The following is a 72,089-nucleotide window of genomic DNA, read 5'->3' on the forward strand; positions in this document are numbered from 1 at the left end:
AAAAACGGAGGCAGCGGACTTTGTGAAAATCAATATTTGTCTCATTCTCAAAACTTTTGGCCATTTCTGTACAACACCATGACCATACCTGATCTCATGGCTGGGAGGATGGTGTGCAGCTGTCCTAATAACTGGGGTGACATCCCATCCGAGGCAGGTCCCAATACCTGGGGTGACATCCCATCCGAGGCAGGTCCCAATACCTGGGGTGATATCCTATCCGAGGCAGGTCCCAATACCTGGGGTGACATCCCATCCGAGGCAGGTCCCAATACCTGGGGTGACATCCCATCCGAGGCAGGTCCCAATACCTGGGGTGACATCCCACCCGAGGCAGGTCCCAATACCTGTGATGACATCCCATCCAAGGCAGGTCCCAATACCTGGGGTGACATCCCATCCGAGGCAGGTCCCAATACCTGGGGTGACATCCCATCTGAGGCAGGTCCCAATACCTGGGGTGACATCCCATCCGAGGCAGGTCCCAATAACTGGGGTGACATCCCATCCGAGGCAGGTCCCAATACCTGGGGTGACATCCCGAGTTCCCACCCTAGGCAGAAAAGCATTTCCTTTCTTGTACATTAAGAGACACCAGAAGTCATATAATACCGGGTTATGCTGACAACTACAGGGGGACTGGATAACCTTTAGACCAGTAGTCACTATGTAGTAAATTCTTTGGCTGCTTCGATCATTGTTGTTAGAATGCATCGATTTTCTGCTCAGTGATAAGTGAACCATCAGAGGGAACCTTGGAAGGGACGTGTTTAGATAAGTTGGGTCAAAGACAACCTTGTAACAGATCAGCACCATTGTCTTATCTTACTGTAATGTTAATGAACAAATATCAGCCCCTGGAGGTCAGTGTAGGAAGCCCCAGAGAACAATCTGAAGAAACTTTCCAGCTGAGAGAAGGAGCAGCAGGAAGATGATACCAGCCTCTGCTGTTTGCATCAATTTTTCTGTGATGGGCGGAGCAAACAATAGGAATGATTTCAGTTGACTGAGTGCCATACGATGGCATTCTATTACAACCATATATATGTAGGCCTGTAGGCCAACAACGCAGTTCCCCATTGCACAAGCAACAGTGTCTCCTGTACTCCGAGTCCTGCCAGTGCCAGCAATAGGTGAACCCACATTGTTGTGAGTCCCTGGCCCCATACTCATCCCAGACATACCAATCTGGCCCCGTATTCATCCCAGACATACCAACCTGGCCCCCGTATTCATCCCAAACATACCAACCTGGCCCCATACTCATCCCAGACATACCAATCTGGCCCCGTACTCATCCCAGACATACCAACCTGGTGTCACGGAACCATGAACCAGACGTACAACAACAGATAAGTGAAAATAAGAAGGCTTTATTGAAAATCAGCTGTAAAGCAAAAGTCCAAACGGATGGCGAAACCGAGGCAGAGTCCTTGCGAAGCCAGAGGTCAGGAACCAGGAGGGTAGTCAGACGAAGCCGGGATCAGGAACCAGCAGGGTAGTCAGACGAAGCCAGGATCAGGAACCAGCAGGGTAGTCAGACGAAGCCAGGATCAGGAACCAGCAGGGTAGTCAGACGAAGCCAGGATCAGGGACCAGAAGCAGCAGCAGTCTTAGAAGCATGTGAACACAGGAGGACCAAGCAAGGAACTGAAGCCACAGACCCCCTATATATATGAGCTAGGCATCCAGCTCCTCCCAGTGGGAAGGAGAAGCCGCAGGGTGGGAGGCTACAAGAAACCCAGAAACCAAGATGGCCGCCAGCACATGTCAAACGAAAGAGAACAGCAAGAAGGTAAGACCATGACAGTACCTCCCCATCAAGGGCCCCTCCTCCGCGGAGTAAAGAACGGTTTCAGAGGGAAGCGTGCGTGGAAGGCTCGGAGCAAGGCAGGAGCATGGACATCTGCGGAGGGAACCCAGGAACGCTCCTCTGGACCATAACCACGCCAATGAACCAAAAACTGCACCCGACCGCGGACCAGGCGTGAGTCCAGGATATTGCTCACCTCATACTCCTCACGATTGCCCACTTGGACCGGACGAGGCCGAGGAACCGAGGAAGTGAAACGATTACACACCAGTGGCTTCAACAGGGAGACATGAAACACGTTGGAGCTCCGCATGCCAGGAGGAAGCGCAAGGGCATAGGCTACCGGGTTTACCCTGCGAAGCACTCGGAAGGGACCAACAAAGCGAGGCACCAGCTTGGGAGTGGGTACTCGAAGGTTGAGGGTGGACAACCATACACGGTCTCCGGCCTGGTAGGAAGGAGCAGGCGCTCGTCTGCGATCAGCCTGGAGTCTCTGGCGCTGCGCAGAGACCTCAAGGGACTTCTGGATCTGTACCCAAGAAGCACGTAGGACGGAAAGGTGATCCTCCACAGCCGGAATATCCTGGGGAGAGAATACCTCCGGTAACACGGCAGGTTGGAACCCATAATTGGCCATGAAGGGAGACGTCCCAGAGGAAGAGTTCACCGCCGTGTTCCTGGCAAACTCAGCCCAAGGCAGGAGGTCAACCCAATTGTCTTGGTGATCGGAGACATAGCAACGAAGGAATTGCTCCAAGGCCTGATTGGATCGTTCTGCGGCCCCATTGGACTGAGGGTGGTAGGCCGAGGAGAAGGAGAGATGAATCCCCAACTGGGAGCAAAAGGCGCGCCAGAACCTGGACACAAACTGACTCCCCCGATCCGACACAATCTCCTTGGGCAAACCGTGCAACCGGAAGACCTCCCTGGCAAAAATCGTGGCCAACTCCTGTGCAGAGGGTAACTTCTTGAGAGGAACACAGTGGCACATTTTGGAAAATCGATCCACAATCATGAGAATGACCGTATGGCCTCGGGATGCAGGGAGGTCCACAATGAAATCCATCCCCAGGTGTGACCATGGGCGCTCCCCGGTGGCTATGGGTTGCAGAAGGCCCAACGGAAGATGCCGAGGGGACTTACTCTGGGCAAAAATGGAGCATGCCGCTACATATGCGGCGATGTCGGAACGTAGGGAAGGCCACCAGAACAGACGTGAAACAGCCCAGGACAGCTGATTCTTTCCAGGATGCCCCACGGTCTTGGAGTTATGGTAGGTTCGCAACAACCGAGTGCGCAACTCCTCAGGCACAAAACATCTGCCGTTGGGTCTCCCAGAGGGAGCACCAGATTGAGCCGCCAAAATCTGCTCACCCAGGGGAGAGGTCGGGCTGGTGCGAATGGCGGCCAGGATCTGATTCGGAGGTATGACCGAAGTCGGAATCGACTCCTCCCTGGACAGGTCGGAGTACTGCCGTGATAAGGCATCCGCCCTGATGTTCTTGGAACCGGGTAGGTAGGAGACCACGTAATTAAAACGTGACAAGAACAGAGCCCATCTGGCCTGACGTGGTGTCAATCTCTTGGCCTCAGAAAGGTAAGTCAGATTCTTGTGGTCCGTCAGGATGAGGACCGGAACCACCGAACCCTCGAGCAAGTGCCTCCATTCTTTAAGGGCCTGCACGATGGCCAATAACTCCCTGTCACCAATCTGATAGTTGCACTCCGCAGAAGACAGTTTCCGGGAGTAAAACCCACAAGGAAGCAGAGGACCCTCTGGTGTTCTACGCTGAGACAGAAGGGCGCCTACTCCCGTCTCAGACGCGTCCACCTCGAGGACAAAGGGCAACCCAGGGTTGGGATGCGACAGAATCGGAGCCGATACAAAGGCGGACTTTACAGCCTCAAAAGCTCGGATGGCCTCGAGCGGCCAGACCTGGGAATTACTGCCCTTCCTGGTCAGATCCGTGAGAGGCTTGGCTAGCATGGAAAAGTCCCTGATGAACTTCCGATAATAATTGGCGAAGCCCAAAAAGCGCTGCAGGGAGCGAAGACCACTGGGCTGGGGCCACTGTAAGACAGCCGAAACCTTCTCAGGATCCATTGAGAACCCCTCAGCGGAAATGATGTAACCTAAGAAGGTTACCTGGGAGCGGTGAAATTTGCATTTCTCAAGCTTACCGAACAGCTTGTTCTCTCGTAACCGTTGCAACACTCGTCTGACATCCAGAATGTGGGTCTCCATGGATTCAGAATATACCAAGATGTCATCCAAATAGACCACCACACACTGCTGCAACAGGTCACGGAAAACATCGTTAATGAATTCCTGAAAGACTGCGGGCGCATTGCACAACCCAAAGGGCATAACCAAGGATTCATAATGACCGGTCCTGGTGTTAAACGCGGTCTTCCACTCATCGCCCGCCTTGATCCTTACGAGGTTATATGCCGCCCTCAGGTCGAGTTTGGTAAAGACCGTGGCCCCTTAAAGGCGATCGAACAGCTCGGAAATCAAGGGTATCGGGTAAGCGTTCTTGATCGTGATGCGATTGAGACCCCTGTAATCGATGCAAGGCCTCAACTCACCGCCCTTCTTTTTCACAAAGAAAAATCCAGCCCCTGCCGGGGACGAGGATTTGCGAATGTGTCCGCGTGAAAGCGCCTCCTTCACGTACTCCTCCATGGCGTCATTCTCCGCTACCGACAGTGGATAGACCTTGCCACGAGGAGGAACGGCACCAGGTTGTAACTCGATGGCACAATCGTATGGGCGGTGCGGAGGTAGGGCAACCGCGCGCACCTTATCGAATACATCCCGGTACTCCTCGTATTCAGGAGGCAACAGAGAGTCCGAGGAAGTACACAGCAACTTGACAGGCCCATGGATGCAACTAGCCCCACACTGCGGTGACCACGAGAGGATCTCGGCCGATCTCCAATCGAAAGTCGGATTATGCTTCTGGAGCCAGGGGTACCCCAAGACCACCGAGTAGTGTGGAGACGAAATAACCTGGAAGCAGACCGACTCTGTGAACGGCACCAATGGCTATCCCCACTGGAAGGGTCTCATGAGTCACGTGTGGCGGCAGAAGGGGTCTTCCGTCTATCGCCTCAAGAGCCAGTGGAGAACCTCGGGCCTGCAGAGGAATGGAATTGGCGGCAGCGAACACACTATCAATGAACAAACCACCAGCACCAGAGTCCACCAACGCCTGGGTCGTCACTGAGCCCCCGACCCAGGAGAGGACAACAGTGATCAGTGGTTTGTCAACACGGGAAACCGGGGACGAGGAGACTCCACCCAAGATCTGCCCCCGACAGGATCTCAGGTGCGAGCGTTTCCCGGACGGTTCGGACATGCCAACCGAAAATGCCCACCGAGACCACAGTACATGCATCGACCCTCGCGTCTTCGGAGTACCCTCTCCCCCTCGGACAGGCGAGCAAAGCCCAGCTGCATGGGTTCACCCCCAGCCAAGTCATCCCCAGGAGGCGTGGGAGGAGAGGGAGGCACGGGTGGGACAGCAAAGGTAGGCGCCAATCTGTTAGGAGGCCTCCGCAGACTCTCCTTAAAGGAAGGTCTCTACCTGAGTCTGGTGTCAATCAAAATCAAGAAAGAAATAAGAGACTCGAGCTCCACTTGTAGGTCCTTAGCTGCAACCTCATCCTTCAAGGCATCCGAGAGACCATGAGAGAAAGCAGCGACCAGAGCCTCATTATTCCAGCCCACCTCTGCTGCCAGGGTACAAAACTCAATGGAGTCGTGAACCCTGTTTGATGGACATAAGGAGCTTCGCAGCAGAGGCAGCACGAGCCGGCACATCGAATACCCTCCGAAGAGAAGCAACAAAACCGGAAAACTCGGCAACCACCGGATTGTTGTTCTCCCATAAAGGGCTGGCCCAGGCCAAGGCCTTGTCCGAGAGCAGCGAAATTAAGAAGCCCACCTTTGATCTCTCAGTAGGAAAGGCATGTGGCAGTAACTCGAAATAAATGCCCACCTGGTTAGGGAAACCTCGGCACTGAGTTGGCTCTCCCCCAAAGAGCTGTGGAAGGGGGGCAGAACCGGTCATACCCCGAAACACCGCAGGCGCAACAACAGGTGTCGGGGTAGACTCTGGCGCAACAACCGGAGCGGTAGTAGGAGCGGGCCCAGGAGCGACAACCGACCCATCGGCAACGGGAGCGAAATGAGCCGTGCGTTCAAGCAGGGTTTGCAACGCCACGGCGAACCGACCCAACAGGTGATCCTGCTGATCAAGTCTGGCAACCAGCGTGGGTAGCGAGGATGGCCCTGTACCGTCAGAATTCATGGCTTGGTCCTAATGTCACGGAACCATGAACCAGACGTACAACAACAGATAAGTGAAAATAAGAAGGCTTTATTGAAAATCAAGCTGTAAAGCAAAAGTCCAAACGGATGGCGAAACCGAGGCAGAGTCCTTGCGAAGCCAGAGGTCAGGAACCAGGAGGGTAGTCAGACGAAGCCAGGATCAGGAACCAGCAGGGTAGTCAGACGAAGCCAGGATCAGGAACCAGCAGGGTAGTCAGACGAAGCCAGGATCAGGGACCAGAAGCAGCAGCAGTCTTAGAAGCATGTGAACACAGGAGGACCAAGCAAGGAACTGAAGCCACAGACCTCCTATATATATGAGCTAGGCATCCAGCTCCTCCCAGTGGGAAGGAGAAGCCGCAGGGTGGGAGGCTACAAGAAACCCAGAAACCAAGATGGCCGCCAGCACATGTCAAACGAAGGAGAACAGCAAGAAGGTAAGACCATGACACATGGCCCCCGTATTCATCCCAAACATACCAACCTGGCCCCATACTCATCCCAGACATACCAACCTAGCCCCGTATTCATCCCAGACATACCAACCTGGCCCCATACTCATCCCAGACATACCAACCTAGCCTCGTATTCATCCCAGACATACCAACCTGGCCCCATACTCATCCCAGACATACCAATCTGGCCCCATACTCATCCCAGACATACCAACCTGGCCCCATACTCATCCCAGACATACCAACCTGGCCCCATACTCATCCCAGACATACCAACCTGGCCCCATACTCATCCCAGACATACCAATCTGGCCCCATATTCATCCCAGACATACCAACCTGGCCCCATACTCATCCCAGACATACCAACCTGGCCCCATACTCATCCCAGACATACCAATCTGGCCCCATACTCATCCCAGACATACCAACCTGGCCCCCGTATTCATCCCAGACATACCAACCTGGCCTCATACTTATCCCAGACATACCAACCTAGCCCCGTATTCATCCCAGACATACTAACCTGGCCCCGTACTCATTCCAGACATACTAACCTGGCCCCGCACTCATCCCAGACATACTAACCTGGCCCCATACTCATCCCAGACATACTAACCTGCCCCCGCACTCATCCCAGACATACTAACCTGGCCCCATACTCATCCCAGACATACCAACCTGGGCCATACTCATCCCAGACATACCAACCTGGCCCCATACTCATCCCAGACATACCAACCTGGCCCCATACTCATCCCAGACATACCAACCTGGCCTCATACTCATCCCAGACACACCATCCTAGCCCTATACTCATCCAAGGTGGGGGAATCAACAGTGGAGAAGGATCTGGGGGTTCTGGTAGATCATAGATTTATTAATCCCATATTCTAGAACACCTAGATCCTTTTCCATCATTGACTCCCCCAGCCGTTCTCCTCCTATGTTGTTTGAGTAATAAGTCTATGATCTGCCAGAACACCCAGGCCCTTCTCCACCATTGACTCCTTCAGCTATTCTCCTCCTAGTATGTATGGATGTAAGTCTATGATCTACCAGAACACCCAGATCCTTCTCTACCATTGACTCCCCCAGATGCTCTCCTCCCCAGATTGCATGATTATTAAGCCTATGATCTACCAGAACACCCGGATCCTTCTCTACCATTGACTCCTTCAGCTGTTCTCCTCCTAGTATCTATGATTAATAAATCTATGATCTTCCAGAACACCCAGATCCTTCTCTACCATTGACTCCTTCAGCTGTTCTCATCTTAGTATCTATGATTAATAAATCTATGATCTTCCAGAACACCCAGATCCTTCTCTACCATTGGCTCCTTCAGCTGTTCTCCTCCTAGTATCTATGATTAATAAATCTATGATCTTCCAGAACATCCAGATCCTTCTTCATCATTGACTCCTTCAGCTGTTCTCCTCCCACTATCTATGATTAATAAATCTATGATCTTCCAGAACATCCAGATCCTTCTTCATCATTGACTGCACCAGCTCTTCTGGAATTTGCCACCTAGTTTCCCAATCATACAGTTCACTCCACCATGGTCTGACATTTCAGTTGACATTTATTGGGGCCAGAATACAAAGTTCTCTGATTGTCCTTATTGGATGACTAGAGAGAGGATGTAGGTGGATCCCCATACAGGGTGAGAGTCAAGTAATGATTGGACAGAACATGGAAGAAAGGATCGAAAAAACCATTAATTGTCTGTCAGGAATACCAACACAGCCTGGAGCCAGGAGTTATGGGTGGAGGCCTGCCAGTGTGACCCTTCCCAACCACACCAGTACAGATCCAGCAATTTGCCCCTTCCCCCAACTATATCCCCTCCCCCATCATATCAGCAATTTATATATCCCCACTATACCAGTGCAGATCCAGCAATGTGATCCTCCTCCATCATATCATATCAGTGCAGGCCTCTACCCCACCCTATCAGGGCAGGCTCCTCCCAATCATATCAGTGCAGATCCAGCAATGTGATCCTCCTCCATCATATCAGTGCAGGCCTCTACCCCACCCTATCAGGGCAGGCTCCTCCCAATCATATCAGTGCAGATCCAGCAATGTGCCCCTCCTCCATCATATCAGTGCAGGCCTCTACCCCACCCTATCAGGGCAGGCTCCTCCCAATAATATCAGTGGTGAGTAGTGGATGTTGTAGGATAGGTTAAAAAACAGATTAAGTATTTCTAATTATTTTAGGGAGAATAAAAGGAGGTGGGTTACTGCTGAATTCATTGGTGACTCCGCCCATTAGACTCCACCTATAAATATAATATCACCTTTGGGTGAACAGACCCATTAAGAAAGACGTAGAATCTGGTTATTTCTCCATATGGAAATGTCATGAGTTGGAATTTCCCTTTAATATACATTATATTACAATACATAATATACACATTACAATATCATCCATTCATAAAATATATACCGTGCAATGAAGAGTCCATTCATATTATCAGAGCATTTCCTGTAATGATTGATCTGAACTCTGTGATTATTGGAAATGTAGTGACCATCAATAATCTGCCAATCAGATTGCAGTCGGCGTGGCCAGGATGTCATCTGAAGATTTCATGCTGCCTCCAATCATTGGCTCCCTAAACTTTGATTACATGACACTTCATCAGTGCCTAATATTTATTGATCATATCCCTAATATAGGTCCCATTGTTTTCACCTGAGTGTCCCAGATGGGTCTGTTTATAAGAAAGTGAATGTGACCTTCTCCAGACATTCTCTGGTGGGGAACCTTCCCCATCCATGTGCATTATATGGCAGAGACTGATTCCCCACCAGAGAATGTTTGGTGAAAGTCACAGCCAATGCTTCATCAATAAGTGATCCATTTCTTTAGATGGAATGACCGTTCGTTATCTGTGCAAAAATTATCGAGATCGGCCAAAACCAAAAATATCAACCAGATGGATTCCGCAATGTAAGGACATTCATGGTGGAGCAGAGGCCATATTAGGGAGGAGGAAAAGGGGAGCAATAAAAAGAGCTATGGAGGTACAGATGGATGAGGGGGTGCAGTGAAAAGAATGGGGGGGCAGCAGGATGAAAGGGTATGGCAAAATGAGAGGTTGGGGCAGGATGAGGGGGTGCAGTGAGATTAGGGGGGTGCAGTAGGATGAAGGGGTATGGCGAGATGAGGGGTTAGGGTGGGATGAGGGGTTGCAGCGAGATTTAGGGGGTGCAGTAGCATGAAGGGGTATGGCGAGATGAGAAGTTAGGGTGGGATAAGGGTGTACAGCCAGATTAGGGGGGTGCAGTAGAATGAAGGGGTATGGCAAAATGAGGGGTTGGGGCGGGATGAGGGGGTGCAGCGAGATTAGGGGGGTGCAGTAGGATGAAGGGGTATGGTGAGATGAGGGGCTAGGGTGGGATGAGGGGTTGCAGCGAGATTTGGGGGGTGCAGTAGGATGAAGGGGTATGGCGAGATGAGAAGTTAGGGTGGGATGAGGGGTTGCAGCGAGATTAAGGGGGTGCCGTAGGATGAAGGGGTATGGCGAGATGAGGGGCTAGGGAGGGAGGAGGGGTTGCAGCGAGATTTGGGGGGTGCAGTAGGATGAAGGGGTATGGAGAGATGAGGGGTTGGGGTGGGATAAGGGGGTGCAGCGAGATTAGGGGGGTGCAGTAGGATGAAGGGGTATGGCGAGATGAAAAGTTAGGGCGGGATGAGGGGGTACAGCCAGATTAGGGGGGTGCAGTAGGATGAAGGGGTATGGCGAATTGAGGGGTTGGGGCGGGATGAGGGGGTGCAGCGAGATTAGGGGGTGCAGTAGGATGAAGGGGTATGGCGAGATGAGGGGCTAGGGTGGGATGAGGGGGTGCAGCGAGATTAGGGGGGTGCTGTATGATGAAGGGATATGGCGAGATGAGGGGTTAGGGTGGGATGAGGGGGTGCAGCGAGATTAGGGGGGTGCTGTATGATGAAGTGGTATAGCAAGATGAGGGGTGGGGGCGGGATGAGGGTGTGCAGCAAGATTAGGGGGGTGCAATGGGATGAAGGGGCATGGAGAAATTAGGGGTTAGGGTGGGATGAGGTGGTGCAGTGAGACTAGGGTAGTGTAGTAGGATGAAGGGGTATAGCGAGATGGGGGGTGGGGGGCGGGATGAGGGGGTGCAGCAAGATTAGGGGGGTGCAATGGGATGAAGAAATGTAGTGAGATGAGGGAACATATTTGGTGGCTTATTCTCTCTCCTCCACTATGAAGGTTTAGTGATATCGGCCGGATTCCCCTTCCCTCTGCTCAGCTCTTCCTCGGTAAATACCCGAATCTTCCCTTCTGCTCTCAGTTGGATGGAGAAGCTTAATAGGGACATTCCCAGGACTTTCTTATTTTTAGCTGCCATAAAGATGAAGTGAAAGTATTTTGTGGTTTAGGAAGTTCAAAAGGGACTTTTTTTCCAGTCTGGCTCCTGAAGGTCATTCAGAAATGTTGTGCTAGGTGAAGGGGAGCCCGGAATTTCCCAATTCTTCCCCAAACCAACAACTACGATACAGAGGACCAGAGTGACCTCATCAAAGTTGGCCGAAACCATGGAAGAAACCAGTCGACTGGGGACCATATTACACACTACATATACTGCCTCATATACAGTACCTCCCTATATACAGCTCTATATTCTTCCCTGTATACAGCCTGATATACACTCTCTTATATATAGCCTCACATTGGGTGAGGATACATCTTTCCCTTTCCTGGTTAAATGGTTAAATGCCAAAAAAAATCATTACAGGAAACACATTGCCCCATCCTGACCAACCCTAGTCCTCCACAATGGCAGCCCCATTGGTTGTCCTCAATGCTAAGGGCTCTTTGGTACTCGGTGCAGGAAGATTCAGGCCAGGGACAGGGCGGTGAGGTCATGAGTTGGTTTGGATGGTGAGGTCATGGGTTGGTTTGGATGGTGAGGTCATGGGTTGGTTTGGATGGTGAGGTCATGGGTTGGTTTGGATGGTGAGGTCATGGGTTGGTTGGGTTTTATCACACTGTGCCTATGTTAGGTTAGTGCTAAGCTTTGGTTGTATTTTATTTGGTATAGTTACACACACAATACTGAACTGGCTCATATTAGCTCAGTGGCAGTGACATAGCTAAAGGGGCCCCCGGAAAATATGGAACCAGAGACCCCCATCGTAAAGACTCCTCCCTCCTTCCCTAGTGAAAGTTACACTAAAGCAGAGGGGGATGGGCGAGGCAGGACATCCCCTGGGGGGCAGCTTATGACCGGGGCCCATGGGGCAGGTTCAATGTTATAAGCTGCACTTCCCACCATTGGGAATCTCCTGTAAACAGCCCCCCCCTACAATACAGATCTTAGTACAATAGTACAGAATAATGACTGCATGGCCCTCCCACTACTGCAACATTGTACCAGGCTAGTATGTAACACATTGCATCTAATACTGCTAGTAATGCCTCACATTACCATACACAACTCCTCCCACTGTCATACATAACTCCTCCCATTATCATACACAACTCCTAACACTGCCATACATAACTCCTCACATTACCATACACAACTCCTCCCACTGTCATGCTTAACTCCTCCCATTACCATACACAACTCCTCCCATTACCATACACAACTCCTCCCATTACCACACACAACTCCTCCCATTACCACACACAACTCCTCCCATTACCACACACAACTCCTCCCATTACCACACACAACTCCTAACACTGCCATGCATAACTCCCCCAGTACCATACACAATTCCTCCCACTGCTATACATAACTCCTCCCATTACCATACACAACTCCTCCCACTGTCATACCTAACTCCTCCCATTACCATACACAGCTCCTAACACTGCTATACATAACCCCTCCCATTACCATACACAACTACTTCCACCGTCATACATAAATCCTCCCATTACTATACACAACTCCTCCCATTGCCACACACAACTCGTCTTATTACCACACACAACTCCTCCCATTACCACACACAACTCCTCCCACGACCACACACAACTCCTCCCATTTCCATACACAACTCCTCCCACTGTCACGCACAACTGCTCCCACTACCACACACAACTCCTCCCACTACCACACACAACTCCTCCCATTGCCACACACAACTCCTCCCACTATCACACACAACTCCTCCCACTGTCATACATAACTCCTCCCATTACCATACACAACTCCTAACACTGCCATACATAACTCCTCCTGTTGCCATACACAATTCCTCCCATTGCCATACACAACTCCTCCCATTACCATACACAACCGCTCCCACTGCCATACATAACTCCTCCCATTACTATACACAACTCCTTTGACTATCATACACAACTCCTCCCATTGCCATACACAACTCCTCCCACTATCATACATAACTCCTCCCATTATCATACACAACTCCTCCCATTATCATACACAACTCCCCCCCACTGTCATATCCAACTCCTAACACTGCCCTACATAACAACTCCTTGCAAAGCCATATACAACTCCTCCCACTGCCATTCACAACTTCCTTCATTAGCATACACAACCCCTCCCACTTTCCCATACAATTCATTCCACAATCTCACATACATCATTTCCCTGCTCATAGCTCCTCCCATTACGCCATGTGACTCCTCCATTGCACTCTGATGTGGTTAGTCTATTTTCTCAACATAGCCCCTCCCATCGATCAGTATAACCCCTCCCATTATTCTTTGTAGCTCCCTCATAGATTGGTAGCAGCAGGTTTGAATTGTCTTATTAAGAAATGTGTTAAGGGACAAAGAGGAGATTTGTGTCATTGTTCCTCTCATACCCTGCGGAGGGCGATCTTCTCTTTATGAAAATGGTCTGCAATGGGCAAAACCTCTCCAAATCTCCACTATAAAGACTTAGGAACAGTCCGTCTCTGGATCTCCTCTGCAATGATTATTTCTGGATCTCCTCTGCAATGATTATCTCTGGATCTCCTCTGCAATGATTATCTCTGGATCTCCTCTGCAATGATTATCTCTGGATCTCCTCTGCAATGATTATCTCTGGATCTCCTCTGCAATGATTATCTCTGGATCTCCTCTGCAATGATTATCTCTGGATCTCCTCTGCAATGATTATTTCTGGATCTCCTCTGCAATGATCGTGACCTGAGACTGGACCATCTCTGGATCTTCTCTATAACAATCATGACTTGGGATTGGTCCATCTCTGCATCTCCTGTACAATAGCGACCTGGTCCTGGTCTTTCTCTGGATCTCTTCTTTATTGATCATGACTTGGAAGCAGTCTATCTCAAGATCTTCTCTTTACCATTTATTATCTGGAATTGGTCTGTCTCTGGATTTCCTCCTTAATGATCATGGCTTGGGATCAGCCCATCTCTGAACTTCTTGTACAAGAGTAGAGACTCTGGATCTTCTCTTTATGGATCATGACCTGGGATCGGTCTTTTTCTGGATCTCCTTCATAGCAATCATGACCTGGGACAAGTCCATCTCTGGATCTCCTCTATAACGATCATGACCTGAGATCAGTTACATAGTTACATAGTAGGTGAGGTTGAATAAAGACAATAGTCCATCCAGTTCACCCTGTGTAGGAGTGTGTGGCTGTAATCATCTCTCATACCCCTGAATGTTCTGATCCTTGAGATGTAAGTCTAAGAGTCTTCTGAAAGTCACCATACTTCCCGCAGAAACCACCGCTTGTGGTAGAGAATTCCACAATCTTGTAGCCCTAATGGTCTATCTCTGGATCTCCTTCGTAAACAATAGTGACCTGAGCCCAGTCCATCTCTGGATCTCCTCCATAGTAATCATGACCTAGGACAGGACAAGTTTATCTCTGGATCTCCTCTATGACGATAATGACTCAGGATCAGTCTGGATCTCCTCTATGATGATAGAGTCCTGGGATTGGTCTATCTCTGGATCTCCTCTATGACGATAATGACTCAGGATCAGTCTGGATCTCCTCTATGACGATAGAGTCCTGGGATTGGTCTATCTCTGGATCTCCTCTATGACGATAATGACTCAGGATCAGTCTGGATCTCCTCTATGACGATAGAGTCCTGGGAGTTGTCTATCTTTGGATCTCCTCTATGATGATAATGACTCAGGATCAGTCTGGATCTTCTCTATAATGATAGAGTCCTGGGTGTGGTCTATCTTTGGATCTCTTGATGACCTGGGACAGGTAGCGTCCCTCTTAAACTCCGTTTGGTCTTTAAATATTTCACTAAAATTTTGCAAGGCGGGTGGATCACAATTTTTGCACAGTAGCCGAGCTTTTCAATCCAACGGAGAATGAACTCGGCCAGACAGATTGGGGGCCGCAGACCTTATTCACAGAGTTCCTAGCCAATGGCGATGGCCATCCAGGATCCCCGGTGTTTTTGGAGAGGAATCATTTTTCTTGTGGATTGCAGATCACGTCATATCTGCTCAGTCACTATCTACATGAGAGAGAGAAGAGGATATATTACTCCATACGTTTATAGATGTGAGCATACTCATTAGCTACATCATAGTGTATAGTGTGAAGCTATGCATGGTGGAGATAGATGGTAACCATATTGTACGGGAGGGGTGACAACTTCAATGAAATTATTCAGCTTATCCCTGGAGGAGGCTCATCTACAGTGGATATAAAAGTCTACACACCCCTGTTATGTCAGATTTCTGTGATATAAAAGATGAGACAAAGATAAATCATTTCAGAACTGACTAGAAATTGGGAATGGCATGGAGATCCACACAAAAGAGCTCATTCTGGTACTGCCCATAAGAACCACCCCAGACAGGGAAGGCCTAATGATCACCCGTGCTGCTTGTATGACCACAGAGACAATAATAATGATAAATTATGGCTACTGTATAGAAATAATGTTAAACTCTTACCTACCTTTCCTTGTTGGTACTTTCGTTGCCAACAACCTGGAAGGAGATACAAGTCATGGTTAACAAGGAAGCCGTTATATTTTTCTATAGGTTCAAAGGAAGGACCTGCTCTACTGACAGTAATATAATAATAATAGAAGGACAAGGCCCTTCCTGAGTCAACTTTCTGGCCACTAAGAATAGAAATCTGTCTCAGTTATTACAGGAGGCCATGAATTGTAGCCAGCTTCATCCTATATAGCATCTATAGATCCTCCAATGCTGACAGTCAAGGTCTCAGATGGGTTTTTCACAGAGACGGAGCCTTTGCTGACCATTGAGGGCAATCAGAGATGAACAGAACCATCCGCTACCAGCACTGCCCTGGACAGCTTTGTCCCCGTTTATATCAGTCCATTGTGTGGACTGTCCTGGGTCTAGAAGACAATAACTGGGACAAGCCCACATGTCTGCTTCTATGGTTGGAGTCAGATATACATATAGACTCTATGGAAACATCAGACGCTCTACAACTATTTATATTTACTGAAAACCTACAGGCAGGAGGTAGATTTTCTCCAGATTCGGTTATACATAGTACGGAAGAGCTCCAAATTGGGAATATTTTGGTCAGATGTTTAATTACTGAATCTTTCCATGTTTAAGTCTCATAGAATAAGTCTCTGCTCCATGGTGGCCACTGTATTGGCCTGAACAGAGCCAGCATTGTCACCTCCAGCTACTGAAATTCACTAGATTATCACTCATTATCTTACCTGCCGGGAAGGAGAATGCTTTTTTTAGCACCATGATTCCAACCAGTATACCGACAATGAGAAGAACCACCACAATGATAACGGAGTTCCGCACAGCAGGGGCCATGCCATTTTGTTTCCCAGTCTCATTGTTTTCGCCTGTCACTTCCAGCACATCTGCCAAAAGAAAACCTTTCATTAGAGTAACCAAATACTTCATTAGAGAAATAGCCCATCAGAGAAATACCCAGCTGCAAAAATACCCCACTGGAGAAATACCCAACCAGAGAAATAACCCACCAGAGAAAGACCCCACTAGAGAAATACCCAACTGGTGAAATACCACACCGGAGAAACAAACCACGGGAGAAATACCCAACTGAAGAAATAACCCACCAGAGAAAAACTTCATTGGAGAAAGACCCCACTGGTGCAATACCCAACTGGAGAATGACCCCAGTGGAGAAATACACAACTGGAGAAGGACCTCAATCACGAAATACTCAACTGGAAAACACCCCAATGGAGAAATACCTAACTGCAGAAATACCAACTAGAGATATACCCCACTAGAGAAATACACTGCCAGATAAATACCCAACCAGAGACAATACCCAACACGAGAAAAACCCCACCAGAGAAATACTCCATCATTGAAAGAACCCACTAGAAAAATATCCTGCCATAGAATACCCCACAGGAGATATACCACACTGGACAAATACTCCACTGGAGAAAGACCAGACTGGATAAAGACCTCTCTGAAGACATCACCAACCAGAGAATACCCACAGGAGAAATACCTCACTGGAGAAAGACCTCTCTGGAGAAATGCTCAGCTGGAGAAAGACCTCTCTGGAGACATCACCAACCAGAGAATACCCCACTGGAGAAATACCCCACTGGAGAAAGACCAGACTGGATAAAGACCTCTCTGAAGACATCACCAACCAGAGAATACCCACAAGAGAAATACTGCACTGGAGAAATACTGCACTGGAGAAAGACATCTCTGGAGAAATACTGAGCTGGAGAAAGACCTCTCTGGAGACATCACCAACCAGAGAATACCCCACTGGAGAAAGACCCAACCAGAGAAAGACCACTCTGGAGGCATCCTCAAACAGAGAAATACATCTCTAGAGAAATACTCACCTGGAAACATACCCAAACAGAGAAAGATACCACCAGAGAAATACCGAAGAGAGAGAGAAATACCCCAGCAGAGGAAAACCCAAAGAGAGAAATACCCTAGCGGAGAAATACCCCACCAGAGAAATACACAACCAGTGACATACCCAACCAAAGAAAGACCAGAGAAAGACCCCAGTGAAGAAATACACCCATATATGAGGGGGAATCCCAATATATAAATATTCTAGCACAGACATGCCCCAGTCAAGAAATACTTCAGTAGGCCAATATATCAATACTACTTCTTAAGTTTACCCCATCTTGGGAAATATGTGAATGTAAACAATACAGCCTATAGAAATTAGACAAGAATATAGGTAACCATAATAAATGTGTAAATACACACCAAATACCCAATACCATAATATTTAGTCATATATTTTGGTCCCATAACTCCTCCAATTAGACCCACAACCCCTCATATTACTCCACAAACCCTTCCCTCCCAAAACTTCCTCTCTTTATCTCATAACTACCCAAACCATTGCCATTACACCCTGAACCCCTCCTATTACTCCCATAGCTCCTCTCCTTACTTGTACAACTCATCCTATTACTGTCCAAAGTCTTATTATAGTCCTAACCAGCTCACTACGCCATGTAACTCCTCCATATAATTCCATGTAGCCCCCCCTCCCCCCAGTGTATAGTGCATTAGGTGACTCACAGGTGAGATTCCCATTTGCTGTAATGATGACACAGGAGATGTTGGTAGTGGAGGTGACATTGATAGTGATTGTGCTGGTCACATTTATAAATTCTTTGTCCCGATCAATGTAGTTGTGAATGTGGCGCTCATCTATTGGTATCCCATCACTGGCATTTATCCACTTAATTTCTGGCTCCGGAGCCCCCCCTTGTGTGGTACAGTTGAGCATCAGCTCTGTGCTCCTCCCACTTGGTGAAGAGCTTGTGATGACCGGTGTACTGTAGTTTGCTGTGGGTAAAGAAACTTTGTTATAGGTGGCAGCCAATATGACATTGTGGATTAGGAGCTGTAATGGGTGTGGCAGCTGCCCCCAAATATACATCCTATTGATGTCCTACCTGTCACACGCAGCTCTGTGGTGTTCTCCAGCAATTTCTGAGTGGTTGATTTCTCACAGAATACTATACAGACATATGTTCCGCTGTCCTTCAACAACAAGCCCGACAGGTGGAGAGTGAAGTCCCTCTTGCTAAGATTGGAGCGGATTAGATGAGCTCGCCCTTGATATCCCGGATGCTGTTGGTCTGTACTCAAGTTCCCATGGATTACTCCTGCCACTAGAACATGTGGATCACCATCAAGTTCCCGCTGCCAATATACAAGGAGGTCATCTACGGGGCATGTCCACTGCTGCAGCTTACAAGGTAATTCCACCGATCCCCTCAATCTCGCTTCCAGAGCCTCACCGGAGCCCCAAACTACAAATGAAGGACAAACATGTTTATCAGACCAAACATGTGAAATTATTATAATCCCATATATTACATATTATTGCCAAAAAAATTCTCTCTCTCCCCTCTGCCCTTTCTCCTGCTGCATCTGACTCCTAGTCCTACCAGATGTGGCGATGTCACTGCTGTGCTGATCACTGTCCTCTTTGCTGGAGAGGAAGCTGTACCTGAGGATCCTCAATGCAAGGATCTCCCTGCTTCATTTCCTCTGTGGATCTGAGCTTCCCCCACCTCTCCTGATTCTTCATCATTGTAACCCCACTCATCGGAGGGGGGGGGGGGGGGGGAGGGAAGAGGCAGCTCTGACATGAGGAAGCAAAGCCCTGCCCCTACCAAGATGGCCGCCTCCACTAAGTGCAGAGCAAGGCACGGTAAGCTCTCACAGTTCAGGTCCTCCTAAAGGAACATTACTTTAACTGTTTTCTGTTCATGTTTATACAAAGTGAGGAAGAAACTCTCAAAACTGAGATTTCCCGCACTGTAGATTCTACGGCTTTTACCATTTCGCAATCTATTACACCGGTGAAGCCTCCGTCTGCGGTCTCCGAGGTCATAATTAGTGGAGGAATGAGGCAGAAAACCTCACTGATCGATCTGTCGCTTTCCCTCCCTGCACCGAGCTAATAATAACCCTTTCCGCTATAATTCTACAGGAGACATCATAGTAATAGTAATATTATCTCCATACACACAACACTAATATGAACCCTCCCAGTAATACTATGATGGACCCTCCCCATAACCCCAACACTAATATGATCCCTCCCAGTAATATTATGATGGACCCTCCCTGTAACCCCAACACTAATATGAACCCTCCCAGTAATACTATGATGGACCCTCCCTGTAACCCCAACACTAATATTAACCCTCCCAGTAATACTATGATGGACCCTCCCCATAACCCCAACACTAATATCAACCCTCCCAGTAATACTATGATGGACCCTCCCTGTAACCTCAACACTAATATGAACCCTCCCAGTAATACTATGATGACCCCCCCATAACCAACACTAATATGAACCCTCCCAGTAATACTATAATGGACCCTCCCTGTAACCTCAACACTAATATGAACCCTCCCAGTAATACTATAATGGACCCTCCCTGTAACCCCAAGACTAATATGAACCCTCCCAGTAATACTATGATGGACCCTCCCCATAACCCCAACACTAATATGAACCCTCCCAGTAATACTATGATGGACCCTCCCTGTAACCCCAACACTAATAATAATCCTCCCAGTAATATTATAAAGGACCCTCCCTGTAACCTCAACACTAATATGAACCCTCCCAGTAATACTATAATGGACCCTCCCAGTAATACTATGATGGACCCTCCCTGTAACCCCAACACTAATATGAACCCTCCCAGTATTACTATGATGGACCCTCCCCATAACCCCAACACTAATATGAACCCCCCCCCCCAGTAATACTATGATGGACCCTCCCTGTAACCTCAACACTAATATGAACCCTCCCAGTAATACTGTAATGGACCCTCCCTGTAACCTCAACACTAATATAAACCCTCCCAGTAATACTATGATGGACCCTCCCTGTAACCTCAACACTAATATGAACCCCCCCAGTAATACTATGATGGACCCTCCCCATAACCCCAACACTAATATGAACCCTCCCAGTAATACTGTAATGGACCCTCCCTGTAACCTCAACACTAATATGAACCCTCCCAGTAATACTATGATGGACCCTCCCCATAACCCCAACACTAATATGAACCCTCCCAGTAATACTGTAATGGACCCTCCCTGTAACCTCAACACTAATATGAACCCTCCCAGTAATACTATGATGGACCCTCCCCATAACCCCAACACTAATATGAACCCTCCCAGTAATACTATGATAGACCCTCCCCATTACCCCAACACTAATAATAATCCTCCCAGTAATACTATGATAGACCCTCCCCATAACCCCAACACTAATATGAACCCCCCAGTAATACTATGATGGACCCTCCCTGTAACCTCAACACTAATATGAACCCTCCCAGTAATACTGTAATGGATCCTCCCCATAACCCCAACACTAATTTGACCCCCCAGTAATACTATGATGGATCCCCCCTGTAACCCCAACACAAATATGACCCCCCCAGTAATACTATGATGGACCCCCCCTGTAACCCCAACACCAATATGAACCCTCCCAGTAATACTATGATGGACCCCCCTGTAACCCCAACACTAATAATAATCCTCCCAGTAATACTATGATGGACCCTCCCCATAACCCCAACACTAATATGAACCCTCCCAGTAACCCCAACACTAATATGAACCCTCCCAGTAATACTATAATGGACCCTCCCCATAACCCCAACACTAATATGAACCCTCCCAGTAATACTATAATGGACCCTCCCCATAACCCCAACACTAATATGAACCCTGCCAGTTATACTATAATGGACCCTCCCCATAACCCCAAAACTAATATGAACCCTCCCAGTAATACTATAATGGACCCTCCCCATAACCCCAACACTAATATGAACCCTCCCAGTAATACTATAATGGACCCTCCCAGTAACCCCAACACTAATATGAACCCTCCCAGTAATACTATAATGGACCCTCCCTGTAACCTCAACACTAATATGAACCCTCCCAGTAATACTATAATGGACCCTCCCTGTAACCCCAACACTAATATGAACCCTCCCAGTAATACTATAATGGACCCTCCCTGTAACCTCAACACTAATATGAACCCTCCCAGTAATACTATGATGGACCCCCCTGTAACCTCAACACTAATATGAACCCTCCCAGTAATACTATAATGGACCCTCGCCATAACCCCAACACCAATATGAACCCTCCCAGTAATACTATAATGGACCCTCCCCATAACCCCAACACTAATATGAACCCTCCCAGTAATACTATAATGGACCCTCCCTGTAACCCCAACACTAATATGAACCCCCCCAGTAATACTATGATGGACCCCCCTGTAACCTCAACACTAATATGAACCCTCCCAGTAATACTATGATGGACCCCCCTGTAACCTCAACACTAATATGAACCCTCCCAGTAATACTATAATGGACCCTCGCCATAACCCCAACACCAATATGAACCCTCCCAGTAATACTATAATGGACCCTCCCCATAACCCCAACACTAATATGAACCCTCCCAGTAACCTCAACACTAATATGAACCCTCCCAGTAATACTATAATGAACCCTCCCAGTAACCCCAACACTAATATGAACCCTCCCAGTAATACTATAATGGACCCTCCCCATAACCCCAACACTAATATGAACCCTCCCAGTAACCCCAACACTAATATGAACCCTCCCAGTAATACTATGATGACCCCCCATAACCCCAACACTAATATGAACCCTCCCAGTAACCTCAACACTAATATGAACCCTCCCAGTAATACTATAATGAACCCTCCCAGTAACCCCAACACTAATATGAACCCTCCCAGTAATACTATAATGGACCCTCCCCATAACCCCAACACTAATATGAACCCTCCCAGTAACCCCAACACTAATATGAACCCTCCCAGTAATACTATGATGACCCCCCATAACCCCAACACTAATATGAACCCTGCCAGTTATACTATAATGGACCCTCCCCATAACCCCAAAACTAATATGAACCCTCCCAGTAATACTATAATGGACCCTCCCCATAACCCCAACACTAATATGAACCCTCCCAGTAATACTATAATGGACCCTCCCAGTAACCCCAACACTAATATGAACCCTCCCAGTAATACTATAATGGACCCTCCCTGTAACCTCAACACTAATATGAACCCTCCCAGTAATACTATAATGGACCCTCCCTGTAACCCCAACACTAATATGAACCCTCCCAGTAATACTATAATGGACCCTCCCTGTAACCTCAACACTAATATGAACCCTCCCAGTAATACTATGATGGACCCCCCTGTAACCTCAACACTAATATGAACCCTCCCAGTAATACTATAATGGACCCTCGCCATAACCCCAACACCAATATGAACCCTCCCAGTAATACTATAATGGACCCTCCCCATAACCCCAACACTAATATGAACCCTCCCAGTAATACTATAATGGACCCTCCCTGTAACCCCAACACTAATATGAACCCCCCCAGTAATACTATGATGGACCCCCCTGTAACCTCAACACTAATATGAACCCTCCCAGTAATACTATGATGGACCCCCCTGTAACCTCAACACTAATATGAACCCTCCCAGTAATACTATAATGGACCCTCGCCATAACCCCAACACCAATATGAACCCTCCCAGTAATACTATAATGGACCCTCCCCATAACCCCAACACTAATATGAACCCTCCCAGTAACCTCAACACTAATATGAACCCTCCCAGTAATACTATAATGAACCCTCCCAGTAACCCCAACACTAATATGAACCCTCCCAGTAATACTATAATGGACCCTCCCCATAACCCCAACACTAATATGAACCCTCCCAGTAACCCCAACACTAATATGAACCCTCCCAGTAATACTATGATGACCCCCCATAACCCCAACACTAATATGAACCCTCCCAGTAATACTATAATGGACCCTCCCAGTAATACTATAATGGATCCTCCCCATAACCTCAACACTAATATGAACCCTCCCAGTAATGCTATAATGGACCCTCCCCATAACCCCAACACTAATATGAACCCTCCCAGTAATGCTATAATGGACTCTCCCCCATATCCCCAACACTAATATGAACCATCCCAGTAATACTATAATGGACCCTCCCCATAACCCCAACACTAATATGAACCCTCCCAGTAATACTATAATGGACCCTCCCTGTAACCTCAACACTAATATGAACCCCCCCAGTAATACTATGATGGACCCTCACCATAACCCCAACACCAATATGAACCCTCCCAGTAATACTATGATGGACCCCCCTGTAACCTCAACACTAATATGAACCCTCCCAGTAATACTATAATGGACCCTCCCCATTACCCCAACACTAATATGAACCATCCCGGTAATACTATGATAGACCCTCCCCATAACCCCAACACTAATATGAACCCTCCCAGTAACCTCAACACTAATATGAACCCTCCCAGTAACCTCAACACTAATATGAACCCTCCCAGTAATACTATAATGGACCCTCCCAGTAACCTCAACACTAATATGAACCCTCCCAGTAATACTATAATAGACCCTCCCAGTAACCCCAACACTAATATGAACCCTCCCAGTAATACTATAATGGACCCTCCCCATAACCCCAACACTAATATGAACCCTCCCAGTAACCCCAACACTAATATGAACCCTCCCAGTAATAATATAATGGACCCTCCCTGTAACCTCAACACTAATATGAACCCCCCCAGTAATACTATGATGGACCCTCCCCATAACCCCAACACCAATATGAACCCTCCCAGTAATACTATAATGGACCCTCCCTGTATCCCCAACACTAACCCTCTCTCCAACCCAACCCTCCATGTTATCCTAAGCCTAACATCAACTGTCCCTGTAACAATAACACAAACCCTTCCTGTAACCTCAACACTAAAATTAATCCTTCTGAATACACTAAGTGGAACCTTCCCTGTAACCCCAACACTAATCCTCTCTACAACCCAACCCCAACCCTCCCTGTAACCCCAACACTAACCCTCTCTACAACCCAACCCCAACCCTCCCTATAACCCCAACACTAACCCTCTCTACGACCCAACTCCAACCCTCCCTATAACCCCAACACTAATCCTCTCTACGACCCAACTCTGACCCTCCCTGTAACCCCAACACTAACCCTCTCTACGACCCAACTCTGACCCTCCCTGTAACCCCAACACTAACCCTCTCTGCAACCCAACCCCAACCCTCCCTGTAACCCCAACACTAACCCTCTCTGCAACCCAACCTCAACACTAACCCTCTCTGCAACCCAACCCTCCCTGTAACCCCAACAATAACCCTCTCTGCAACCAAACCCAACCCTCCCTATAACCCCAACACTAATCCTCACTGCAACCCAACCCTTCCTGTGACCCTAACACTTACCCTCTCTGCAACCCAACCCTCCCTGTAACCCCAACACTAACCCTCTCTGCAACATAACCCTCCCTGTAACCCCAACACTAACCCTCTCTGCAACCAAACCCTAACCCTCCCTGTAACCCCAACACTAACCCTCTCTGCAATCCAACCCTAACCCTCCCTGTAACCCCAACACTAACCCTCTCTGCAACCCAACCCAACCCTCCCTGTAACCCCAACACTAACCCTCTCTGCAACCAAACCCAACCCTCCCTGTAACCCCAACACTAACCCTCTCTGCAACCCAACCCTAACCCTCCCTGTAACCCCAACACTAACCCTCTCTGCAACCCAACCCTAACCCTCCCTGTAACCCCAACACTAATCCTCTCTGCAACCCAACCCACCCTGTAACCCCAACACTAACCCTCTCTTCAACATAACCCTCCCTGTAACCCCAACACTAACCCTCTTTGCAACCCAATCCCAACCCTTGCTGTGACCCTAACGCTAACTCTCTCCCCAAACCAACCCTCCCTGTAACCCCAACACTAACCCTCTCTGCAACCCAACTCCAATCCTCTTTGTAACCCAACAAAAAACAATCCCTTTAACCTAACCCCAACCCTCCCTGTAACTCTAACACTAATCCTCTCTTCAACCCAACCCTCACTGTAACCCCAACACTAATCCTCTCTTCAACCCAACCCCAACCCTCCCTGTAACCCTAACACTACCCCTCGCTGAAACCCAACTCAACCCTTCATGTAACCCCAACACTAACCCTCTCTGCAACCCAACCCTCCCTGTAACCCTAACACTAACCCTCTCTGCAACCCAACCATCCCTGTAACCCTAACACTAACCCACTCTGCAACCCAACCCAACCCTCTTGTAACCCCAACACTAACCCTCTCTGCAACCCAACCCTCCATGTTATCCTGATTCCTAACACTAATATCAACTGTCCCTGTAACAATAACACAAACCCTTCCTGTAAACTCAACACTAACATTAACCCTTCACATAACACTAAGATGAACCCTCCTTGAAACCCCAATGCTAACCCTCTCTGCAACCCAACCCCAACCCCTCTGTAACCCCAACACTAACCCTCTCTGCAACCCAACCCCAACCCCTCTGTAACCCCAACACTAACCCTCTCTGCAACCCAACTCTCCCTGTAACCCCAACATTAACCCTCTCTGCAACTCAACCTCAACACTAACCCTCACTGCAACCCAACCTTCCCCGTAACCCCAATACTAACCCTCACTGCAACCCTAAAATTAACCTTCTCTGCAACCCAACCCTTCCTGTAAATATAACACTAACCCTCTCAGCAAACCAACCCTCCATGTTATCCTAACACTAATATCAACTGTCCCTGTAACAATAACACATACCCTTCCTGTAACCTCAACACTAACCCTCTCTGCGACCTAACCTCAACACTAACCCTCTCTGCAACCCCAATACTAACTCACTGCAACCCTAAAATTAACCTTCTCTGCAACCCAACCCTTCCTGTACCCTAACACTAACCCTCTCAGCAAACCAACCCTCCATGTTATCCTAACACTAATATCAACTGTCCCTGTAACAATAACACAAACCCTTCCTGTAACCTCAACACTAACATTAACCCTTCACATAACACTAAGATGAACACTCCTTGGAACCCCAACGCTAACCCTCTCTGCAGCCCAACCCCAACCCTCCCTGTAACCCCAACACTAACCCTCTCTGTGACCTAACCTCAACACTGACCCTCTCTGCAACCCCAATACTAACTCACTGCAACCCTAAAATTAACCTTCTCTGCAACCCAACCCTTCCTGTACCCTAACACTAACCCACTGTGCAACCCAACCCCAACCCTCTTGTAAACCCAACACTAACCCTCTCTGCAACCCAACCAAACCCTCCCTGTAACCCCAATACTAACCCTCTCTGCAACCAAACTCTCCTTGTAACCCCAACACTAACCCTCTCTGCAACCCAACCCCAACCCTCCCTATAACCCCAACACTATCCCTTGCTGGAACCCAACCCAACTCCCCCTGTAACCCCAACACTAGCCCTCTGTAACGGATCTTTGTACCCCAGGTGGGCACATCCGCCGGATCTGTGTCTCCTGTCCTCCAAACGCACCCACAGCCTGCAGAGAAGCCATATCCAGCCCGTAACCCCTCAATCACGAGACAATCCACACAGGTGTTGAGGGTTAACCATCCAGAGCTTAAACTGTTTATTACATTCCAAGACAACAGTTTTACATACAGTTAGGGAAACTCCCCTTAGCCTTTCCACAGAAGGGGGGGAAGGGAACCAACCAATGAGAACTGAACATTTGTACATTTGAAACATGCAGTCTTAATACACACCCCCTGCGGAGAGATGTCTCCAACTCAGACCATTGTCTGCCATGAATCCACACACTTAGACACAGAAACAGGAGGGGGGGGGGGGATGGGTTGTAACATTACATTACATTAACTCAATGCCATGAGTCAGTTGTTCAGAGGATGAATAAAGGGAAAATAAAATGCAATGTCCCAAACTCATAAGAAAATGACACAAAGGGGTTTACAATCCAGGGACAGGGTGATCCGTCACCCATAGTGACGGCTAGTACCGTCACATCTCTTCCCCCCCAAAGGTAGACTAATCCAGGTACTAGACCTCCAACTGGTCTGTGCCTGAATTAGTCGGGTAACAAGTCCCAAAGGGTCAATGTCTGTTTGCCTGGATAATTCGTCGGCGTTGCCGTTTTGCTTCCCAGGGCAGTAGTGGATGGTAAAGTCAAAAGGCTGCAGCGCCAAACTCCAGTATCTTCTGGCCCATAGTCTGTCGGTAGGAGGCTTGCGCACAGTCCCCTCCAAAACACACAGTGACAGTGGGTTCTGTCACATTTCTCCCCTTTTAAAAACAGACTAACGAGGTTCCTGACCCTCAAATGGTCTGGACCTGCGTTAGTCACAAACTTCCACCCCAGGCAACCAGGAAAACTAAAAGAACTACTCTGGCGCTGGGGAGCAACACCGCACATAGGGTCTCCCATGAATAAAAACAGCCGCTGCAGAGTGGGAACAGCTGTCTGCACTCCTCTGATCCAGGGCAGGGTTGCAGATATTGGGGGGAGCTGAATAATCCTCTGCCCTGATGCCAGCGCTTCCGCTGGTAGGGAATGTAGGCTGGCAGGGCTATGCATTTGGGGAGAAAAAGGTACTTGCTTTTCTCCTGGTGTAGTTACCAGCCGCTGAGAAGATATCTTGCAGGGACTGTCTCCCGGATTCTTCATCTCTGGTTCTGATGCTGGGCAGAGACCATCAGCGCTCTGTCCTGTAGCCAGCGCTTCTGCTGGGGGGATAAACATTGGGGTAGTGTCCAATTGTTGGGGAGGGAGAATTGCTTCCTCTACTCCCGGTGGGGATATCTGCTGTTGGGAAAACAGCTCACGCAGATCCTCTCTCAGACTCTCCGGATCCAACTCTTTTTCTGATGCTGGGCAGATGCCAGGGGCACTCTGCCCTGTAGCCAGCATTTCTGCTGGGGCGATAAACACTGGGGTAGTGTCCAAGTGCTGGGGAAACGGCTCACTGAGGTCACCCCTCGGACTCCCTGGATCTACCTCTGAGGGTGGGCAGAGGCCAGCGGCACTCTGCCCCGTAGCCAGCGCTTCTGCTGGGGGGATAAACACTGGGGTAGTGTCCAATTGTTGGGGAGGGAGAATTGCTTCCTCTACTCCCGGTGGGGATATCTGCTGTTGGGAAAACAGCTCACGCAGATCCTCTCTCAGACTCTCCGGATCCAACACTTTTCCTGCTGCTGGGCAGATGCCCGGGGCACTCTTCCCTGTAGCCAGCGCTTCTGCTGGGGGGATAACCACTGGGGTAGTGTCCAAGTGCTGGGAAAACGGCTCACTGAGGTCACCCCTCGGACTCCCTGGATCTACCTCTGAGGGTGGGCAGAGGCCAGCGGCACTCTGCCCCGTAGCCAGCGCTTCTGCTGGGGGGATAAACACTGGGGTAGTGTCCAATTGTTGGGGAGGGAGAATTGCTTCCTCTACTCCCGGTGGGGGTATCTGCTGTTGGGAAAACAGCTCACGCAGATCCTCTCTCAGACTCTCCGGATCCAACTCTTTTTCTGATGCTGGGCAGATGCCAGGGGCACTCTGCCCTGTAGCCAATGCTTCTGCTGGGGCACCAGATGAGATACTCTGGACTTGCTGCTGATCACCATTTCCCAGCCTTCCAGCGCCTGTCTCAACTCCCCCTTCTGAGACCTTCATACTATTAGCTTGTCTCGCTGCCTGGTGGACCTCCGGTGCGTTCCGGCATTCTAGCGCTCGCAGTGCCCTCTGTATCATCGCTGCTTCTTCCATTGCAGTTAGTACGGGAAAACGCAGGGTCACCCCTGGCCCCATTTGCTTCTCATCTTCGTGATTGTCTGCTATTTCTCTCGGACAGTCCCAGGCAACGGGAGCCATGCCAGGCTGCTGATCACCGTCAAACAGCCGCTTGTAGGCAATCTCGAGCTCCCATTCCTGCTCAACCAGGAACTCCAATTCCTCCAGGTCACACGCCTCGTCGGGGAGGTCCAGCACCTCATCTCGGAAATCCAGAATGTGTTCCAGCCGCCACTCCTCATCGCTCCCAAAGTCTGGGTCTCCGTACATTTTTTGATGGAGCAGCCCCACGCCGCCATAGCCAACGCCTTCTGTTGGGCTGCCATCTGCTGTACCTGGCCACAGTTGAGCCGCGAACCACCGGAGGGCTCTGTAGCTGGCGTCCAGCCTCATTTCCTCCTGGACCAATCTTCTGAGCTCCGTCTTCCCCTCATCTCGCGGTCGTTCCCTCAGGAACACCTCTCACGCACGGTACTGCGTCCGGTACATCTCTGTGGAGGAGGGAAGGATCTTCCCCTGATGGTGCCGCTCGTGGCTTAGCGCCTCATGCCAGAGTTGCCGGCGGATCACATCCTCCCAGCCGAGCATGGTGTGCTCTGTCGCTGGTCCCCGATGGTGCTTCCGCATGCCTTGCAGCCTCCTCCCGAACTCCGCTCTCATGCTGGCTGGTCCCCGTATCACTCCTCGGCAGCTGCCCAGATCTTGAATCCTGGTGGTGGTTTGGATGTCCTGGACTGCAGGAGACATCCCACCGCTGCCAACCAATGTAACGGATCTTTGTACCCCAGCTGGGCACATCCGCCGAATCTGTGTCCCCTGTCCTCCAAACGCACCCACAGCCTGCGGAGAAGCCATACCCAGCCCGTAACCCCTCAATCACGAGACAATCCACACAGGTGTTGAGGGTTAACCATCCAGAGCTTAAACTGTTTATTACATTCCAAGACAACAGTTTTACATACAGTTAGGGAAACTCCCCTTAGCCTTTCCACAGAAGGGGGGGAAGGGAACCAACCAATGAGAACTGAACATTTGTACATTTGAAACATGCAGTCTTAATACACACCCCCTGCGGAGAGATGTCTCCAACTCAGACCATTGTCTGCCATGAATCCACACACTTAGACACAGAAACAGGAGGGGGGGGGGATGGGTTGTAACATTACATTACATTAACTCAATGCCATGAGTCAGTTGTTCAGAGGATGAATAAAGGGAAAATAAAATGCAATGTCCCAAACTCATAAGAAAATGACACAAAGGGGTTTACAATCCAGGGACAGGGTGATCCGTCACACCCTCTCTGCAACCCAACCCCAACCCTCCTTGTAACCCCAACACTGACCCTCTCTGCAATCCAACCCTCCCTGTAAACCCAACACTAAGTAATCTTTTTAACCCAACCGCATCTCTCCCTGCAATTTCAACACTGACCCTCCTTGTACACCTAATAACTAAACCTGCCTATAACTCCAACGCTGATCCTCCCTGTAACCCCAACATCAACCCTTCTTGTAACCCCAACACTTATTCTTTCCATAACCCTAACACTGACCAACTCTTTATCCCCAACACTACCCCTCCCTGTAATATCCTGACAACCTTTTCGGTAATCCCAATACTAACCCTCCCAAAACTCCAACATCAACCCTCAAAACATTTTCACATGCCTTTCCTAACGCTAACCAACCCCATGACTCCAACACTACCCTTCCCTGTAACCCCTGACACTAAACTTCCCTGTAATCCCAACACTAACCTTCCCTGTAATCCCAACACTAACCTTCCCTGTAATCCCAACACTAACCTTCCCTGTAATCCCAACACTAACCTTCCCTGTAACCCCAACACTAAACTTCCCTGTAATCCCAACACTAACCTTCCCTGTAATCCCAACACTAACCTTCCCTGTAACCCCTGACACTACCCTTCCCTGTAACCCCTGACACTAACCTTCCCTGTAATCCCAACACTAACCTTCCCTGTAACCCCTGACACTAACCTTCCCTGTAATCCCAACACTAAACTTCCCTGTAACCCCAACACTAAACTTCCCTGTAATCCCAACACTAAACTTCCCTGTAACCCCAACACTAACCTTCCCTGTAACCCTGACACTAACCCTCGATACATCTTGAAAACTGATCCTTCTGTAACCCCAAAATTAACTTTCCCTGTAACCCCAACACTAACCTTCCCTGTAACCCTGACACTAACCTTCCCTGTAACCCCAACACTAACCTTCCCTGTAACCCTGACACTAACCCTCGATACATCTTGAAAACTGATCCTTCTGTAATCCCAACACTAACCTTCCCTGTAACCTAAACACTAACCTTCTCTGTAATCCCAACACTAACCTTCCCTGTAACCCCAACACTAACCTTCCCTGTAACCCCAACACTAACCTTCCCTGTGACCCCAACACTAACCTTCCCTGTAACCCCAACACTAACCTTCCCTGTAACCCCAACACTAACCTTCCCTGTAATCCCAACACTAACCTTCTCTGTAATCCCAACACTAACCTTCCCTGTGACCCCAACACTAACCTTCCCTGTGACCCCAACACTAACCTTCTCTGTAATCCCAACACTAACCTTCCCTGTGACCCCAACACTAACCCTCCCTGTAACCCCAACACTAACCTTCCCTGTAATCCCAACACTAACCTTCCCTGTGACCCCAACACTAACCCTCCCTGTAACCCCAACACTAACCTTCCCTAAAATGCCAACACTAACCTTCCCTGTAACCCCAACACTAACCCTTTCCTCAACTAACCTCAACACCTACCCTTTAATCCTTATATAAAGCCCTTATCAATGTAGACAGGTCCTCTTTTCTTACCCATCAGACAGCAGGCTCCGAGCAGCATCCACCTGTGATGGAGAGAAGAAATGTCAGAGTTGGTATCATACATGATTGGTCGTTGTGTGGTCAAATGTAATCTGGGTCGGTCAGATATATAGAGGTAATGTGATTGGTGTTTCCCATCGCCCTGCATAGATATGTCCATCATACCGACTCTTCCAACCCAACCCTTCCTTGAATACCCAGAACAACCCACCTCATCACCAAGACCCCAATACTCCGACCCCCACCATAACGGGGAATAAAAGAGCAGTCCATTGAAATCTGAGGAGTGTGAGACTCTATGACAAATATCCAGCCAAAGGTTGTTTTCTATCCTCCTCCTCCATGGTGTGAGGGAGTCTGAACCGGGTGTGCGGGCAATTCTGGGACTTTCCGACTCCCAATCCACAATAATCCCAACTTATCTCCCTTCTGTCCCATCAGGCTAATGGGTGACACCCATTGGTCCGTTCAGGAGATAAGAGGCCAAACAAATGTGTCTGACCTTGGTGTACACCACCGCGGTTTATGTCAGAGCTATATACATGTATAATAATAGTGTGTGACTGTGGGGGAGGGGATATTAGAGAATAGAATTCTGTTCATTAAAGATTTTACAAACATAATAAAAACATATTTACATAAATACAGAATAAATAAATGATATATAAACAAACACAAAGTATCTTTCTTCAGCATAAAAAACAAACTGGCTTTTGTGCCAAAAAACATAAACAGAACCAAATATACAAAACAACATTTATGTATTATTATAATGCACAAAAAACCCTGACCCCCACCTAAAGACCCCCACCCCCAACCTCCACCTAAACCCCCCCAACCTCCACCTAAACACCCCCCCCACCTCAACCTAAACACCCCCCTAACCTCCACCTAAACACCCCCCTAACCTCCACCTAAACACCCCCCTAACCTCCACCTAAACACCCCCCCAACCTCCACCTAAACACCCCCAACCTCCACCTAAACACCCCCCCAACCTCCACCTAAACGCCCCCCCAACCTCCACCTAAACACCCCCCCTAACCTGCACCTAAACACCCCCCCCAACCTCCACCTACACACCCCCCCCCAACCTCCACCTAAACACCCCCCCTCAACCTCCACCTAAACACCCCCCCCCCAACCTCCACCTAAACACCCCCCCAACCTCCACCTAAACACCCCCCCAACCTCCACCTAAACACCCCCCCTAACCTCCACCTAAACACCCCCCCAACCTCCACCTAAACACCCCCCCTAACCTCCACCTAAACACCCCCCCAACCTCCACCTAAACACCCCCCTAACCTCCACCTAAACTCCCCCCCTAAACTCCACCTAAACACCCCCCAGCCTCCACCTAAACGCCCCCCCCCAACCTCCACCTAAACACCCCCCCTAACCTCCACCTAAACACCCCCCCTAACCTCCACCTACACACCCCCCCCAACCTCCACCTAAACACCCCCCCTCAACCTCCACCTAAACACCCCCCCAACCTCCACCTAAACACCCCCCTAACCTCCACCTAAACACCCCCCCTAACCTCCACCTAAACACCCCCCCCAACCTCCACCTAAACACCCCCCCCTAACCTCCACCTACACACCCCCCCAACCTCCACCTAAACACCCCCCTGACCTAAACCTAAACACCCCCCCTAACCTCCACCTAAACACCCCCCCCAACCTCCACCTAAACACCCCCCCCTAACCTCCACCTACACACCCCCCCAACCTCCACCTAAACACCCCCCTAACCTAAACCTAAACACCCCCCTAACCCCCACCTAAACACCCCCCCCCAACCTCCACCTAAACACCCCCCCTAACCTCCACCGAAACACCCCCTCAGGCAAAAAACCGATTACACATTGAACCCATGCATGCAGCCTTTTTCCAAAAATCAAATCTTATAAAAATCTAGGGGACGTGATAGGACAGAAAGAAAAGCCACACACCCAGAGACTGACAGACAACAGCTACTGGGACCTTACATTCCTCCACGCCTTTGCCCAGGCTCCCGGGTCACCACCTGTCCTTCTCAAGACCCCGAATCTTCCCAACCTCACCCAGAACGTTGTGCACCACCACCTCAACATTAAGGACTGTTTCCTGAGTGGAAACCTGACACCATGCATTCCACGTGAAGTAATGGACTACTAAATTAACTAGAAAAAGTGTTGCAAAATCAAAACCCCGAAGAAACTCAAATGACCCGTACGACCACTCCGCATAACTCAAGCGGGAATGGAAAGGGATACCCAGAGCCCCACCCATCCTCTTATAGACTTCTATATTGAAGGGGAAGCAAGAAATGGTTCATCATCTCCTCCACACACCACTCTTGGACAACGACAGTTCTCCGCAGAGCAATGCTTCAAGTTGCCCTTCACATAGAGTCTGCCATGGAACGAGAGCCAGGCCAAATCCCAAAACTTTAAAGGGATTCTCTCTAGATTAATCAAACGCAGACCCTCCCTCATAACAGGGCCTGGACAATCCCTCAAGGCCAGTGGCTCCCTAAAGGCAGATTCAACAACCCTCCTCTCCAGGGCCTTCCTAGGAAGAGACTTAATTTCCTCCGCCGTCACTCGCCACTGCCAAAGCATTTTCAGCCACAGGGCAACGTAAGCCAGGAGTTTACCATGTCGGACCCTCAGGCTTTTCCCTGGCCCACCATTCTCCAAGCTTCTCAGAAAAGGCCTAAACCAGGACTGAAAAATATCAACCCACCCAGACTGTTCCTCTGCCAGCATGTTATTAAAATTAAGTTTCAAAAACATCAGAGAAAGTACCACCAGGTTGACCATACCTAGGCCACCCATCCGCCTGGGAAGGTTGGTTACAGACCTCTTAATGAGGTTTAGTTTGTTCCCCCATAACAGCTGGAAGAAACAGCTGCAGATCCTTGCATAGAGAGACACCGGCAAAACACAGACAAAGCTGACATACAGAAATAGTGGGATCAGGTAAGTTTTAATCAGGTCAATCCTTTCCCTGTAAGAGAGTTTCCATTCCTTCCAGCTGGCAACCTTGGCATCGGCATCTTGTAGCCTGCTCTCCAATTCTGCAAGGCCGTAATCGCCGGGACCAAATTTGATGCCTAAATCTTTTATATTACTGCCGGGTCTCTGGGAAGGTGTCCGGAAGCTTGAAGCTATCGCCTTCCTCTCCCATCCAGAAAACTTCACTCTTTTATCCTGAATGATCCTTGAGCCAGATGCCTCAGCATACTGCTCCATCACCGAGACCACCTCCTTCGCCTCCTCTGTCCCAGAGATGAAAACAGACACATCATCAGCATAGGCCACAACCCTCAAAGGGGGCTCACCAGGAATACCCAAAGGTACTCTGCACAACGGTCTGCTCTCTAACCTTCTAATGAAGGGATCGATTGCAAACGCATATAGCAGAGGACTCAAAGGACACCCCTGACGCACACCTGAACCAACCTCAAAGGGCCGTCCAATCCAACTATTCACAAGCATGAAGCTTTTAGTCCCTCTGTACGAAGTCTTCAGCCAATCGATAAAGCCCCCCTCCAGGCCATACTTGCAAAGAAGCAGCCATAGGTACTCATGATTGATCCGATCAAAAGCTTTAGCCTGATCCAGTGCCAGCAAGTACCAGCCCTGCACCGTTCCAGGGCCTCCCGGACAACTAACACCGCTGAAAAAAGTGCTTCTACCCTGAACTGAACAGTGAGAAAGTAGATTGCCCACTACAGGCAATAAACGCCAGAAAATGATTTTTGCCAGTATCTTCCGATCATCATTGAGAAGGCTAATGGGCCGCCAATTCTCGATTCTCGAAGCATCGTTACCCACTGACAGAAGAATCACCGCAGATTGTCACATGGAGGGAGAGAGTGAACCCTCTCTCAGACAGCCATTAAAAACCTCCACCAAATACGGGGCCAGAGTAACCTTAACCCCTTTACCGCTGCTCACTGAGCCTCTACTGCGGCACAGTGGTTCGTTATCGTCTGGCGACGTAGACACTTAAAGCACCTTTGGACTTTTTTGGACACTTGCTGACATCACTATTTATTCATTTATTGAATTGTCACCATATTTACATATTTTACCGTTTGGACTATCACTATATAAATTGCATGATCACGTTAAATTATTCAGCACTTTATGGCACCCTTATTAGGGGTAACATATTTGCCTATTTTTGCACATGACTTCTTAATAGCAAGCCTATCGATCGCCCCAAACTATGACTAAAGGCAAAACTTATTTAAGTGTTGGATGGAGTGGAGAGGGATTGGAACCCCGCTCAGTTTTTATTGCTGTCTGTGTCCCCGTTAGGGAGATTCCCCCTCTCTATGTGTCCTGTTTACCATTCTCATTGAAAGTGAAAGTAAAAGAAAATCCCAAATTGTGGCTTGTCCCCAGAAAATTAATAGAGGGGAGATCTTAGTTCTGGTGACCTGGGGGGGGGGGGGTCCCAAGAATTTCCCTTACTTTGCAGGGATTTCCTTCACTTCCTGTTTGGTGATGGGACAGGAAGTGAGGGGAAATCTCCGCAATGGGGACATAGATAGCGAAAGAAAATCTGGTCGGTCAGTGGGTCGTTGGGTCGGTCGGTCGGTTGGTCAGTTGGTTGGTTGGTCAGTCGGTTTGTGGGGCTGTCGTCAGTGGGTCGGTCGGTCAGTGGGTCGGTCGGTCAGTGGGTCGGTGGTTGGTCAGTGGGTCGGTTGGTCAGTGGTTCAGTGGGTTGGTTGGTCAGTGGTTCGGCCTGTCAGTGGGTCTGTCGGTCAGTGGGTCGGTCAGTGGGTCGTTTGGTCAGTGGGTGGGTTGGTCAGTGGGTGGGTCGGTCAGTCAGTGGGTCGGTGGGTTGGTTGGTCAGTGGGTCGGTTGGTCAGTGGGTTGGTCGGTCAGTGGGTCGGTCAGTCAGTGGGTCGGTCGTCAGTGCGTCGGTCGGTCAGTGGGTCGGTGGGTTGGTCAGTGAGTCGGTTGGTCAGTGGGTTGGTCGGTCAGTGGGTCGGCCTGTCAGTGGGTTTGTCGGTCAGTGGGTCGTTTGGTCAGTGGGTGGGTCGGTCAGTGGGTCGGTCGGTCAGTGGGTGGGTCGGCCAGTCAGTGGGTCGGTCGGTGGGTTAGTCGGTCGGTGGGTCGGTAGGTCGGTGGGCTGGTCGGTCAGTGGGTCAGTCGGTCGATGGGTTGGTCGGTGGGTCGGTCGGTGGGCTGGTTGGTCAGTGGGTCGGTCGGTGATTCGGCCAGGATTGTTGTGTCTGCAGAAAATGTAGGAAGCCTTCCAGAATCGCAGCTACAGGGGGATGGGAGAAGCTCTGCGGTTTCCCGCTGCCTGGGGGGTCATTCACAATGAATGAAGAATGAACGGCGCCCCCGGGTGTCTGATAACAGCGGTGCGTTTCTGCTAGAGGTGCGGGAAACAATGCGATTGTACACACAGTGCCGCCCACACAGAGGTAACAACCTCCTAGAAAATCCAACTCCAAGATCAGACTGCCACACTCCGATCCTTCCCATCCAATCATCATCCAATCACCACCCAATCATCATCCAATCTTCATCCAATCATTACCCAATCACCATCCAATCTCCATCCAATCATCATTTAATCACCATCCAATCATCATCCAATCACCATGCAATCATCATCCAATCACTATCCAATCATCATCCAATCACCATGCAATCATCATCCAATTGCCATCCAATCACCAACCAATCATCATCCAATCACCACCCAATTACCACCCAATTATCATCCAATCTTCATCCAATCATCATCCAATCACCATCCAATCACTATCCAATCATCACCCAATCACCATGCAATCATCATGCATTTATCATCCAATTATCATTCAATCATCATCCAATCATCATCCAATCACCACAATCATCGCACCCCCCCCCCCCCAGTACTGTGTATACAGTGTGGGTGTATATAGCATGGGCCAGGTACAGCCAGTCATGTGTGTAGAATTGCCGTGTGATCTGTGTACAGTCTGCAGTGTCAGTGAGTGGTGTCAGTATCGGTGTCAGGGTCAGTTTCAGTGTTGGTGTCAGTGAGTGGTGTCAGTGTTGGTGTTGGTGTCGGTGTCAGTGTGAGTGTCAGTGTCAGGGTCAGTGTCGGTGTCGGTGAGTCCTCACCTGCTCTGACCAGTCATCGCTGTCTCCTCCGGAATCTCTGTCCGCTCATTGTAACTTTGTGTCACTTTCACTTCCTCCTCTGCCTGCGCCGGCTCTCTGGCACCTCCCTCTGTTCATCTGAGATCACAGCCGCCTCCTGCGGGAGAACTCCGCAATCAGAAGAGGAAATATTTCATGTGACGGAGGAGACAGCAGAAGTAATGACAGGAAATACAGTATTCACAAAAGTAAGTACACCCCTCCCATTCTATCTTTTCATGTGACAACACTGAAGAAATGAAACTTTGCTACAATGTAAAGTAGTGAGTGTACAGTTTGTATAAGAGTCGGTTCACACTAAGGCGACATGACTTCAGGGCGACTTAATGAAGTCACCGTGCACCGCGACTTCGGCGCGACTTGAACGGACTTCACATAATGGAAGTCGATGCAAGTCGCTCCGACTTCGGCCAAAAATAGTGCAGGAGCCTATTTCTAAGTCGGAACGACTATTAGAACGGTTCCAATTGCACAGAATTGAGCACGACTTTCAGGCGACCAAGTCGCCCTGACAAGTCGGAGTAGTGTGAACCGGCACTAACAGTGTAAATTTTTTGTCCCCTCAAAATAACTCAACACACAGCCATTAATGTCTAAACCGCTGGCAACAAAAGTCAGTACACCCCTAAGTGACAATCTCCAAATTGGGCCCAAAGTGTCAATATTTTGTGTGGCCGCCATTATTTTCCAGCACTGCCTTAACCCTCTTGGACATGGAGTTCACCAGAGCTTCACAGGTTGTCACTGGAGTCCTCTTCCCCTCCTCCATGATGACATCACAGAGCTGGTGGATGTTAGAGACCTTGCGCTCCTCCACCTTCTGTTTGAGGGTCCCCACAGATGCTCAATAGGGTTTAGGTCTGGAGATGCTTGGCCAGTCCATCACCTTTACCCTCAGCTTCTATAGCAAGGCAGTGGTCGTCTTGGAGGTGTTGGGGGTCATTATGTTGGAATATTGCCCTGCCCCCCAGTCTCTGAAGGGAGGGGATCATGCTCTGCTTCAGTATGTCACAGTACATGTTGGCATTCATGGTTCCCTCAATGATCTGTTGCCCTCCAGTGCCGGCAACACTCATGCAGCCCCAGACCATGACACTCCCACCACCATGCCTGACTGTAGGAAGACACACTTGTCTTTGTACTCCTCACCTGGTTGCCCCCACACACGCCTGACACCATCTGACACCAAATAAGTTTATCTTGGTCTCATCAGAGCACAGGAGATGGTTCCAGTAATCCATGTCCTTAGTCTGCTTGTCTTCAGCAAACTGTTTGCGGGATTTCTTGCCCATCATCTTTAGAAGAGGCTTCCTTCTGGGATGACAGCCATGCAGACCAATTTGATGCAGTGTGCGGCGTATGGTCTGAGCACTGACAGGCTGACCCCTCCCCCACCCCTTCAACCTCTGCAGCAATGCTGGCAGCACTCATACGTCTATTTCCCAAAGACAACCTCTGGATATGACGCTGAGCACGGCACTCAACTTCTTTGGTCAACCATGGCGAGGCCTGTTCTGAATGGAACCTGTCCTGGTAAACCGCTGTATGGTCTTGGCCACCGTGCTGCAGCTCAGTTTCAGGGTCTTGGCAATCTTCTTATAGCCTAGGCCATCTTTTTTTTTTTTTTTTTTTTGACCATCACAAGGGAGCATTTATTTTCACCTATATAAAACTCACAAGCAGCGCTGTTAAGAAAAAAAAAAAAAAACATCAAAGTCCAGCATAAATAGGAATGGTCCAATAGTAATGTGAGCAGGATCTTCCACCCGGGTGCTAGGGACATGCAATAGTGAGCCCGATCCTCCACCTCCACCACACACTGACTCTTACAGCAAAATGTTGACCATCGTTCCCACAATGGTCAGACAGCGCACTGGGTGATTTGAAGGATCACTCAACCTTAGACATCCGGACCAATCAGGTATTGAAATTCCTTCGGTGACCACAATACACCTCACGCACTGGAAAAAGGATCAAGGAGAGAGGCCCACAGTGCAACACGTTTCCAATGCCCTTAGTAGTGGAATAGCACCAACCAAACAGCAGACAAAATACACGCGACACACCACAGAGAACTCCCCAGTCTCCAACCAACCTCCGGGCGTGACGACGCGACGAAAGGCCAGCCCCTCCCAACGCGCCTCCCCCTGATGACGCCCCTGATGACGTCTTAATGATGAAACATGCCGGGAGGAGCCAGCCCCACGTCACGCCGTCACACCCGGAGGTCGACCATTGCATTGGCCGGAAACCAAGGAGCTCTCCACAGTGCACCACAAGCACCCCATCCGCTGCTGGGTGAGTGATACCCCACCACTTTTTAATAAAAACATTAGAAACACATCACACTATGAGCCTATCTCCCCGATCCCCCCTCCCATGCACGAGGCACACTGTGGTCATGAAAGACATTTCTTTTTTTTTTCCAAATATCATCTTTTATTCAGGAATCTTAAAGGTACAGACAGGCTATTACACATAATCTTCTACATGTTACATATTTTTTCTGTCACAACATACAATATAACTTCTTCCTTTATTATACCTTCAAGATCCCTTATTTTTACCCCTTTTTTCCCTTTCCCCTTCCCTCCCTCCCCTCCCTTCCCTCCCAAGCAAACAATAAAAGCGAAAAAAAAAAAAATATATATATATTCCTGTGTATAGAGATGGTGTTCCTTTAGTTATTATCTTTTCTACCTCCTCTTTTCTTCCTCTTTCTTTCTCCTTTCTTTTTCCTTCCCTCCCCTAATTATTTTACATATATTGTTTCGCTTCTTCCGAGTCTAGGAAGTCAGTCCATGCTTTCCAAATTTTCTCATATTTTCCCTGTTTATTTTGTGTTGTGGCGATTAGTTCTTCTAATCTCCTATTATCCTCGACTCTATTTATCCACTCTCTTATCGATGGGGGTTGTGTTTTTTTTCCAACTACCCGGGATGCCTACCTTAGCCGCATTTACTAGGTGTGGTATCAATGAGTTCTCATATTTACTTGCTGGTATATCCGAGATATTCAACAAAAAAAAGGCTGGATTCTCTTCTATTTTATATTCTACTACCTTCTGCACTATAGATCTCACCCCTGCCCAATAAGTTTTTATCTTAGAACAGGTCCAAAAGATATGATATAATGTGCCCTCTTCTTTTTCACATCTCCAACATATGTTGGATTGGTTTAAAGACCATTTTTGTAGTTTCTTGGGCGTAATGTACCATCTTGTTATAAGTTTGTAGTTCATCTCTTGTATTTTAGTGCATTTAATTGGACTGAAGGTAAACCTCAATATCCTCTGGATCTGTTCTTTTGTCAAATTACAATTTAGTTACATAGTTAGTGAGGCTGAAAAAAGACATCAGTCCATCCAGTTCAACCTATGATGTGTGTGTGTGTTTGCTTTTAACCGTACATTGTATACCCCTGTATGTTGTGGTCTTTAAGGTGTCCATCCAATAGTTTTTTGAAACTATCAAGGCTCCCCGCTGATACGACTGCTTGCGGAAGAGAATTCCACATCCTTACCGCTCTTACAGTGAAGAACCCCTTACGCACTTTAAGGTTAAACCGCCTTTCCTCAAGTTTGAGGCGCCATGTTGAACTTCCAGTGACCAGTATGAGAGAGTGAGAGCGATAACACCAAATTTAACACATTTGTTCCCCATTCACACCTGAGACCTTGTAACACTAATGAGTCACATGACACGGGGAGGGAAAATGGCTAATTGTGCCCAATTTGGACATTGTCACTTAGGGGTGTACTGACTTTTGTTGCCAGCAGTTTAGACATTAATGGCTGTGTGTTGAGTTATTTTGAGGGGACAGCAAATTTACACTGTTATACAAGCTGTTCACTCACTACTTTACATTGTAGCAAAGTGTCATTTCTTAGATAGAATGGGAGGGGTGTACTTACTTTTGTCAGATACTGTATATGAGGAACCCAGAACTCCACACAGAAATCAGAACCTCACCCAGAACCCTCTCTGTGCAGAATTAAAGTGGAGCTCCGGGCTGATCTGCAATCTCATCCACTTATATATTCATTGTAAAATGAGCCTAACCTCCCTTTTTGACCTAAAATAATGAACACACTATGGAGACACAATGGAAGCACAATGGAGACACAATGGAGGCACAATGGGCACATAATGGACACACAATGGATACACAATGGAGACACAATGGATACACAATGGAGACACGATGGGCACATAATGGACACACAATGGATACACAATGGAGACACAATGAGCACATAATGGACACACAATGGACACACAATGGAGACACAATGGAGACACAATGGATACACAATGGAGACACAATGGGCACATAATGGACACACAATGGATACACAATGAGCACATAATGGACACACAATGGAGACACAATGGATACATAATGGACACACAATGGACACACAATGGAGACACAATGGATACACAATGGAGACACAATGGGCACATAATGGACACACAATGGATACACAATGAGCACATAATGGACACACAATGGAGACACAATGGATACATAATGGAGAGACAATGGATACATAATGGACACACAATGGACACACAATGGAGACACAATGGATACACAATGGAGACACAATGGGCACATAATGGACACACAATGGATACACAATGAGCACATAATGGACACACAATGGAGACACAATGGATACATAATGGACACACAATGGACACACAATGGACACACAATGGAGACACAATGGATACACAATGGAGACACAATGGGCACATAATGGACACACAATGGATACACAATGGAGACACAATGAGCACATAATGGACACACAATGGAGACACAATGGATACATAATGGACACACAATGGGCACATAATGGACACACAATGGATACACAAAGGATACATAATGAAGACACACAAGGGATACACAATGTGGACACAATTGACACACAATGGATACACGCTTCTACTCACTCTGATGGCAACTGTCTTGACCTTCTATTCTCCTATCTATGCACTCCTTGCAAACTCCCCATCACTCCTTCTCTCTCAGATCACCATCTTATCAGCTTCCCTCTCTCCCTGTCTTCCTCCACCTCTCCTTCCAACTGCTTAACAGTTACCCGTAGAAACCTTTGGGAAAATTTCAGCCTTCAGTGATAGTGAGTGGTCAGTGATGTCAGTGTGTCGGTGTCAGTGAGTGGTCAGTGTGTCGGTGTCAGTGTCAGTGAGTAGAGTTTGGGTCCCAGCTAAGTCCCAGCAAGACTTCAACCAATATAATTCTTCACTTCAGAAATACAATTCCTGTCTCCTCACTGCCACCGACTTTATCACTCTCATCCCCGTCATCTCTTCTCTACCTTCAACTCTACTTCGTCCTTCACCAACTCCACCCACCAACTCACTCACTGCCCAATCACCTCAAACATAAGATGCAGTGGCGTAGCGTGGGGGGTGCAGGGGGGGCCGGCTGCACCGGGCGCAACATCTGGGGGGGGGCGCATCCACAGTGTCACTCTGTCTGTCTGACTCTGACATACACAGTTCACACACTGTCTGCGGCTGCCTCCATCTTTAGGCTGGGAGATGTCCAGCGCAGCCGCCCTATGGCTGAAAATGGCGGGTCGGGGCGGGGCTGGACTGTGCCTCATCTGTCCATTAGTGTAGGGTGGGGTGGCGTTGCAAGCCAAGCCAAGCCCCGCCTATTCCGCCTCTCTTCACTGCTCAGTCAGTTTAGCAGCGAGTGAGGCTCGGTTCACATTTATGCGATGCGGGAAGGCTGCGAATTCGCAGCCTGTTCCCGCATCGCACACGCACCCCCGGCAGTTCACACTGCCATATGCGATACGCTGGGGGTGTCAATGTAATCTTAACGACACCCCCAGTTTGATCGCATATCGCAGTGCGATCGTGCAGTTCGCACAGGAGCGGATCGCACAAGTGTGAACCGCTGTGCGATCCGATCCTGATGCGGCTGCAAAAATGCCTCCTGTGCGTGTTTGCTCTGGGTGCGATGCGAATTTAGCCATACAAACTGTATGGCTAAACTCGCACCGCACAGCTGATCGCATGTAATGTCGGAGCAGTGCGCTCCGACATTACATGCGAACCCGGCACTCGCAGAAGTGTAAACCGGGGCTGAGTCAGCAGCCTGGCGCTGTCACAGAGTGTTTTTTTTTTTTCTAATCACCTGATTAGAGCCAGAAACTCTAATAGGCTTCAAAAAAGGGTGGACCCGGGGCGCAGAGCAGTGCGCCCTGAGCCCACCCATTGTGTGACAATAGCGAATGAAAATTTGCTATTGTCACACGGATCCTCTTCCTGGCCAATCAGGAAGCGGGTCCGAGACCTGCTTCCTGATTGGCCGAAAGGCGATCGCATGCCATTGGCCAAGGAGGAGGCGGGAGGACTCGGAGACGCGGGGAACTGAGAAAAAGCCGCCGCTGCAGGTAAGTCTCTCTGGTCTGTCTGCAATGAAAGGGGGCACGATGATCTCTCTGCATTGAAGGGGGGCACACTGGTAATTCTGCATTGAAAGGGGGCATGCTGGTCTCTCTGCATTGAAAGGGGGCACGCTGGTCATTCTGCATTGAAAGGGGGCATGCTGGTCATTCTGTATTGAAAGGGGGCACGCTGGTCATTCTGCATTGAAAGGGGGCACGCTGGTCTCTCTGCATTGAAAGGGGGCACACTGGTCATTCTGTATTGAAAGGGGGCACACTGGTCTCTCTGCATTGAAAGGGGGCACGCTGGTCTCTCTGCATTGAATGGGGGCACACTGGTCATTCTGCATTGAATGGGGGCACGCTGGTCATTCTGCATTGAAAGGGGGTATGCTGGTCTCTCTGCATTGAAAGGGGGCACGCTGGTCATTCTGTATTGAAAGGGGACACGCTGGTCTCTCTGCATTGAAAGGGGGCACGCTGGTCATTCTGCATTGAAAGGGGGCACGCTGGTCTCTCTGCATTGAAAGGGGGCACGCTGGTCTCTCTGCATTGAATGGGGGCACGCTGGTCATTCAAACTTGCATTTAGATGCATTTTACTTTAATTACATCAGTATTTTCATAACAAACAATACATGTGCTTAGGGGGTAAGGGTTTCTTTACCTAATCTAGTGGAAGAGACTCGAGTGCTAAAATCCAGCGGGTTAGAGGGCGCAAATTACTTGCCTTGCCCCGGGTGCTGACAACCCACGCTACGCCACTGATAAGATGGATACAATCCGTGAGGAGATCTCCGCTGTACAGATATCTCCCTCACCTTACACTCCTTGTCCACCTGAACATCCAATACTTCCCTCATTTAACCCAACTACTATAGAGGAAGTCACTAAACTTTTCACTAACGTCCCCATAACCACCTGCCCCCTGGACTCTGTTCCCTCGCAAATTCTTCGGTCACCCTCTGACTCTATCTTACACTCTCTAACCCACATCTTCAACCTCTCCCTCTCTTCTGGAATCTTCCCCAACTCTCTAAAACATGTGCTAGTCACTTACCAGATCTCGTGGACCCCTTAGCCATATAGCATGTGGGGTCTGGCAGGTCTAACTGGTAAGTGAGCCCAGGTGTAGTTCCAAAGGTCCTTGCCAAAGCTAAGACTCATAGAAGGGCAGATGTAGCGTATTGATAAGTTGCAATGGCCAGCGCCGGGATCTGCACTCTGCGTGCGTTCAGATCCCGGCATCCCGGCAATGCAACTTATCAATACGATACATCTGCCCCTCACCCATACCATTATCAATGTGAAATGATGTCTACTTTATTGTATGTGTATTTCTATTGCTACTATTTAAATAAAGGAACGTATTGCACTATCTCTGGATCCTCTCTCTGCCCTTCTATGAGCCATAGCTTTGGCAAGGACCTTTGGAACTACACCTGGTCTCACTTACCGGTTAAGCCTGCCAGACCCCACATGCTAAGGGGTCCACGAGATCTGGTAAGTGTGTTTTGCTGTGGGGGAGTGGAACTATGAACACTGCACGAGATATTCTTCCATTTCAACACTTTTGCACTGACAGCACTTTATTTTGAGGAACATCAAGGAGTCTTCACTGCATCTATATTAGGTGGATTTATTTTCTTTGGTCACGCACTTTAGCACTTTAGCACTTTAGCACTTTAGGCTGTTCAGACATTTTTAGTGATTTTTTGTATTCATTTATGAAGTTTGAGAATTGATTTTAGGTTTGCGCTGTGGTTCTCAAATTTTACAAATTTTTTCCACGTTGTGGTGAAGAGCAGCAACCATCTATTGGTGGAAATATAGATCTTGGTCTATCCCCTCTATTGTTAATGCACTAGTCACCCCCATACATAAGAAGCCCTCACTGGATCTCACGAATCTTAACTTACATCTCCTTACTCCCTTCCTGCCTCCACACTCCATGAAAACTGCTCTCCTAAAACTAACAAATGAATAACTAACAGTTAAAACTATTCCGTACTCCTACTCCTGGACCTCTATGGACACTATTCCGTACTCCTACTCCTGGACCTCTATGAACACTATTCTGTACTCCTACTCCTGGACCTCTATGGACACTATTCTGTACTCCTACTCCTGGACCTCTATGGACACTATTCCGTACTCCTACTCCTGGACCTCTATGGACACTATTCTGTACTCCTACTCCTGGACCTCTATGGACACTATTCTGTACTCCTACTCCTGGACCTCTATGGTCACTATTCTGTACTCCTACTCCTGGACCTCTATGGACACTATTCTGTACTCCTACTCCTGGACCTCTATGGACACTATTCCGTACTCCTACTCCTGGACCTCTATGGACACTATTCCGTACTCCTACTCCTGGACCTCTATGGACACTATTCCGTACTCCTACTCCTGGACCTCTATGGACACTATTCCGTACTCCTACTCCTGGACCTCTATGGACACTATTCTGTACTCCTACTCCTGGACCTCTATGAACACTATTCCGTACTCCTACTCCTGGACCTCTATGGACACTATTCCGTACTCCTACTCCTGGACCTCTATGGACACTATTCTGTACTCCTACTCCTGGACCTCTATGAACACTATTCCGTGCTCCTACTCCTGGACCTCTATGGACACTATTCCGTACTCCTACTCCTGGACCTCTATGGACACTATTCCGTACTCCTACTCCTGGACCTCTATAGACACTATTCCGTACTCCTACTCCTGGACCTCTATGGACACTATTCTGTACTCCTACTCCTGGACCTCTATGGACACTATTCCGTACTCCTACTCCTGGACCTCTATGGACACTATTCCGTACTCCTACTCCTGGACCTCTATGGACACTATTCTGTACTCCTACTCCTGGACCTCTATGGACACTATTCTGTACTCCTACTCCTGGACCTCTATGGACACTATTCTGTACTCCTACTCCTGGACCTTTATGGACACTATTCTGTACTCCTACTCCTGGACCTCTATGGACACTATTCTGTACTCCTACTCCTGGACCTTTATGGACACTATTCTGTACTCCTACTCCTGGGCCTCTATGGACACTATTCCCTACTCCTACTCCTGGACCTCTATGGACACTATTCTGTACTCCTACTCCTGGACTTCTATGGACACTATTCTGTACTCCTACTCCTGGACCTCTATGGACACTATTCTGTACTCCTTCTCCTGGAGCTCTATGGACACTATTCCATACTCCTACTCCTGGACCTCTATGGACACTATTCTGTACTCCTACTCCTGGACCTCTATGGACACTATTCCGTACTCCTACTCCTGGACCTCTATGGACACTATTCTGTACTCCTACCCTGGACCTCTATGGACACTATTCTGTACTCCTTCTCCTGGAGCTCTATGGACACTATTCCATACTCCTACTCCTGGACCTCTATGGACACTATTCTGTACTCCTACTCCTGGACCTCTATGGACACTATTCTGTACTCCTACTTCTGGACCTCTATGGACACTATTCTGTACTCCTACTCCTGGACCTCTATGGACACTATTCTGTACTCCTACTCCTGGACCTCTATGGACACTATTCTGTACTCCTACTCTTAGACCTCTATGGACACTATTCTGTACTCCTACTCCTGGACTTCTATGGACACTATTCCGTACTCCTACTTCTGGACCTCTATGGACACTATTCTGTACTCCTACTCCTGGACCTCTATGGACACTATTCCGTACTCCTACTCCTGGACCTCTATGGACACTATTCTGTACTCCTACTCCTGGAGCTCTATGGACACTATTCTGTACTCCTACTCCTGGACCTCTATGGACACTATTCTGTACTCCTACTCCTGGACCTCTATGGACACTATTCCGTACTCCTACTCCTGGACCTCTATGGACACTATTCCGTACTCCTACTCCTGGACCTCTATGGACACTATTCTGTACTCCTACTTCTGGACCTCTATGGACACTATTCTGTACTCCTACTCCTGGACCTCTATGGACACTATTCTGTACTCCTACTCCTGGACCTTTATGGACACTATTCTGTACTCCTTCTCCTGGAGCTCTATGGACACTATTCCATACTCCTACTCCTGGACCTCTATGGACACTATTCTGTACTCCTACTCCTGGACCTCTATGGACACTATTCCGTACTCCTACTCCTGGACCTCTATGGACACTATTCTGTACTCCTACCCTGGACCTCTATGGACACTATTCTGTACTCCTTCTCCTGGAGCTCTATGGACACTATTCCATACTCCTACTCCTGGACCTCTATGGACACTATTCTGTACTCCTACTCCTGGACCTCTATGGACACTATTCTGTACTCCTACTTCTGGACCTCTATGGACACTATTCTGTACTCCTACTCCTGGACCTCTATGGACACTATTCTGTACTCCTACTCCTGGACCTCTATGGACACTATTCTGTACTCCTACTCTTAGACCTCTATGGACACTATTCTGTACTCCTTCTCCTGGACCTCTATGGACACTATTCTGTATTCCTACTGCTGGACCTCTATGGACCCTATTCCGTACTCCTACTTCTGGACCTCTATGGACACTATTCTGTACTCCTTCTCCTGGACCTCTATGGACACTATTCCGTACTCCTACTCCTGGACCTCTATGGACCCTATTCTGTACTCCTACTCCTGGACCTCTATGGACACTATTCTGTACTCCTACTCCTGGACCTCTATGGACACTATTCTGTACTCCTACTCCTGGACCTTTATGAACACTATTCTGTACTCCTACTCCTGGAGCTCTATGGACACTATTCTGTACTCCTACTCCTGGACCTCTATGGACACTATTCCGTACTCCTTTCTCCTGGACCTCTATGGACACTATTCTGTACTCCTACTCCTGGACCTCTATGGACACTATTCCGTACTCCTTTCTCCTGGACCTCTATGGACACTATTCTGTACTCCTACTCCTGGACCTCTATGAACACTATTCTGTACTCCTACTCCTGGAGCTCTATGGACACTATTCTGTACTCCTACTCCTGGACCTCTATGGACACTATTCCGTACTCCTACTCCTGGACCTCTATGGACACTATTCTGTACTCCTACCCTGGACCTCTATGGACACTATTCTGTACCCCTTCTCCTGGACCTCTATGGACACTATTCTGTACTCCTACTCCTGGACCTCTATGGACACTATTCTGTACTCCTACTCCTGGACCTCTATGGACACTATTCTGTACTCCTACTCCTGGACCTCTATGGACACTATTCTGTACTCCTACTCCTGGACCTCTATGGACACTATTCTGTACTCCTTTCTCCTGGACCTCTATGGACACTATTCTGTACTCCTTCTCCTGGACCTCTATGGACACTATTCTGTACTCCTACTCCTGGACCTTTATGGACAATATTCTGTACTCCTACTCCTGGAGCTCTATGGACACTATTCCGTACTCCTACTCCTGGACCTCTATGGACACTATTCTGTACTCCTACTCCTGGACCTCTATGGACACTATTCTGTACTCCTTTCTCCTGGACCTCTATGGACACTATTCCGTACTCCTACTCCTGGACCTCTATGGACACTATTCTGTACTCCTACTCCTGGACCTCTATGGACACTATTCCGTACTCCTACTCCTGGACCTCTATGGACACTATTCTGTACTCCTACTCCTGGACCTCTATGGACACTATTCTGAACTCCTACTCCTGGACCTCTATGGACACTATTCCGTACTCCTACTCCAGGACCTCTATGGACACTATTCCGTACTCCTACTCCTGGACCTCTTTGGACACTATTCCGTACTCCTACTCCTGGACCTCTATGGACACTATTCCGTACTCCTACTCCTGGACCTCTATGGACACTATTCCGTACTCCTACTCCTGGACCTCTATGAACACTATTCTGTACTCCTACTCCTGGACCTCTATGGACACTATTCTGTACTCCTACTCCTGGACCTCTATGAACACTATTCTGTACTCCTACTCCTGGACCTCTATGGACACTATTCCGTACTCCTACTCCTGGACCTCTATGGACACTATTCTGTACTCCTACTCCTGGACCTCTATGGACACTATTCTGTACTCCTACTCCTGGACCTCTATGGACACTATTCTGTACTCCTACTCCTGGAGCTCTATGGACACTATTCTGTACTCCTACTCCTGGACCTCTATGGACACTATTCTGTACTCCTACTCCTGGACCTCTATGGACACTATTCTGTACTCTTACTCCTGGACCTCTATGGACACTATTCTGTACTCCTACTCCTGGACCTCTATGGACACTATTCTGTACTCCTACTCCTGGATCTCTATGGACACTATTCTGTACTCCTACTCCTGGACCTCTATGGACACTATTCTGTACTCTTACTCCTGGACCTCTATGGACACTATTCTGTACTCCTACTTCTGGACCTCTATGGACACTATTCCGTACTCCTACTCCTGGACCTCTATGGACACTATTCTGTACTCTTACTCCTGGACCTCTATGGACACTATTCTGTACTCCTACTTCTGGACCTCTATGGACACTATTCCGTACTCCTACTCCTGGACCTCTATGAACACTATTCCGTACTCCTACTCCTAGACCTCTATGGACACTATTCTGTACTCCTACTCCTGGACCTCTATGGACACTATTCTGTACTCCTACTCCTGGACCTCTATGGACACTATTCTGTACTCCTACTCCTGGACCTCTATGGACACTATTCTGTACTCCTACTCCTGGACCTCTATGGACACTATTCTGTACTCCTACTCTTAGACCTCTATGGACACTATTCTGTACTCCTTCTCCTGGACCTCTATGGACACTATTCTGTATTCCTACTGCTGGAACTCTATGGACCCTATTCCGTACTCCTACTTCTGGACCTCTATGGACACTATTCTGTACTCCTTCTCCTGGACCTCTATGGACACTATTCCGTACTCCTACTCCTGGACCTCTATGGACCCTATTCTGTACTCCTACTCCTGGACCTCTATGGACACTATTCTGTACTCCTACTCCTGGACCTCTATGGACACTATTCTGTACTCCTACTCCTGGACCTTTATGAACACTATTCTGTACTCCTACTCCTGGAGCTCTATGGACACTATTCTGTACTCCTACTCCTGGACCTCTATGGACACTATTCCGTACTCCTTTCTCCTGGACCTCTATGGACACTATTCTGTACTCCTACTCCTGGACCTCTATGGACACTATTCCGTACTCCTTTCTCCTGGACCTCTATGGACACTATTCTGTACTCCTACTCCTGGACCTCTATGAACACTATTCTGTACTCCTACTCCTGGAGCTCTATGGACACTATTCTGTACTCCTACTCCTGGACCTCTATGGACACTATTCCGTACTCCTACTCCTGGACCTCTATGGACACTATTCTGTACTCCTACCCTGGACCTCTATGGACACTATTCTGTACCCCTTCTCCTGGACCTCTATGGACACTATTCTGTACTCCTACTCCTGGACCTCTATGGACACTATTCTGTACTCCTACTCCTGGACCTCTATGGACACTATTCTGTACTCCTACTCCTGGACCTCTATGGACACTATTCTGTACTCCTACTCCTGGACCTCTATGGACACTATTCTGTACTCCTTTCTCCTGGACCTCTATGGACACTATTCTGTACTCCTTCTCCTGGACCTCTATGGACACTATTCTGTACTCCTACTCCTGGACCTTTATGGACAATATTCTGTACTCCTACTCCTGGAGCTCTATGGACACTATTCCGTACTCCTACTCCTGGACCTCTATGGACACTATTCTGTACTCCTACTCCTGGACCTCTATGGACACTATTCTGTACTCCTTTCTCCTGGACCTCTATGGACACTATTCCGTACTCCTACTCCTGGACCTCTATGGACACTATTCTGTACTCCTACTCCTGGACCTCTATGGACACTATTCCGTACTCCTACTCCTGGACCTCTATGGACACTATTCTGTACTCCTACTCCTGGACCTCTATGGACACTATTCTGAACTCCTACTCCTGGACCTCTATGGACACTATTCCGTACTCCTACTCCAGGACCTCTATGGACACTATTCCGTACTCCTACTCCTGGACCTCTTTGGACACTATTCCGTACTCCTACTCCTGGACCTCTATGGACACTATTCCGTACTCCTACTCCTGGACCTCTATGGACACTATTCCGTACTCCTACTCCTGGACCTCTATGAACACTATTCTGTACTCCTACTCCTGGACCTCTATGGACACTATTCTGTACTCCTACTCCTGGACCTCTATGAACACTATTCTGTACTCCTACTCCTGGACCTCTATGGACACTATTCCGTACTCCTACTCCTGGACCTCTATGGACACTATTCTGTACTCCTACTCCTGGACCTCTATGGACACTATTCTGTACTCCTACTCCTGGACCTCTATGGACACTATTCTGTACTCCTACTCCTGGAGCTCTATGGACACTATTCTGTACTCCTACTCCTGGACCTCTATGGACACTATTCTGTACTCCTACTCCTGGACCTCTATGGACACTATTCTGTACTCTTACTCCTGGACCTCTATGGACACTATTCTGTACTCCTACTCCTGGACCTCTATGGACACTATTCTGTACTCCTACTCCTGGATCTCTATGGACACTATTCTGTACTCCTACTCCTGGACCTCTATGGACACTATTCTGTACTCTTACTCCTGGACCTCTATGGACACTATTCTGTACTCCTACTTCTGGACCTCTATGGACACTATTCCGTACTCCTACTCCTGGACCTCTATGGACACTATTCTGTACTCTTACTCCTGGACCTCTATGGACACTATTCTGTACTCCTACTTCTGGACCTCTATGGACACTATTCCGTACTCCTACTCCTGGACCTCTATGAACACTATTCCGTACTCCTACTCCTAGACCTCTATGGACACTATTCTGTACTCCTACTCCTGGACCTCTATGGACACTATTCTGTACTCCTACTCCTGGACCTCTATGGACACTATTCTGTACTCCTTCTCCTGGACCTCTATGAACACTATTCCGTACTCCTACTCCTGGACCTCTATGAACACTATTCTGTACTCCTACTCCTGGACCTCTATGGACACTCTTCTGTACTTCTACTCCTGGACCTCTATGGACACTATTCCGTACTCCTACTCCTGGACCTCTATGGACACTATTCTGTACTCCTTCTCCTGGACCTCTATGGACACTATTCTGTACTCCTACTCCTGGACCTCTATGGACACTATTCCGTACTCCTACTCCTGGACCTCTATGGACACTATTCCGTACTCCTACTCCTGGACCTCTATGGACACTATTCTGTACTCTTACTCCTGGACCTCTATGGACACTATTCCGTACTCCTACTCCTGGACCTCTATGGACACTATTCTGTACTCCTACTCCTGGACCTCTATGGACACTATTCTGTACTCCTACTCCTGGACCTCTATGGACACTATTCTGTACTCCTTTCTCCTGGACCTCTATGGACACTATTCTGTACTCCTTCTCCTGGACCTCTATGGACACTATTCTGTACTCCTACTCCTGGACCTTTATGGACAATATTCTGTACTCCTACTCCTGGAGCTCTATGGACACTATTCCGTACTCCTACTCCTGGACCTCTATGGACACTATTCTGTACTCCTACTCCTGGACCTCTATGGACACTATTCTGTACTCCTTTCTCCTGGACCTCTATGGACACTATTCCGTACTCCTACTCCTGGACCTCTATGGACACTATTCTGTACTCCTACTCCTGGACCTCTATGGACACTATTCCGTACTCCTACTCCTGGACCTCTATGGACACTATTCTGTACTCCTACTCCTGGACCTCTATGGACACTATTCTGAACTCCTACTCCTGGACCTCTATGGACACTATTCCGTACTCCTACTCCAGGACCTCTATGGACACTATTCCGTACTCCTACTCCTGAACCTCTTTGGACACTATTCCGTACTCCTACTCCTGGACCTCTATGGACACTATTCCGTACTCCTACTCCTGGACCTCTATGGACACTATTCCGTACTCCTACTCCTGGACCTCTATGAACACTATTCTGTACTCCTACTCCTGGACCTCTATGGACACTATTCTGTACTCCTACTCCTGGACCTCTATGAACACTATTCTGTACTCCTACTCCTGGACCTCTATGGACACTATTCCGTACTCCTACTCCTGGACCTCTATGGACACTATTCTGTACTCCTACTCCTGGACCTCTATGGACACTATTCTGTACTCCTACTCCTGGACCTCTATGGACACTATTCTGTACTCCTACTCCTGGAGCTCTATGGACACTATTCTGTACTCCTACTCCTGGACCTCTATGGACACTATTCTGTACTCCTACTCCTGGACCTCTATGGACACTATTCTGTACTCTTACTCCTGGACCTCTATGGACACTATTCTGTACTCCTACTCCTGGACCTCTATGGACACTATTCTGTACTCCTACTCCTGGATCTCTATGGACACTATTCTGTACTCCTACTCCTGGACCTCTATGGACACTATTCTGTACTCTTACTCCTGGACCTCTATGGACACTATTCTGTACTCCTACTTCTGGACCTCTATGGACACTATTCCGTACTCCTACTCCTGGACCTCTATGGACACTATTCTGTACTCTTACTCCTGGACCTCTATGGACACTATTCTGTACTCCTACTTCTGGACCTCTATGGACACTATTCCGTACTCCTACTCCTGGACCTCTATGAACACTATTCCGTACTCCTACTCCTAGACCTCTATGGACACTATTCTGTACTCCTACTCCTGGACCTCTATGGACACTATTCTGTACTCCTACTCCTGGACCTCTATGGACACTATTCTGTACTCCTTCTCCTGGACCTCTATGAACACTATTCCGTACTCCTACTCCTGGACCTCTATGAACACTATTCTGTACTCCTACTCCTGGACCTCTATGGACACTCTTCTGTACTTCTACTCCTGGACCTCTATGGACACTATTCCGTACTCCTACTCCTGGACCTCTATGGACACTATTCTGTACTCCTTCTCCTGGACCTCTATGGACACTATTCTGTACTCCTACTCCTGGACCTCTATGGACACTATTCCGTACTCCTACTCCTGGACCTCTATGGACACTATTCCGTACTCCTACTCCTGGACCTCTATGGACACTATTCTGTACTCCTTCTCCTGGACCTCTATGGACACTATTCTGTACTCCTACTCCTGGACCTCTATGGACACTATTCCGTACTCCTACTCCTGGACCTCTATGGACACTATTCCGTACTCCTACTCCTGGACCTCTATGGACACTATTCTGTACTCCTACTCCTGGACCTCCATGGACACTATTCTGTACTCCTACTCCTGGACCTCTATGGACACTATTCCGTACTCCTACTCCTGGACCTCTATGGACACTATTCTGTACTCCTACTCCTGGACCTCTATGGACACTCTTCTGTACTTCTACTCCTGGACCTCTATGGACACTATTCCGTACTCCTACTCCTGGACCTCTATGGACACTATTCTGTACTCCTTCTCCTGGACCTCTATGGACACTATTCCGTACTCCTACTCCTGGACCTCTATGGACACTATTCCATACTCCTACTCCTGGACCTCTATGGACACTATTCCGTACTCCTACTCCTGGACCTCTATGGACACTATTCTGTACTCCTACTCCTGGACCTCTATGGACACTATTCTGTACTCCTACTCCTGGACCTCTATGGACACTATTCTGTACTCCTACTCCTGGACCTCTATGGACACTATTCAGTACTCCTACTCCTGGACCTCTATGAACACTATTCCGTACTCCTACTCCTGGAGCTCTATGGACACTATTCTGTACTCCTTCTCCTGGACCTCTATGGACACTATTCCGTACTCCTACTCCTGGACCTCTATGAACACTATTCCGTACTCCTACTCCTGGACCTCTATGGACACTATTCTGTACTCCTACTCCTGGACCTCTATGGACACTCTTCTGTACTTCTACTCCTGGACCTCTATGGACACTATTCCGTACTCCTACTCCTGGACCTCTATGGACACTATTCTGTACTCCTTCTCCTGGACCTCTATGGACACTATTCTGTACTCCTACTCCTGGACCTCTATGGACACTATTCCGTACTCCTACTCCTGGACCTCTATGGACACTATTCCGTACTCCTACTCCTGGACCTCTATGGACACTATTCCGTACTCCTACTCCTGGACCTTTATGGACACTATTCTGTACTCCTACTCCTGGACCTCTATGGACACTATTCTGTACTCCTACTCCTGGACCTTTATGGACACTATTCTGTACTTCTACTCCTGGGCCTCTATGGACACTATTCCCTACTCCTACTCCTGGACCTCTATGGACACTATTCTGTACTCCTACTCCTGGACTTCTATGGACACTATTCTGTACTCCTACTCCTGGACCTCTATGGACACTATTCTGTACTCCTTCTCCTGGAGCTCTATGGACACTATTCCATACTCCTACTCCTGGACCTCTATGGACACTATTCTGTACTCCTACTCCTGGACCTCTATGGACACTATTCTGTACTCCTACTTCTGGACCTCTATGGACACTATTCTGTACTCCTACTCCTGGACCTCTATGGACACTATTCTGTACTCCTACTCCTGGACCTCTATGGACACTATTCTGTACTCCTACTCTTAGACCTCTATGGACACTATTCTGTACTCCTTCTCCTGGACCTCTATGGACACTATTCTGTATTCCTACTGCTGGACCTCTATGGACCCTATTCCGTACTCCTACTTCTGGACCTCTATGGACACTATTCTGTACTCCTTCTCCTGGACCTCTATGGACACTATTCCATACTCCTACTCCTGGACCTCTATGGACCCTATTCCGTACTCCTACTCCTGGACCTCTATGGACACTATTCTGTACTCCTACTCCTGGAGCTCTATGGACACTATTCTGTACTCCTACTCCTGGACCTCTATGGACACTATTCCGTACTCCTACTCCTGGACCTCTATGGACACTATTCTGTACTCCTACTCCTGGACCTCTATGAACACTATTCTGTACTCCTACTCCTGGAGCTCTATGGACACTATTCTGTACTCCTACTCCTGGACCTCTATGGACACTATTCCGTACTCCTACTCCTGGACCTCTATGGACACTATTCTGTACTCCTACTCCTGGACCTCTATGGACACTATTCTGTACTCCTACTCCTGGACCTCTATGGACACTATTCTGTACTCCTTTCTCCTGGACCTCTATGGACACTATTCTGTACTCCTTCTCCTGGACCTCTATGGACACTATTCTGTACTCCTACTCCTGGACCTTTTATTGACAATATTCTGTACTCCTACTCCTGGAGCTCTATGGACACTATTCCGTACTCCTACTCCTGGACCTATATGGACACTATTCCGTACTCCTACTCCTGGAGCTCTATGGACACTATTCTGTACTCCTTCTCCTGGACCTCTATGGACACTATTCTGTACTCCTTCTCCTGGACCTCTATGGACACTATTCTGTACTCCTACTCCTGGACCTCTATGAACACTATTCCGTACTCCTACTCCTGAACCTCTATGGACACTATTCTGTACTCCTACTCCTGGACCTCTATGGACACTATTCTGTACTTCTACTCCTGGACCTCCATGGACACTATTCCATACTCCTACTCCTGGACCTCTATGGACACTCTTCTGTACTCCTTCTCCTGGACCTTTATGGACACTATTCTGTACTCCTACTCCTGGACCCGTATGGACCCTATTCTGTACTCCTACTCCTGGACCTCTATGGACACTATTCTGTACCCCTACTCCTAGACCTCTATGGACACTATTCTGTACTCCTACTCCTGGACCTCTATGGACACTATTCTGTACTCCTACTCCTGGACCTCTATGGACACTATTCTGTACTCTTACTCCTGGACCTCTATGGACACTATTCTGTACTCCTACTCCTGGACCTCCATGGACACTATTCTGTACTCCTACTCCTGGACCTCTATGGACACTATTCCGTACTCCTACTCCTGGACCTCTATGGACACTATTCTGTACTCCTACTCCTGGACCTCTATGGACACTCTTCTGTACTTCTACTCCTGGACCTCTATGGACACTATTCCGTACTCCTACTCCTGGACCTCTATGGACACTATTCTGTACTCCTTCTCCTGGACCTCTATGGACACTATTCCGTACTCCTACTCCTGGACCTCTATGGACACTATTCCATACTCCTACTCCTGGACCTCTATGGACACTATTCCGTACTCCTACTCCTGGACCTCTATGGACACTATTCTGTACTCCTACTCCTGGACCTCTATGGACACTATTCTGTACTCCTACTCCTGGACCTCTATGGACACTATTCTGTACTCCTACTCCTGGACCTCTATGGACACTATTCAGTACTCCTACTCCTGGACCTCTATGAACACTATTCCGTACTCCTACTCCTGGAGCTCTATGGACACTATTCTGTACTCCTTCTCCTGGACCTCTATGGACACTATTCCGTACTCCTACTCCTGGACCTCTATGAACACTATTCCGTACTCCTACTCCTGGACCTCTATGGACACTATTCTGTACTCCTACTCCTGGACCTCTATGGACACTCTTCTGTACTTCTACTCCTGGACCTCTATGGACACTATTCCGTACTCCTACTCCTGGACCTCTATGGACACTATTCTGTACTCCTTCTCCTGGACCTCTATGGACACTATTCTGTACTCCTACTCCTGGACCTCTATGGACACTATTCCGTACTCCTACTCCTGGACCTCTATGGACACTATTCCGTACTCCTACTCCTGGACCTCTATGGACACTATTCTGTACTCCTACTCCTGGACCTCTATGGACACTATTCTGTACTCCTACTCCTGGACCTCTATGGACACTATTCCGTACTCCTACTCCTGGACCTCTATGGACACTATTCCGTACTCCTACTCCTGGACCTTTATGGACACTATTCTGTACTCCTACTCCTGGACCTCTATGGACACTATTCTGTACTCCTACTCCTGGACCTTTATGGACACTATTCTGTACTTCTACTCCTGGGCCTCTATGGACACTATTCCCTACTCCTACTCCTGGACCTCTATGGACACTATTCTGTACTCCTACTCCTGGACTTCTATGGACACTATTCTGTACTCCTACTCCTGGACCTCTATGGACACTATTCTGTACTCCTTCTCCTGGAGCTCTATGGACACTATTCCATACTCCTACTCCTGGACCTCTATGGACACTATTCTGTACTCCTACTCCTGGACCTCTATGGACACTATTCTGTACTCCTACTTCTGGACCTCTATGGACACTATTCTGTACTCCTACTCCTGGACCTCTATGGACACTATTCTGTACTCCTACTCCTGGACCTCTATGGACACTATTCTGTACTCCTACTCTTAGACCTCTATGGACACTATTCTGTACTCCTTCTCCTGGACCTCTATGGACACTATTCTGTATTCCTACTGCTGGACCTCTATGGACCCTATTCCGTACTCCTACTTCTGGACCTCTATGGACACTATTCTGTACTCCTTCTCCTGGACCTCTATGGACACTATTCCATACTCCTACTCCTGGACCTCTATGGACCCTATTCCGTACTCCTACTCCTGGACCTCTATGGACACTATTCTGTACTCCTACTCCTGGACCTCTATGGACACTATTCTGTACTCCTACTCCTGGAGCTCTATGGACACTATTCTGTACTCCTACTCCTGGACCTCTATGGACACTATTCCGTACTCCTACTCCTGGACCTCTATGGACACTATTCTGTACTCCTACTCCTGGACCTCTATGAACACTATTCTGTACTCCTACTCCTGGAGCTCTATGGACACTATTCTGTACTCCTACTCCTGGACCTCTATGGACACTATTCCGTACTCCTACTCCTGGACCTCTATGGACACTATTCTGTACTCCTACTCCTGGACCTCTATGGACACTATTCTGTACTCCTACTCCTGGACCTCTATGGACACTATTCTGTACTCCTTTCTCCTGGACCTCTATGGACACTATTCTGTACTCCTTCTCCTGGACCTCTATGGACACTATTCTGTACTCCTACTCCTGGACCTTTTATTGACAATATTCTGTACTCCTACTCCTGGAGCTCTATGGACACTATTCCGTACTCCTACTCCTGGACCTCTATGGACACTATTCTGTACTCCTACTCCTGGACCTCTATGGACACTATTCTGTACTCCTTTCTCCTGGACCTCTATGGACACTATTCCGTACTCCTACTCCTGGACCTCTATGGACACTATTCTGTACTCCTACTCCTGGACCTCTATGGACACTATTCCGTACTCCTACTCCTGGACCTCTATGGACACTATTCTGTACTCCTACTCCTGGATCTCTATGGACACTATTCTGTACTCCTTTCTCCTGGACCTCTATGGACACTATTCTGTACTCCTACTTCTGGACCTCTATGGACACTATTCTGTACTCCTACTCCTGGACCTCTATGGACACTATTCTGTACTCCTTCTCCTGGACCTCTATGGACACTATTCTGTACTCCTACTCCTGGACCTTTATGGACAATATTCTGTACTCCTACTCCTGGAGCTCTATGGACACTATTCTGTACTCCTACTCCTGGACCTCTATGGACACTATTCTGTACTCCTACTCCTGGACCTCTATGGACACTATTCTGTACTCCTACTCCTGGACATTTATGGACACTATTCTGTACTCTTACTCTTAGACCTCTCCATTGCCTTTGATACAGTTGACCACCCCCTTCTTTTCAAAAAACTCTATTACCCTGGTCTCCATGGCTGTGCTATCCGCTAGTTTGAACCCTATGGTATCTTCAGTGTCACTTACAACTCTACTTCCTTCTCTCCTACTCCTCTTACCGTCGGGGTCCCCCAAGGTTTTGTCCTTGGACCTCCCCTATTCTCCATCTACACCGCCTCCCTGGGTCAGCTGATAGCCTCCCATGGATTCCAATACTATTTCTATGCTCATGCTCATGACTCCCAAATCTATCTCTCCACCCCTCAGCTCACCCCCTTAGTCTCCTCTCGTATCACTGATTTACTAACAGATGTATCAGCCTGGATGTCAGACCACTTCCTCAAACTGAATCTATTTAAAACTGAACTCATAATATTTCCTCCCCCACGTGCCCCTTCACCCCGACTTCTCTGTCAAGATCAATGGCACAACTACCAGTCCCTCCCCCCATGCCAGGGTGACTCACGGTTTGTTAGTGTGCCGCTTGGGCTCGATAGATGTGGGGAGTAGTGTGGATGATACCGCGTCTGCTGTGGGAGTGTTGGCGAGGGATGGAGCTCAGCTCCTGTAGTCACTGAAGGGGAATATATAGGAATGTATCCACCGCCAAAGTGAGCAATCCAAAACCTGCTCAGCCTGGGTGGCGGCCCTGGCCAACCACCGTGTACTGGAAGAGATAAAAGAAAGGTTGGCCGCACACCACCAGCTGCTAGAAAAAGGAAGTCCTTTATTGCACAAGCCAAATATGGACAACACAATACATTTCACACTGCTCAACGCGCTTCTTCACTAATGTAGTGATCAGGGAACCCCCAAAAAAGGATCCGGGTACATTACAGGCATCTGAAAGCTGTAGAACCCCCCCTCTCTCTCTCTCACTACTCCTTCTCTCACCACCCCCCCCTCACCACCCCCTCTCTCTCTCAGCCCCTTACTCTCACACCCCTCACTCTTTCCCCCCTCTCTCTCACCCCCCTCTTTCTCTCCCTCTCACCATTCCCTCTCTCCATCCTCTCTCACTCCCTCTCTCTAACCACCCTCTCCCTCTCTCTTTCTTTCATCCCCTCTCTCCCTTCTTTCTTTCATGCCCCTCTCTCACTCTCTCATGCCCTCTCCCTCACCACCCCCTCTCTCTCCCCTGCTCTCTCTCACCCTCCTTTCTCTCCCACCCCCTCTCTCCTGGTGTAGTATGGGGGGATAGGAGAGCCCCCTCTCTCTCTCCCCTCTCTTTTACTCCCCTCTCTCTCACCAACCTCCCTCTCTCTCACCACCTCCTCTCTCTTTCACCAAACGCCCTCTTCCACCCCCCCTCTCTCACCACCCCCTCTTTCTCTCTCTCACTTCCTCTATCTCTACCCCCTCTCTCTCCCACCCCCCTCTCTCCCACCCCCTCTCTCTCTCTCACCCCCTCTCTCTTACCCCCTCTCTCACCGCCCCCTCTCTCTCCCCCTCTCTATCTCACTCCCTCTCTCTCTCTCTCACTTCCTCTCTCTCTCTACCCCCTCTCTCCCACCCCCTCTCTCTCCCACCCCCCCTCTCACCACCCCCTCTCTCTCCCCCTCTCTATCTCACTCCCTCTCTCTCTCTCTCTCTCTCTCTCACTTCCTCTCTCTCTACCCCCTCTTTCCCACCCCCCTCTCTCTCTCACCCCCCTCTCTCACCACTTCCTCTCTCTCCCCCTCTCTCTCCCCCCTCTCTCTCACCCCACCTCTCTCTCTCTAACCCCCTCTCTCACTCTCCCTTCTGTCTCGCCTCTCTCTCTCACCCTCTCTCTCTATCTACCCCTCTCTCCCACCTCACTCTCTCTTACCCCCTTCTCCCTCTTTCTCTCAATCCCTCCACTGGCCTCCATTCAGTGTCCTACACCCCTATCTGCCATTCCTTTCACTGGCCTCCATTCATTGTCCTTTACCCCTATATGCCAATCCCTCCACAGGCCTCCATTCACCATTCAGTGCCCTCCACCCTTCTCTGCCAATCCTTCCACTGGCCTCCATTCAGTCTCCTCCACCCTTCTCTACCAATCCCTCCATTGGCCTCTACTTACCCAACAGTTACATTTGAAAGTACTAACAACAACTTACAAAGCCATCCACAACTCGGCCCCCAGATACATCACTAACCTTGTCTCAAAATACCAACCAAGCCACTCTCTTCGTTCCTCCCATGACCTCCTGCTCTCTAGCTCCCTTGTCATCTTCTCCCATGCTCACCTCCAGGACTTCTTCTGAGCCTCTCCCATCCTCTGGAACTCCCTACCCCAATCTGTCCAACTATCTCCTAATATCCATCTTTAGACGATCCCTTAAAACCCTTCTCTTTAAAGAAGCCTATCCTGCTTCTAACTAATACACTGTTTTTACTTTCTCCATCAGCTCATCCCCGACAGGTGTTACCCTTTGTATCACCTGACCTTCCCTCTTAGATTGTAAGCTCTAATGAGCAGGGCCCTCGGATTCCACTTGTACCAAATTCAATTTTAACTGTACTGTCTGCCTTCATTTGCTAAAGCGCTGAGCAAGCTGTTGGCGTTATATAAATCTTGTATAACAATAATATTTTAATACATACTTACCTGGAAAATCCATTTCTTGAAGTACATCATGGGACACAGAGCCATAAATCATAACATATGGGTTATATAGCCACCTATAGGTGAAAGACACTGGCAACCAATCAGAAAGGATATTGTAATAGATCAACCGGCAACCCGACTGGGTACCTCCGTTGACAGATGCTCCTAGTGCTTCCCGAGGGCTCCAAGCACTCCACCCGACACCTATGCACATATGCACCTCAGACCCCACGAACCGCCGCAGCTTGGTTGGGGTCTCACCGTCTCCTACCCACCCTGGACCTACGACAAGGCTCCAGGTTCCAGTGGGTGAACCTCTCTTTCCCCAGAGAGTGCAGCAGGAACAGGAACAAGCACTTACACAAGCTCTTACAAGATCTTGGTGATTATCCAATGGAGTATGAAGGGCATAGCAATCCCTTGTAGCATATTCCTCCAATGAGAGAAAGGACTCTAGATTGAGGGTGAAGTATAACTCAACTTTATTGAACAAGAAACAGACTTTTATACAGTTTTCCCCCACAAGTTTACTGCCCAGGTGGACCTTGTTGAAAAGAGGCCCTGACATTCACAATCCAATGAAAACAGAGTTTTACACTCCCATACAGTGAACACAAAGATATACACTGTGGGACAATCCCCCTTCCCCCTTAGCAGCCATTCCACATATACATCCCATAATAAGCTTATCGTAAGGCAGACAGAACAATGTGAGGTCATTAACATTTAACAATGAGACCGGCACAATCCACATTCCCTCCCGATACACAAACAATAGGGAAGTCTGCGAATGACAGTCTTTGTGTCTCTCCCACAGACAATCATGGAATACACAGTGTAAGGTGGTATTAAATCTTCATATTTCTATATGAAGATATGGTTGACAAATATTACTGTCCCACTTGAAGCAATCCAAACCATTAATTATCTGTCTTTCACGCATAGTGACGGGGATTACCGCCACAGATATAACCCCTCCCATACAGGAAGTACCTCAGTTTTGTAGCAAGCGATAAAGACCCCAAAGAAGATGGGAGGGACCTCTGTGTTCCGTGATGTACTTCAACAAATGGATTTTACAGGTAAGTCTGTATTAAAAAATCTATTTTTCTTTTCCTACATCACGGGGCACAGAGTCATAAATCATAACATATGGGACGTCCCAAAGCAATGCATCTGAGGGGAGGGGGACACCAAAGAAAACCGCCATCCGACCACAAAAAGGATTACACCGCCGCCTGCAGAACACTGCGGCCAAATGCAGACTCCTCCTGGGTCCCAACATCCACTCTATAGAAATTAGTGAAAGCATGTACCGACGTCCAGTTCGTGGCCTTACCTCTGAGCCATAGAGACTTGATGGCGATGTTCCCAAGTATGTACCGATGACCAGGTCATGGCCTTACCTCTGAGCCATAGAGGCTTGATGGTGATGTGCCCAAGTATGTACCTGTGACGGAACCGTCGACCCACACCGTGCTTGTGGTCTTCCGTCAGTATACGGCTTCCTCCAGTCTGGACATATAGAGATATTCCAGCCGCCCCCCATACAAAAACTAGCCTGAACTTAGCTTGTATGTGTCTGGAAACAAGTAACTCCTTTATTAAAACAAGCAGTAGATTTTTATACACTTGAGAAGCATGACAGTCACTACATGAACAATGGCCTGAATATTTACATAAAAGCATCACATAATGAATAGATAACGAGGTACAGCTGACTAATCCCATCTAGACAAGGTTATCCTTCACATGCTAATTAGCTCAGCGTACTTAAGTCAGCCTGGAAGCCCAGACTGCCGGCACCAAAAGTAAAACAGATACAAATACACATATTATAGTGTAAATACTGAGAACCCACAGTAAACAATAGATGATCAAATCAACATGATTTACAATCCATGGAAGACAGGTGTTTGGGCTGATGACATGCATCTGTTACAAGTCTGATCAACTGAGCAGTCCAAACCATCAATTTATCTGTCACATAGTTTTTTTTCAGTCTCAGTGACGGTGAGTACCGTCACAGTACCAATGACCAGGTCATGGCCTTGCCTCTGAGCCATAGAGGCTTGATGGCGATGTTCCCAAGTATGTACCAAAGACCAGGTCATGGCCTTACCTCTGAGCCATAGAGACTTGATGGTGATGTGCCCAAGTATGTACCGACGACCAGGTCGTGGCCTTACCTCTGAGCCATAGAGGCTTGATAGCGATGTGCCCAAGTATGTACCGATGACCAGGTTGTGGCCTTACCTCTGAGCCATAGAGGCTTGATGGTGATGTGCCCAAGTATGTACCAATGACCAGGTCATGGCCTTGCCTCTGAGCCATAGAGGCTTGATGGTGATGTTCCCAAGTATGTACCGACGACCAGGTCATGGCCTTGCCTCTGAGCCATAGAGGCTTGATGGCGATGTGCCCAAGTATGTACTGATGACCAGGTCATGGCCTTGCTTCTGAGCCATAGAGGCTTGATGGAGATGTTCCCAAGTATGTACCAAAGAGCAGGTTGTGGCCTTGCCTCTGAGCCATAGAGGCTTGATGGCGATGTGCCCAAGTATGTACCGACGACCAGGTCATGGCCTTACCTCTGAGCCATAGAGGCTTGATGGCGATGTGCCCAAGTATGTACTGACGACCAGGTCATGGCCTTACCTCTGAGCCATAGAGGCTTGATGGCGATGTGCCCAAGTATGTACCGATGACCAGGTCATGGCCTTGCCTCTGAGCCATAGAGGCTTGATGGTGATGTGCCCAAGTATGTACCGACGACCAGGTCGTGGCCTTGCCTCTGAGCCATAGAGGCTTGATGGTGATGTGCCCAAGTATGTACTGACGACCAGGTCGTAGCCTTGCCTCTGAGCCATAGAGGCTTGATGGCGATGTGCCCAAGTATGTACCGACGACCAGGTCGTGGCCCTACCTCTGAGCCATAGAGGCTTTATGGCGATGTGCCCAAGTATGTACCGACGACCAGGTTGTGGCCCTACCTCTGAGCCATAGAGGCTTTATGGCGATGTGCCCAAGTATGTACCGACGACCAGGTTGTGGCCTTGCCTCTGAGACATAGAGACTTGATGGCGATGTTCCCAAGTATGTACTGACGACCAGGTCGTGGCCTTGCCTCTGAGCCATAGAGACTTGATGGCGATGTTCCCAAGTATGTACCGACGACCAGGTCATGGCCTTGCCTCTGAGCCATAGAGGCTTGATGGCGATGTGCCCAAGTATGTACTGATGACCAGGTCATGGCCTTGCCTCTGAGCCATAGAGGCTTGATGGCCATGTGCCCAAGTATGTACCGATGACCAGGTCATGGCCTTGCCTCTGAGCCATAGAGGCTTGATGGTGATGTGCCCAAGTATGTACCGATGACCAGGTCATGGCCTTGCCTCTGAGCCATAGAGACTTGATGGCAATGTTCCCAAGTATGTACCGACGACCAGGTCATGGCCTTGCCTCTGAGCCATAGAGGCTTGATGGCGATGTGCCCAAGTATGTACTGATGACCAGGTCATGGCCTTGCCTCTGAGCCATAGAGGCTTGATGGCCATGTGCCCAAGTATGTACCGATGACCAGGTCATGGCCTTGCCTCTGAGCCATAGAGGCTTGATGGTGATGTGCCCAAGTATGTACCGATGACCAGGTCATGGCCTTGCTTCTAAACCATAGAGACTTGATGGCGATGTTCCCAAGTATGTACCGACGACCAGGTCATGGCCTTGCCTCTGAGCCATAGAGGCTTGATGGCGATGTGCCCAAGTATGTACTGATGACCAGGTCATGGCCTTGTCTCTGAGCCATAGAGGCTTGATGGCCATGTGCCCAAGTATGTACCGATGACCAGGTCATGGCCTTGCCTCTGAGCCATAGAGGCTTGATGGTGATGTGCCCAAGTGCTACACATTTGCTGATCTGCAATACACATTCAGTCATTCTGTGGCGATTGACTTTTTACATACAGTGTCACCACTTTCTGAACCATTTGATTCTTTACCTTCAAACAGAACTTTACATTATAGTGGTTACAGTGGACGCTGTTTGATATACTTCATGCATCTCAGCATTTTATTTCCACACATCTCCACTTGGAAATCAGAAAGCAATTGTTTTTTGGAAACAGCAGCAATTTTATTTGTCACCGTTATCCCAGTATAGCCATAGACATTGTGTGCTAATCAGTAATTCTCCAGTGAATTATCAGAAAGGATTTCATTTACCAGCGTTATCCATCTTATTCCCAGCCTCCCCAGCTCGAGCCCCCAGGGGTTCACACAGGGTGACTCCACTTTACACATTTATGTTATTATTTTTATATTTATATGGCGGTAGCCGGTTGGAGTTCCCCTGTGAGGAATTATTCCTGGTTTACGGACGATATAATTTGTTTTTTGTTTCTTGTTCCCGTCTTTGGTGTGTCCATGTCTGTTGATGTTCTTCGTGAATGGCGAGCGTTGCTCCTCGCATTCATGTGGGTTTGGATTACTCTATCCGGTCTTTCTTTGAAGCACAGTTTGATACTTGTACATAATTCATTGTCTATTTTTGCAACATTAAAGACAATATTTATACATTATACCTATCTGCCACTTTTTTGTCAATATTATAGCCTTCTTTTCTTTCTGTGTCTTCACAGAAATATGTTTTTGCTACATGTACCTCAGGCTATGTAGACAGACACCATACTGGGGGAGGCAGGATTAGGAATATTGAAAATATTTTTCCTTATTCAAGTTTATTATGAGAACTGCCCAGGAGGCATCTACTCCTCTGGTAGAATGTGCCTTTACAGGAAAAGGTGGAACCTTCCCATAAAATCATACGCCTGGGTAATAACCTGACGACTCCAATGAGAAATCGTAGACTTAGAGGCTGCCAACCCTTTCCTGGGCCCTTCTGGCAGCACAAACAAGAGATCGGTCTTACGAATCTGAGCTGATCTTTTCAAGTAAATTTTAAGTGCACACACTATATCAAGAGAATGCAATAACTTTTCCTCCTCATAATGAGGATCTGGGAAAAAAAGGAAGGTAGTATAATGTCCTGATTTAAATAAAAGGCGGACACCACCTTGGGCAAAAAACCTGGGTGTGGACATAGAATCACCCTATCTTGATGAAAAAAATCAAGAAGAAAAGAGCTGCTAATTCTGATACCCTTCTAGCTTAAGTTATCGCAACCGAAAAGACCAGTTTCTTGGTCAGAAGAACCAGGGGAACCTGCCCCATGGGTAAAACTGCCAGCACCAAATTTAGATCCCAAGGACACAATGGTGGCTTCACAGGTGGAAGCATACGTAACATTCCCCGGATGAAGGTTTGAACCAATGAATGGGAAGCGATTGGTTCTTGGAAGAAAACTGATAAGGCTGAAATTTGCCCCTTTAATAGTGCTCAAGGCTAATTTCATATCTACGCCTGCTTGAAGGAAAGCTAGAATCCTCCTGATGATATATTTGGTGGGGTGCCATTTCCTGGCTTCACACCAGGCAATGTAGGATTTCCAGACCCTGTAATAAATGCCTCTAGAGACACAGAGATGTTTCTTAGCATTTATCAGGGAGGAAACTGCAGGGCTAGATACAACCTGCTCCTGCGAGATTAAGGCTTCAATAGCGAAGCTGTCAAATTTAGAGACTGTAAAGCAGGGTGGAATATCGGACCTTGAGAGAGTAGCTCCGCATGCAGTGGAAGGACCCAAGACCTTGTCACTGCCAACCTTTGGATTTGTGCATACAAAACCCTCCTCGGCCATGCCGGAGCTACTAGGATTACTGGTTTCCCCTTTAGCTGGATCCTGCCAACAAACGCGGTATCAGCTGCACTGGAGGAAAGCCATAAATCAGGGAATGCTCCTCCCAAGGAGTTACTAAAGCATCCACTCTGACTGCAAGTGGATCCCTGGTCCTGGACTCAAATCTCTTCAACTTGTTGTTGATTCTGGATGCCAACAGACCTACGTCTGGGACCCCCCAGCGTAGGCAGATTGATTGAAAAATCTCGGGATGTAAGGACCATTCCCCTGGAAACATTTGTTGACAGCTCATAAAATCTGCCTGCCAGTTCTCTATTCCTGGAATGAAAACTGCTGTCAGGCATGGCACAAACTTCTCTGCCTAGGATAGGATGAGGTCCACCTCTTTCTGGGCTGACGACTCTTCGTGCCTCCTTGATGGTTGATATAAGCCACAGCCATGGCATTGTCGGATTGTACCGGATTTCCAGAATGTTGATGGGGAGACCTTTCTCTACCCAAGACCATTTACCCAGTGGCTTCCTCCAGAACCGCTCCCCAACCGGAGAGACTGGCATCTGTGGTCACCACCTTCCAGGTCACTGGAAGAAAGGATTTCCCCTTCTCCAGATATCTGGTCAACAACCACCAATTCAGACTCTGACGTACTCTTGGTACCAGAGACATGGACCAGTCCAGAGACTGAACCTTCCGGGTCCATGTAGACAGAATGTTGTTCTGTAAGGGTCTGGCATGGAATTGAGCATAGGGAATTGCCTCGAATGCGGACAACATCTTCCCCAATAATTTCATGCAAAGATGTACAGAAGGATATCTCAGCCTTACTACGGACCGAACGAGATCCTTCAGGTCTGTGATCTTTCTTGTCGGCAAGAATATCTTTGCCTGTACTGTGTCCACAAGGAATCCCCGATATTCCAGATGCTGGACCGGCTGTAATGCTGACTTTGCCAAGTTCAGAATCCAACCCAGATGTTCTAGGAACTGCACTGTCTAAGTAATAGATTGTCCAGATATCCTATTACAGATATCCCTCAGGACCTTAGAACAGCCAACACTGGAGCTAGGATCTTTGTGAACACCCATGGAGCTGTGGCTAACCCAAAGGGCAGGGCCACAAACTGAAAATGACGGTTTTACACTGCAAAGAGTAAAAACCTTTGCTAAACCTGGAATACAGGCATGGGAAGATATTAATGTCTATGGATGCTAGAAATTCCTCTCCATGTAGGGAGGCCATGACTGAACCAATTGACTCCCTATGGAAAGTACGAACATTCAGAAACTGGCATAGAGTTTTGAAGTCTAGAATAGGTCTCAGGTCCCCATTTGGTTTGGGGATTATGAACAGGTTTGAGTAAAAACCCCTGAACCCTTCGTTCTCTGGAACCTCCGTTATTACTCTTTGGGCCCTCAGCTGGTCCAAAGCCAGAAATATCTTATTTTTAGGGGATCTGTTGGTATACTTGACCTTACAAACCGAGGATGTGGGAATACACGGAATTCCAGTCTGTACCCCTGCGAGATGGTGGATATAACCCAGTTGTCCTGGATCATTTCCACCTAAACCTTTCAGAATCGAAGCAGCCTTCCCCCTAACCAAGTGAGTGGGGGCGCACCTTCACAAGGTAGGCTTAGAGGAAGGCTTGGCTGATCTCTGGGCCCAGGGCTTTTTCTGACCCTGCCCTGAAGGGTTGGTTCTAGGTCCAGATGGCTGAGGCTGTCACCACCGTCTGGAATTAGAAGCACTGGTAGTATGAGTGCTGGAGACCTTAAAAGAGGGATGCTTGCTCTTCCTTTTTACAGGTAGCAATGTACACTTCCCCCCCTAAGATCTTTTGGATATACTTATCCACAGGGCTTTTTTTCTCAGAGAATAGGTGCTGGAACTCCCCACTTCTGAGTCTCGTCTCTGCCCCTACCCACCTCCGATCAACGACCCTTGGTTCCACCCCCTACCCATCTCTAAGCACCGTCCCTTGGTTCCACCC

The 72,089-nt window shown here is 48.4% G+C and overlaps 1 protein-coding gene across 1 annotated transcript; it reads right to left on the reverse strand.

Annotated features, from left to right (window-relative positions):
* Positions 1-15,047: 15,047 nt before the first annotated feature.
* On the reverse strand, positions 15,048-38,430 carry LOC309547902 (ICOS ligand-like; the record flags this gene model as incomplete). Its single annotated transcript, XM_082247904.1, has 7 exons — positions 38,357-38,430; positions 32,218-32,249; positions 18,489-18,848; positions 18,109-18,378; positions 16,269-16,424; positions 15,518-15,549; positions 15,048-15,068 (listed from the first exon to the last, which is right to left on the reverse strand). Exons 1-7 carry the CDS (start codon positions 38,371-38,373, stop codon positions 15,048-15,050), a joined length of 888 nt encoding a protein of 295 aa, XP_082104030.1. The 5' UTR covers positions 38,374-38,430.
* Positions 38,431-72,089: the final 33,659 nt, after the last annotated feature.

The sequence above is a fragment of the Pelophylax lessonae genome (genome assembly GCF_965119305.1).
Source record: "Pelophylax lessonae genome assembly, chromosome: 2".
NCBI lineage: Eukaryota > Metazoa > Chordata > Amphibia > Anura > Ranidae > Pelophylax > Pelophylax lessonae.